The sequence below is a fragment of the Spermophilus citellus genome (genome assembly GCF_964194105.1).
Source record: "Spermophilus citellus genome assembly, chromosome: 5".
Lineage (NCBI taxonomy): Eukaryota > Metazoa > Chordata > Mammalia > Rodentia > Sciuridae > Spermophilus > Spermophilus citellus.
Window position 1 is genome coordinate 39,906,667 of NC_138186.1, and position 72,089 is coordinate 39,978,755.

General features: G+C 35.6%; 1 protein-coding gene and 1 pseudogene across 2 annotated transcripts; both read right to left on the bottom strand.

Annotated features, from left to right (window-relative positions):
- Window positions 1-5,102: 5,102 nt before the first annotated feature.
- LOC308649013 (olfactory receptor 14J1-like) lies at window positions 5,103-6,065 on the bottom strand (the record flags this gene model as incomplete). Its single annotated transcript, XM_081294287.1, has 1 exon — window positions 5,103-6,065. The coding sequence occupies one exon, from the start codon at window positions 6,063-6,065 to the stop codon at window positions 5,103-5,105; it is 963 nt and encodes a 320-aa protein (XP_081150413.1).
- A 28,143-nt stretch (window positions 6,066-34,208) lies between these two features.
- Window positions 34,209-35,148, bottom strand: LOC308649018 (olfactory receptor 10C1-like; annotated as a pseudogene). Its single transcript has one exon. The product of its transcript is annotated as an olfactory receptor 10C1-like (transcript).
- Between the last annotated feature and the right edge of the window lie 36,941 nt (window positions 35,149-72,089).

A 72,089-nucleotide genomic window follows, 5' to 3' on the forward strand; every position in this document is an offset into this window, starting at 1 on the left:
GTAATTGACTTGGCCATGGCTGTTAAATCTTATAGCTGGGTAGAGAATAACATTTAGGATCTACAGTGGTATTAGAGGATAATTTAGACAGTATTACTACCCCTTCATAATAGGGCGGCCTGGAGGTCAAGCATAGCCAGCAATCTTGGGTCCTGTTAGGACTAGTGGCATTGAGAGCGAAAAAGGCTCCTTGGATCAAATCAAAAAGACGATCTCCAGTTCCAGGGTGTATGGGCCCAGGGGCACAATCAAAGGTTTGATAGCCCACAGTTATTGTTTGACCACTGGGGGAAGATATTACTGCTGGGGCTATAGGCTGTTTGGGTCCAGATGGGGCCTTTTGATCTCCGAGCACCTGATTGGGTCCTATTAAACTTCCAGTAGGCTGTTCTGTGGTCAATTTAAGCCGAAAAAGCAGGCCAGGATTGTACTGTCGGGGGGTGTAAATACCCAGCCCCCAGAGATATCCTTAAGTCCAATCTGGCTGCTGTTTTCCATTGGAAGTAAACTGAATAGTAATATCTGATTCTCCCTCTATTGTTTACCAGAAATGGGTAACATCATTTTGCCAGACATCATTGGTGTGTAAGCCTCTAGGATTAACACTTAGACTAGGGGAATGAATGAATGGAGCACACACTGGGCATAAGAAAACAATTTGTAGAGTCTGATCACGTGAGCACCCCGTACGGAAGCGTAAGGATTGTGCATTTAGATGGAATTTAGCATGGAGCTAAAGAGCTGATCCGTTTGTAATTGTTCCATGATAGTAAATTGTCTGCCAATATAAGGGGTTGCCTCAATAACTGAGGCTAAATTAGCAACATAGAGACTATCAGTATACACATCAAGTGGAATGGAATTGTATAATTTAAGGGCCATAATTAGAGCCTCAACTTCTGATATTTGGGCAGACAGTCTAGGAACAGGGTGTCGAATTACTTGAGATCCATCAAAAACAACAACAAACCCCCCTCTTGCTCCGTCTGTATAAACAGTCTGAGCTCCCGGGATAGATTCCCCTTTAATAATTCTAGGAGAAATAATAGGACATTTTTTGAGGTCTTCTAGAAGTTTATGTCGGGGAGAGTGATTATCAATTTTACCTTTGAAAGTACAAAGAAAAAGACACCAAAGATCATGTTTCTGTTGCAATTTTAAAATCATATCTTGAGTATAAGGTTGAATGAGAATGTCAAGAGTCTTTCCAAATAGTGCATCACCCAAATATTTGGCTTTCCAGATCAAATTTGTTACTAGTTCATAAAAGGGAGTTATCACCCGAGAGTTAGAAGCAGGTAAATGGACCCAATAGATGGGACCTATTTGTCAAAACACTGTAGTAGGAGTTAATTTTGATGGCAGGATTATAAATGATAGGGGCATAGAGTAGTTTATCTGGGTAACCTGCGTGTCTTGTAGGGCCTTCTCTATTAGTCTTAATGATTGTAGAGCCTCAGGTGTGGGATTCTCTTGTAGGGCCTTCTCTATCAGTCTTAATGATTGTAGAGCCTCAGGTGTGGGATTCTCTTGTAGGGCCTTCTCTATCAGTCTTAATGATTGTAGAGCCTCAGGTGTGGGATTCTCTTGTAGGGCCTTCTCTATCAGTCTTAATGATTGTAGAGCCTCAGGTGTGGGATTCCTGACTGAGCTGGGGGAAGGGTCTCCTTGGAGGAGATCATACAGAGGCTTAAGTTCCTGGAAAGAGAGGAGTTGGCACTGTTGTCAAAGTTATAAACATACCTCTTAAGAGAGGGGGAAAGGGAGAAACCTTTAGCAACTTGACGTTTCTCCCAAGAATGATCCTGACAAGGCGTAAATGTTGGGGGGAAACCAAGATTAGGGGTACAGTAAGGAGAGGCCTTAAAATGAGTGGCATTATAAAGACTATTAGAAGAAGGAGGCACTGGGATTAGTACTTCGGAGATAATAGCCAAGGTAGTTATGTTTAAAGCAGAGCTATTTACGGGGGTTCCTGAGCCTGATTGTTCCCCTGAGGCTACTTAGCTCAATACAGCACTGAGAATGCTCCCTGAGACCTGACTGGACCGCAATGGGTCCTTCCAGTTAATCAAATTCTTGGTCTTAAGGCTAATACAATGAGCGTTCCCGAAGCCAAAACAAGAAACTCCTGTGAGATTAACTTGAGATTGATTAAAAATGCTTTCCACCTGAGTTAGTGTGAAGGCGGCATCCACTCCATAAGTGCGCACAGACTCCGCCAGGGTCTTCAATTTATCATCTTATGAGTTTAACATAGAAACCTGTGGAATCAAATTTTGTCTGAAAAAGATATCTTCCATTAGCATTTACAGGTAGGCATTTTTTAAAAATACAGTTTCTGAGTAGCTCCGGTAGAAATCTGAAACGCAGCAGTACAGGTTAGTGGCTGGAAGGCGGGACTAGAAGTCCTGTCTGAGTGACTGTGGAAGAACCAATCGGTAGCCCCCAAGAGTGTGGGAGGTGGGACCAGGAAGCCGCTCTTCCGCCAGGCAGCCCATGGTTACCATGGTGATGCAAGCAACACGGAGTCCGTCGCTCACCCTCAGGGCAAAAGTTCCCCAAGATTTCCTAGCCGACCGCACCTTGCCTGATTTTGTTTGCATTTTTCCCCGCCTGGCCAAGCTCTTACTGCGGCAGCAGCCTGCTCTGTTTCTGGACCATCCCCGCACACTCCGGCTTCCGGGCCGGGGCGGGCTCCTGTTCCCTTTTCCCGGCTGCAGTGGGCGTCCCTGGGCATAGATCCCAGGGTCATAATTAATCTGCTGCTGCGGCACCCATGGCACAGCAACAGAAGGAACACAGAAAACGAAAGACACAGACGACAAAAAAAGAACACAGAAAACAAAAGTGAAAGTACACATAGCAGCTGCAATAAAATATGAGGCTCTCTCTTTCTTTGTAGAGGAGCTGACCCCGCTTTGGTCGCGGATCCCACTTACTGGGACTATCCCCGCTTTGGTCGCGGGTCCCACTTACCTGGGACTATCCCCGCTTTGGTCGCGGGTCCCACTTACTGGGACTATCCCCGCTTTGGTCGCGGGTCCCACTTACCTGGGACTATCCGGTGCACCACCCCTGACGACTGAAAGTTCTGGTTCCCGGGTTTCGGCACCATTTGTCGCGTCCCCCTTGCCCGCAAGGAAGACGCAACACCGGGAATCTTCTTCCAGTCGTTTATTCAGGTTCTCGAGATCTCTTCCACTCTACTCTCTTCTTCATCTTCCTCTTCTTCATCTTCCTTCCCCGAATGCTCCTACCAGCCTTAATAAAGCATCTCAAGCCCCAATGCGAAGCTGCCACGTGGAGCTTTCTCATAGGGTGTTAGAAAACCACGCACCAACTCTCCCAATTAAGGAGTTGTTTGTCACAAACCACAGTCGAGCCAGCGCCATCTTGTAATGGCGACCGCAGTCCGCAGAAACGGCTCACTACATATATATATACATATATATATATATATGTATATATATATAAAGAGAATTGAAAAAATAGAATGGAAATTGAAACTTATATACTTATTTTATAATTCAGTGGGCTTATTAAAATAATAGGTCAGAGAAAGAAAATTTCAGAAAATTATGTTAAAATATTTCACTGGGGTGAAACTCAAAAAGAAACAAATATAATTCACATGTTATTGTTGTCTGTTTGAATGGCCTGAGAACAGAGGAGGTAAAATATCTAATTATGCATCATTTATGATTATGTCTTGATTACCTGGACTGGTTAAGCTTTGTTACCACAATATTAAAAGCTCATATTCAGCTTACTTCATATAAGGTTTGCATTTTAAAAATGGCCTGAGAATTTGAAAGAAAAAGGACCTGAGAAAATGATTTTGCCATCATAAAACAGAATTGTAATACTTATAGAATTGTAATACTTATAAAACTTTTCATAAAATAGGAAACGTGTAAAGCCAAAATGAATAATATGGAAAATAAGTATTATAAATATGTCTAATTTCTTGAGATATCACACATTTGAAAATAATTACAAAAGGTAAAATATTGTTATTATTTTAAAAAGCCCCCACAATTTAAATGCTGTATCTGTATTTTTGTGATGCAGGCACCTGATATGACTTCAATCAGCTATTAGTTCTCTCTGAATATTTTTTGCATGAATTAACAAAATCATGTAAGACATAGAGTAGAAGTGACTTGGTCATATATTGCTAATGGTAACAAAATATCTAATATTTTTGGAAAGAAATATGGTCTCAAGAATACTGAACAATTTGTATTTGATTTGATTCCACAACACATGCTTTGAAATTATGAAAACTTCAACTTTCAGCATTACTTATAAGAGTGAAAAATTGAAAATAACTAGTATATGTGAAAAAGATAAATGATTACTTGTATTTTCAGATGAGTTTAATTGATTATGATGCATTAAAGAAAATTAGCATAGTAAAACTATGTGGTTAAACATAGTAATGGCCTATAAATTTAAGCCAATATGCAAAATTGGTATATATGAAGATAAAAATTAAGGTGAATATTTAAACTTAAATAGATTAAAATGAAAATAGTTGACTTATTTGGTGGGTGAAACTGTGGGTAAATATTATCACTTTTTTTTCTTATTGTTGTAATATCATTTATACAAAAGTGTTTAAAACATGCTATGAGGGGCTGGGGATGTGGCTCAAGCGGTAGCGCGCTCGCCTGGCATGCGGGTTCGATCCTCAGCACCACATACCAACAAAAGATGTTGTGTCTGCCGAGAACTAAAAAAAAATAAATAAATATTAAAAATTCTCTCTCTCTCTCTCTCCTCTCTCACTTAAAAAAAAAAAACATGCTATGATTGTTAGTGTGTCTGTGTAAGTATGAGTTTGTGTGTATAGGTACTGGGATGAAAAAAGAAGTAGTGGGCCTATATTACAAGGTTATATGTGTTTACAATTTTTCTTAACCTAAAAAATGATTTCAATGAATAAAATGTTCAGTAAATTAGGAAAAAAGTTTCTTCAATGATGGTGATTATATTACATAGTTCATTTACAGAAAGTAATGCTATTTCTTCATTAACTTCACAAATTGAGGGATCCAATTACCAAAAAGTTCCTTGCATATAATATTGAACAACTACTAACAACAGGACAAAAGTGTATTTTTCCGAGTGAATTTTCTGTCCAAAAGTAAGTTTCTTAGCGCACCCTTCATGGCCTCATTCCTCAGACTATAGATAATAGGGTTGAGTGTTGGGGGTATCACTGTGTAAAAGATAGATAACATAATGTCAAATGCAGATGGAGAATCTGAAGTTGGTTTTAGATATGCACAGATGCCTGTAGAGAGAAAAAATGAGACAACAAAGAGGTGGGGCAGGCAGGTAGAGAATACCTTAGAGCGGCCTTCAGCAGAGGGTATTCTTAGAACTGTGGAGAATATGTGAACATAGGAGAGGGCAATGGAGACAAAGCAGGCTAATGCCACCACAGATATGAAAGCATCTACTCCAATCACTCCTAGGTAATCATTGGAACAGGAGAGCTTCAGTAATTGGGGGACATCACAGAAAAATTGATGTATTATTTTCTCCCTACAGAATGTGATAGAAAATGTGGCTGCTGTGTATAAGATTCCTGAGATGCCTCCACTCACCCACACAGCTATCATAGCCCACTGACAATTTCTGGGATCCATGATGACCTCATAGTGCAGTGGGAAGCAAATGGCGGTATAACGGTCATAAGACATGACTGTAAGAATAGCTACCTCAGTCCAGGCCAAAGATGTGAAGAAGAAAACCTGCAGTATGCACTGGTCATATGAAACATAGTTATCATCCATCAGTGAATTGTCAATGGCCTGGGGGACTGTGACGGAAATGAAGGAGAGGTCCAGAAGGGAAAGTTGCTTCAAGAAGTAATACATTGGAGATTGGAGGTGCTGGTCCAGTGTTGTGATGGTGATAATGATGAAGTTTCCTGTCAAAGCCACTAGGTACAACACCAACAAGAGCAAAGCGTACAAGATCTGCAGCTTGTGATCATCAGAAAAGCCCAAGAGGAGGAATCCATTCCTCGTGGTTATGTTTGTCATAATCATTTTGAAAATGTAAATCTGGCAGCAGCTGGAAAATAAAAGAAGATGGGAAATGTATTAGAAAGACACTAAAATAATTAGTATTTCAATCATTTAAGGACCTGTTATTTATCAGCTGTGTCTTAGATGTTGGGAAACCATGATAATACATGTTTCTTAAGTACATAGAGCTTACAGTTTACCTTAGTAAATTAGTAGTTAGAGTACAAACAGGTCCTATCAAGAAAAAGTCATTGTGTTTGCCCCAGAGATAAATGCTATTCCATTTTCACAGGTGAAACATTTTGCTTTGTTTTTCACCAAAAGAAACACAATAATGAGCTCTTAGGAGTTTTTGAATAGTGGATGAGTTATATTTGAGCACACTGGCTTATTTTAGTAGATAGAATGGCCCTTTTTAGAGGAAATTTTGGAAATTAAAACATGGGCTTGTTGTGGACCAGTGATACCTGTTTTCGTTCTAGCAAACAATATGGTCATTACAGTGAGAAGCCAAGAGCCAAAATGGAAGTGTTATTGCTCTTCCAATTAACATTGTATTTAATGGACATGTTGAAATCAAGAGCAAAAATACTTTGTAAAGTAAATACTTAAATACCACTCACAGATTAAGTATCCAATTTGATTACATGAGATATTTTCTGATTCTAACAAATTCTATTTATATCTTCATTTTATTGAGCATTTTGTTGAAGCTATCAAATAGTTATTGATCACTTACTACAAGCAAAGACATTTGTAAAGAAAAAAAGACTGAATGCTCTGAGGTGGTTTTTAAACATGGAAGGAAAAATACTCAAATACACAACTTCAGAAAGAGATTTGTGGAATAAAGCAATCTACATTTCAGAGAAGGGAAAAACCAAATTTGGGTTCATGACCGGGGCTTTTGATCTTTATGGGATGGAAATATCTAAGCATTCATTCTCCCCTTAACAAAATGCACATTGGTATGTGAGGACTGATGAGACATTAGTAATGATTCTCTTATATTCCTGCACATTTTTCCTTTCATTTCTTAGTTCTATGCAACAACTGGAGAAATTGCTGTATTAGTTTTTTGGACTTTATTCTAAACCACATGAAATCTCAATGAGCGCACACATGCAATTCATCTTATATATATCTGGAAGAATCCAAAGACTTGTGGTGAGCGCTCCCTCCCCATTCCTTATCAGTCTATCTTTTATTTAACCATCTAATGCCAATCTATCCTGCTGATCACCCGGACTTCTGCTGCCTCTCTTTCATGAAACTTCTCTTTCAAAAAGAATGCATCTAAGGAACCTATTTCTATATCCTGCTGCTTTTAGACTATAATAAAAAATGGCTGTTAAATTAACTAAATATTTTAAACTTGTTTTAGTTGCCACAGTTGAAAGCCTCTTTTCTCTTACTCTGTGAACATGAATTCCAAATTTAATTTAATCTACCTATAGTGTCCTCAAACTTATTGATTTCTTTTAACATCTCATACCACATAATAGCAGAGAAAATTAAGAGTGAAGTTATACTTCTAACAGAATTTCTCTAGTCCAAGTTCTGTTTCATTGTTCCATTTTCCCCTGTACTGGTAAAATTATAAACAGCATGATTAGCCATACTTAATTTTGATTCATTTAATATTTTAATCTGCAAAATGTACATATGTAGTTATCAACAGACTGGGAAGCAAAAAAATAATAACACTTTTGAGCATTCATTTTAATAAGAATGCTCAAAAGACACCATACTAGAGTACATCATAAAAATATATCATTTAATTCACACAGGTATTTTTATCTTCTTGGAGTTAAGCATCTTAATCTTCATTTATACAGGAAAAAATTAATGTCCAGAATGCTTAAGTAACAGAATTGAAGTCGAATTACAAACCCTTGACCTTTGTAGTTCATACCACTTTCTTACATCTAAAAATCTATAAAACTTAACCTAAGGCATGAAGGAATATTGGAGAAAAATCCACAATTACATTCAGGCTTGTTATTCCTACAGACACCAGAGATTATTTGAAGAAGTGTTTTAAAGATGTTTTATTTATGAAAACAGATAAAATATTAACCTTTCCCAATTTATTGGTTTTCCTTAAGTGGCTCATTATTTAAACACATTTATGTGAATTAAATATATGGATTTTATTAATCTTATTTTCTGGGAACAAAAATTCCTTCCCTGAAAGAATGATACTCTTGCTTTTTCCAAACTCAATTTGAAGAGCATAAGGTTCTATAAAAAATCTCATAAAAGCTTACTCTCTTTTCTTACCCAATACTGGAAAACTCACCACAGGTGTCTTTTGTATGCAGTAGCTCTTAAAACTGATCACCAACTTCTGACACTTCTCATCTCTAATCACACAGATTTTAAATATATGTCATTTCCCTCAAGAATGGGTGGTATGTGTGTGTGTTGTTTTTGTTTTGGAGGTGGAGCATCTTTCAAAATGGAAAATTGAACTAAATAATAAATATACTTCCTTTTCTCTACTCCTGGGACTTGGAGTCATTAACATTTCCACACAAAGAAATGGTTTAGTAAGCGGTGGTAGATATTTGTTGTCCCTGCCTTAGTGATTCTCAAACTTTAGTAGACATGTGAATCACCTGGAGAGCTTGTTAAGACACAGGAACCTAAGAACTACACTCAGAAATTCTGATTCAGAAAGGCTCAAATGATTCCCAGGAATTTGAGTGCCTTCCATGCTTCCAGGTGTTGCTGCAGATCTGAGTACCATGCATGGAGAACCACTTTACTAGCTAAATCATGTATTTCTAAGACAAATCTTGAACTTTAAAAAAATGAATATTTAATGTCAGTCCTCCTGGAAAACTAGAAGTAAATGTTTATGTTTGAAAGTGAACCTACCTACCGAATCTCAGGTTTTGAACAACCTGAGATTGTCATTATGATTAGTAACAATAGAAAAATATAGTAAATAAAATGTCTAGGAGGCCATCCTAAAACAAATGTAGCAACTACCTGAAATCCTCTCAGGTGGTCCAGTCTATTAAAATTTATTATTGAAATCTTTACAATACCTTTAAAAGTAATTTAAAATAAATGTAAGCCCACAATAAACTTTTGGTAATTTCTGAGATCTCTTACCATCTTTTATGGACATTGTTAATATTTTTTAGTAATGACCATTGGCCAAAGATTTTCTCTAAAGCTATGTGGATACTTACTTGTTATATTTTAAAGGCTGTATAGCATTGTGCTCAGATTACAAATCACAGCTTGCAGGGTTTTTTTTTCATTTTTTTAAAAAAAAGTTTTATTGAGTGCCTGTTTTGAACCATGCACTTTTCTATTTTGTGTCATTTCTATTTTGTGTCATAAAAAAAAACATTTTCCATGTTTTTTAATGCAACCATTATTCAATTCATGTAAACATATAAATGGGTCTGTTAAAATTCTTCTTTATTATAAATAAAGACTTGTGCTAGCATGATCAGTCTTATAAATATTATATTTTCTACAGTTGATCTTTCCTTAAAGTTAAATTGAGATGAGGTTACTGTTGAAAATTTTTATAAGGACTGGGGATGTGGCTCAAACCGTAGCGTGCTCGCCTGGCATGCGTGTGGTCCTAGTTCGATCCTCAGCACCACATACAAACAAAGATGTTGTGTCCGCCAATAACTAAAAAATATTTAAAAAATTTAAAAAAAAAAGAAAATTTTTATAAGTTTCAAATATTGAGAATTCTTTTTAAAAATTATCATGAAATGTTATATTGCACCCAGCATTATTTCCCAGATCTCACCAACACAAGGAATTTATCATTTGTTATTTTTTGTGCTAGATAATATAAAACATATTGTGTAATAGTATTCATGTAGCAATTAAAGTCAGATTGCTCAAGTTTGGATTCTGGTTCTACCATTTACTTTTTATGAGAAAACTTTGAATAATTCATCTTTCTGCATCTTTGATTTCTTATCTGAAAAAATTAGCATATTAATTATATAATTCATGAAGAACCTTCAGCAGAGACTCATAATTAATTACACACTTAAGAATAAGTATTAAGACCATTGATGTTTTATTTAAAATGTTAACACCCAAAATTTTTACAAAAAAATGGAATATAGGAAACACTTTCTAACTTTTTTAGGAGGCCAGTATAAACTTGAAAACAAAGTTAGACAAAAACAATGCACACATACATATAAAAGGGAAAAATAACTTTGTACCAATGCATACAGAAAAATTTGATAAAATTAAACATCCATCCATAATAAAACGATTAAATTACTGAAAATGAAAAGGGAGACTTTGATCTGACAAAGAGAATCCTAACAGAAGCTATGGTATTCATCATACTTAATAAGGAAATATTTAATATTTTTCTTGTGATTATAGAAATAAGAATGATCATTAACAACATTTCTACTGGACAGTTCAACAGTATAAGAAAATCACAAAGAATTTATAAAATTTGGAAACAAATGACATGGTTTTGTGTATTAAAATGCAAAAAGAAAATATACATAAGCTATTAGAATTAATTAGTAGTACAGTAGAGTCAATTAAATTATAAAATTATAAAAACCATATGTTTTGGTATTTTTAAAAAGCACCTAGTGTTAAGAATAAATCTAGGGGCTGGGGTTGTGGCTCAAGTGGTAGCGCGCTTGCCTGGCATGTGTGAGGCACGGGGTTCAATCTGCAGTACCACATAAAAATAAAATAAAGATATTGTGTGTTGAGAGCCATAACCAAGTCAAGATGGCGCCTGGCATTTTGCCAGAAGGAGTGGTTTGGAGGTGACGCCATTGAGCCATTGGGATGATGGTAATTAAATTAAGCTGTGTATAATTATTGGGATGGTGACTGATTGCTCTAACTGGATGATGCTGGATTGGGGCAAGCTGTGTATTCAGTTGTGTACGTGGACCTCTGCTGTCCAGCAGTGGGGCAGCTCCTGCTGCCTTGGGTGCCCACTACTTTTGAGTTCTCGCAGAGTTCCCGTTGAGTGCTCATGGAGTTCCCTTGGTTTCCATGGAGTTCTAGAGAGTTCCGGTTAGGTTTGGGGAATAAAAGTAGTTCCTGTTTGAACCTACAAGTGGCTTATGACCTCCCGGTCATTTTGTGCCCAGCCAGACTGCAGCAATTGTGTCCACCTAAAATTAAAAAATAAATATTAAAAAAAAAAATCTAATTAAATATTTTGAAATACTTTACATTGAAAAACCAGAAAATTTTGCTGATAAAAATTAAAGCAGACAAATAAATTTGGGGGTCAGAGTATTTTAATAAATTGGAAGTTTTAATAATGTTGAGATGTCAATTATCCCCAAATTGATCTGTAAATTCAATGTGGTTATCATTAAAAGTCAACTGGCTCATATGTTTATGAAAGTTGATGATTCTATAATTAATATAAAAATACATAGAATAAAGGTCACTACAAAGTCAAAGAACTTACATCCGTGGATATCCAAACTTACTATAAAGCTGTGATATCTAGAACAATCATATATCAGGGATCCAGAATAGAGGATCCCTGATCAAATTCATACAGCCATTCATCAGATTTAAGATAAATATTCCACTGCAATGAATTGGGAAGAGAATAGTGCTATCATTTGGATCTTAAATATTCCTCAAAGGCCATGTGTTGAAGGATTGAATTACAGCCTGAATTCAAATTGGGAGGTGGTGGGACTTTTTAAAAGATAGGGCCTTGTGGAAGGAAGTTAAGTAATTTGTGACTTGTCCTCCTTAAAGGGAATATTGGAACTCTATCCCCTTTCTCTCTTCCTTAATGTTTCCTATCTGCCATAGATGAGAAGCTCTACTCTAGCACATATTCCCTGTGATGATGTTTTGCCCCACTTTAGGCCAAGAGCAATAGAATCATTAGACTATAAAGTGAACAAACCTGTGAAACTGTGAGCCAAAATCTTTCCTCTTCATTTGTTGATTATCTCAGGAATTATGTCACAGTGATAGAAAACTGACTAACAAAAAATGATCTTTCCAATAAACTTTGCTGGGACAACTGAATATCTATATGGAAAGAAGCCATGTTCTCCATCTCATGTTCTTCATAAAAGGCAATTTCAGTGTAGTGAGAGCTAAAACAAAAATATCAAACTTTATAATCATGGAGTAGAAAAATTTTGTTTAAGGCACAAAATACGTGAACCAGAAAGATGAAAATAAATAAATTATATTTCATTAAAATTGAGAACTTATAATATTGGATCATAATTTTAAAACTTATTGATGATTATTAATTTTAAATGTTTAGAATTGTTTAAAGTAAATCCTAATTGCAATTAAATATTCCAAATGGTTTATCTTGCTAATCCTAATCCAATTGTATAAGCAATAGAGATTATCAGAAAACACTGAGATTTTAATTATAAAAGTATTATTTATCAAAGTGTGAAAAGCATATAAGCTGATACTTTGATGATAAGATATGGCCTTAAATATTTATATTAGGAATGAAAAAAATTGAAAAAATATTGAAAAACCACAAATTTAGTTAAAGAATTAGATATAACAAATCTCCAAGTACAGGTGACATGTTGATATAATATAAGAACAGAAGTTGTTGAAATAGATGAGTAAGTAAATAAAGGGTATTTTAAATTGTCACTAAATTATTGTTAAAATGATGAAATTTTTAGCAAGATTGCTAATTAAAGATGACAATATACACATTGATAATTTATGAGTGAAAAGGGGTAATTCATGTAAATATAAAGTTATAAAAAATTGTAGAAATTCATGCCAATATTTTTTTAAACAGTTGATATGACTCAATAACCCTGAAGAAGAAATAGCACACTAGTTTCCTTACTATGATATGCACATTCTGAGGGGACTTCCACCTAAGGCCTTTGTACTCTGTTTTCTCTAGCTAGAATGTTCTTCTCTACATATCTACTTAACTACTTTCATTTAAGTTTTCCATTTCCATTCGTATTAGTTGCATGGGCTCTCTTTCATCCATCAAGGAGTTCCATGGAACAGGGTAGAGGAGAGTGTGACTGTGATCGGTAATCAAGACCTTGGGAGACGAAGCAGGAAGCAGGTCTGATTTGATTGCACAGTTACCATGTATATATACTCAGGCAGTAGCTAAGCAGATTACAGGCAGCTAACGATTTCTGGCTAGCTGTCCTTGCAGTGAGCAATCAGGATTGAGCCACAGAGCAAGTGCAGGGACTGAAACACAAGGTCTCATGCCCAGGACTGTCCCTAGGAGGTAAGCCCTGCTCATGCGCCTCATATGAGGGGAGTGATTTGCCACTCAGACATCCTTAATGTATGCCATGTATGCAGTACTCCAGGCACCTGTCCCCACAGTTGGTGAAAGGCTTACTACATAAAATAATTAATTTTCTATACTACCTTAATTGCCTCTTTTTCTTAATTTCTGTAACATCTGTCATTAACATAGTCCAGTTTTACATACTTATTTGTTAATAGTTTTTTGCCCACAATACACTGCACCATAAGGATGGAAATTTGTTTTCATTTCTAAATTTTCAATGGAATACAAATAAATTAACTTGAATGAAAAATCAATTAAAGAACAAAAAATGTTGATCTCAATAGATTAATTGCATGCAAGTCAACATAAATTTATAATGGAAAACAGCAAACTTCAAAGAGGAGAACACTTTTTTAATTCAGTTAAAGGGCTTTGGATGGAATATTACTTTAGTGTGTTCTGATAACCCAATCCTCCTGATACTTATATCCATTGCAAATGACTCTGTACTTAGTCATGTGATATATTTGGCCAGTGTGACAGACGCAAGCAGGGCTTTGTAAGCTCTTGAACTAGTGGTTTATTTTCTCAGGACATATATTCTTCTAATAATTCTTGGAACCAAGCCATCATGCATGCTCTGGTACGAGAAGCTCACTCTAGACATGTGCAAAGGACCAAAAGAGAAGAATCAACAACCAGCCAAGAGTTTCAGCTGGCTCCCCAATCAAAATCTTGAACCATCTTGATTGGACTAGAGACAAGCTGTCTTTAACTAGCTCAGTTAAAACAAATAAATTGCACAGTTGTTGTTTTTTGTTTTTGTACCAAAGATTGAACTCAGGGGCATTCAACTCCAGCCCTTTTTTGTATTTTTTTTTAATTTAGAGAGAGGGTCTTACTGATTTGCTTAGCACCTCACTCTTTGCTGAGGCTGACTTTGGACTCATGATTCTCCTGTTTCAGCTTCCCAGGCTGCTGGGATTACAGATGTGCACCAATCAGTGGAGTAGAGAAAAGGAATTGGAAGGGGAGGAGAGATGGAAAAGGGGAGGAACCGTGGACTAAATAGGACCAAACTTTCATATATATATATCTCAATATGCCAGAGGGAATTTCACCTTTATGTATGTCTATAATGCACTAATTAAATAAAGTTGTAAAAAAAGAGAACAAAGATCCATGGAGTAAAGGAGAAGGGAAAAGATGGAGGGAGGCAAGGAGAGAAAAGGAAATCACTGGAGATTGAATTGGAGCAAATTATATTTCAAGATTGTATAATTATGCCCAAATGCACCCTAATATTATGTATAACTATAATGAAATAATTAAAAATACGATTTCATCCCACCCCTATTAGAATGGCTATTATAAAAAAGTAACAAATTCTGGCAGAGAAATAGAGGAAGGGATACTTTTTTTAAGAGAGAGAGAGAGAGAGAGAGAGAGAGAGAGAGAGAGAGAGAGAATACTTTTAATATTTATTTTTTAGTTTTGGGTGGACAAAACATCTTTATTTTATTTTTATTTTATTTTTATTTTATTTTATTTTTATGTGGTGCTGAGAATCGAACCCAGCACCCTGCACATGCCAGGCAAGTGCACTACTGCTTGAGCCACATCCCCAGCCTGAGACACTTTTATGAACTATTGATGGGAATATAAATTACAATAGCCAATTAGTACAGCTAATTTATAGTCCCACTAATGGGATGAAATATTTCTAAAAAATCAAAAATTAATTAAAAATTAAACTATTGTATGATCCAGAAATCCCACTACTGGCTATATATCCAAAGGAAATAAAATCAGCTATTGTAGAGAGAGCTCTACTCCCATGTTTACCACAGGACTAGTTACAATAGTCCAGATATGAAATTAATTTAAGTGCCCATTCACAGATGAATGGATAAAGAAAGTGTAGTATACATACACAATGTAATGTTATTCAGCCACATTTAAGAATGAAATCCTGTAATTTCTGACAACATAGATGAGCCTGGAGGCTTGTTACGTGAAATAAGCCAGATACAGAAAGACAAATATCACATGATCTCTCTCATATGTGGAATCTAAAAAGTGGATCTTATAGTAATAAAGAGTACAATAGTGATTACCAGAGGCTGAAAATGGTGGGAAAGAGGAGGGGATGAGGAAAGGTTGGCCAATGAGACAAAGTTACAATTCATTTTGGCTTATGGTTTCAGAGGTTCAGTCCATGGTTGGCTAACTTCAAAGTTCTGGGCCTAACATGAAGTAGAACATCATGGTGGAAGGACATGGTGGAGAAAAGCTGATTAGCTCAGGACAGCCAGGGAAAATGTAATCCCCAATGGCTTAATCCAGTGACCTACCACCTCCAACCACACCCTACTTGCCTACATTTAGCACCCAATAATCTATTCAAATTTTTATCCAACAAATAAATTAATCAACTGATTTTGTTACAGCTCTCAGAATTTAATAATTTCACCTCTGAACGTCCCTGCATTTTTTCATACTTGAGTTTTTTGGGGACATCTCACATCCAAACCATAACCCAGTACATAACTGTTGTCTATAGTCACCTGACAGTGTAATAGCACACCAGAACTCTGTACTCCTATCAAAGTGTAATTTGGCATCCATTGATCAATCTTTCTCTATTCCTACCTTACCACTTCTCTCCTCAGTTCTGGTAATCTGCATTCTATACTCTACTTCTAGGATATTCACTGTTTTAGATTCCACATGAGTAGGATCACACAGTATGTGTATTTCTTTCCTGGCTTAATTCTCTTAACATGATGACCTCTGTGTATACATATCATGTGCTCTTTATGATCCATCAGTTGATAGACCTTTAGCTTGTTTCCATTTCTTGGCTATTGTGAATATCATTGCAATAAACATGAGAGTGCAGAAGTCTTTTCTGATTTTGTTTGCCTTTTATTTTCATATCTGATTAGTTGGCCTTTGACTACTAGCACTATATTAGTAAACAATAATAATGGCTATCTTTGTATTGTTCCTGATCTTTGAAATCAGGCTTTCAATTTTTTCTCACTCAGTGTAATGCGAAAAATTGTCTTCTTATACCTGATCTTTATTATGTTGAAGTATGTTTATTCTATACCTAATTTGTTCAGCATTTTTGTAAGGAAGAATATTGAATTTTATCCTATAATTTACTAGTAATATAGTTTCGGTAACATTAGATAGATGCTCCAAAGCAATAGTAAAAAAAATGTGCTGAGAATAGGAAATTTGTATTCATTCCCAACATTTTTTAAATTGTCTAGTGTTTTTGTAGTAAACAAGATGACAATCGTTGTTATAATATGAATATTTTTACCTTATTTAATACATTTTCCTACTGTTCCAACTATGTCAAAAATTACATTTCCATCTAATGGCTTATTGGATATTTGAAAAACTTACTAATGTAATATTTTAAACATTTAAAGTATTGTAAAATTGCTTTCAGGAACACTAAAGTATTTCTTAATTAATATTGTTTTCAGTGTTATACTATTTTTATTTGCTGGCTTGACAATAATGTACTATAATTCACTTAGCTATGTATTTAAGCATATGAACTCCTAAAATCTCAGGAAGCATCCATGAAGAAATATTAATTGCCATTATAAAATTAAAACTTCAAAATTCTCAGGTTTTTCTTTTGACATGACTGTGATTTTGAAGGTGAGTCAAATATATTCCTAAAGCTTGGGAGACATACCTGGAACAGTTTCTCACAGCAGCCAAATATTTTTTGAAGACTCATGTTTTTGTTTAATTTAATGCAATTTCTATAATGTAACATATACATGTTTATTCAAATGAAAAAAAATTATTTAGTGTCCTCATATACCTTAAAACACATGCCTTCGGAGGATGATGCTGCTTTAACAGAACACATAAATTAACACAATACATGATTTGCTTAATACATATTAGGATACATTTTATATTATATTTCATGTTGATAGGAGTCCCATCTAAGAATTAGTTGTGTGAGAAACTCTCTGACTAAAAAAAAAAAAATTGTAATAATTAGGATCCTTTTTTTGATCATACTAGAACTAAAAAAAAAAATGTGGCCTTCAAAAGTATTTCCAGAAGACTTTTTTTTTAATGTTCATGTCCAAAGACTGGTTTTGAGAAGCAGAATACAAACATGAATATTACATGAACTTGAGAAGGACTTTTCTTGAAAGGTATTGCTACATGATAAGGTGTTCTAATGGGACCCATCTGAAGAAAAGGCAGCTTATGTGTTAGGAGATAAGCAGTGTTGTAAAAAGATGCAATTTTCAGATGCAAATGAACATGTTAGTAGGAGGAATCTCAAAAGTTATACTGATGTGTGGGGAAGAAGGAGAAGTTCATATAAAATCCTATGACATGCAGTAATCTCAATTTGTTAGAATATTTTACTTTTGGTCAAGATTTTGTCCATGTTTTGTATAGATCTTATCTTAAATATTTGCATTTCTAGGTTTTTATAATTTCTGAGAGTATTCAACCCAGGTAAATCATTAATATTTCCAGTCATGCTAATTTAATTTAGGTCCCAGGATTCACACCATCTGAGCATTTATTTAAAGAGTCCAATTAAATTCACTGAAGGATTTTCAGAAGATTGTTCAGTTCATGTTTATCAGGACCTTAAGCAACATCTTATTAAGGGATCCTAACCCATTATTTTGAATGAACTACAGAGAAGTAAAGTGAGTAAAAATCATTAGACTCATTTATATAAAGATAACACTTTAGATAATATAATCATCAATAAAGCTTACTTTAAAGGAAGAAAGGAAGGCTGAAGTAGAAAAATAAGGGAGAATGAGTGGAGAGAAGGCTGTGCCTTGCTTTGAGTTACTCTTTGATGTACAGAATATCAGTTTTCACGCTGTGCCTAAACTTGAGTCACTCCCTTTTGTAGAGCACTGATTTGCCACAAGCTACTCCATTTTGAGTTTAAGTGCTGATGTGGAATGATACTAAACCTTGATGTACAAGTGAACAACCACCATCTGCTTGGCACAACTGTATGACACAAACTGATAAATTATCATGCTAGTAAGAATGCCTACCTGTGAAATTATCAAATTAATTAGGAACAGGTGGATGCCTAGGTGTATCAAACTCATACTGGAGAAAACAGGCCCACAAGCCTATTCAAGGCACAGACCACCCAGTGATACAACCCCTTCATTTGAGACCCATAAAAGGAGGAGCAGCTTGAGACTGGACATAGCAGGACCCTGGATTTTGATATCTTCCCTTCTAAAAAGTTGGAATAGTATTACCATAAACTCTACATGTCACGGATATTTAGTGATGATGACAGAGTACAGGATCAAACAAATTAAGAAAAGGCAGAACTTCAGCTTGAACAAAGGACAGCAGGAAGAAGGCAGGTAAATCTGCAGCTGAGGCAGAGCTGACGTGTTCATCTTCATCACACTGAACCTGGTTAGAGTGAACATGGGGACTTAAGTCCTTCATAAAATCTGCATGATGATGGCGTATCAGCACTCTTTTACACCTTTTAAAATTTATTTCGGGTCCTACTTAGAAAAATAAAATATAGAGATAGAAAATAAAACATTCAGGCAAGATAACACAGAAGCAATCAGGACTTAAAAATTTGCTTGCTCTGATGATACTACTTTACAATTATCTGGAAAATTTAGGTGGAATTTTAATCTCTGATAAAATTTACCAGAAATAACTTAAAGTATATATATTCCAGAAATTTGTGGAAATTTGCTCAGGATTATGACCAGCACATACACATTTAAAAATTTCTCCACTGTTTCTACCATTTGAGTTGCATTGGTCCTGCTCTTTTCTCATCCAAATCATGTAATTCCTTCAGAATTTCTAAAAGGATAACTATAATGGAAATCAAAATACTTGCATATAAATTCTACCATACTTTCATGACAATTGGATGTGAATTTGCTTTGTAAGTGAAAGAAAAAGCTATACAGTATGATACATAATAGAAAGAGAATAAGGAGCAGCAGCAATAGTAATAGAATTACTTGAATGGTAAAATTATATAGGAATGACTTTAGAAATTTCCAGGTACCTGTGATCCTCTATGGAAAACTATTTTCTTGAGATTTTTCCCTTTATTTAACTCCATCATTTCTTGCTATTACACCCTTCATTTCATGTTGATTCCATCCAATTCCTTTCTTCTCCCCCAATTTCTCATCCTGGAACTCCAAGTCTTAAAAAATATTGCCTTAGAAATATAACAATGTGTTGTATATATAATAATTAATATGTTGTATTCCCAAAGAAATGGGACTGATAGCACTGTCACTGGATTAGATAATTATTATAGAAATAGATTTTGATATGCAGTTGTAAAATAATTTTGTCCTTTACATTTAGAATAAGTTTTGCCTTATCTATCATGGTCATAGGAAGACTTCTGTGTTGCAGATTTATTTATAGAAGGATATCCCTTAATCAGCACTCAAGTAATTCCTTACCTAATTAGAATTTAAAAAAAAATTGTGAATTATTCCCTTTGTCTTTTCTGGATTTCTTTTTTGATAAACTCTTTCAGAATATCATTATTCAATTACCTGTAGTCAGATAATGTTTTTCTAAACCTGAAGAAAGCTAAGTTTCTTCTACTATATTTTAAAAAAATTCTGTATCATTTTCACAATGTTCATATTTTCCTGACACCCTTGTCTAAAAAGACATAGCTATTTGTTCCTGTATCTGAGATAAGCTTACATTTTTGTGAGAAAATCAAATTGCATACTTCACTCAAGGCAACACTTAAGTTATTAGATGGGAATATATAGCATATTTCTTTGACTTTCTGAATAGTCAATACATGCCTAAATAGTGGAGATTTATGGGCACATGGGGTAAATTGATCAAGGATAAAATAAACTCAAAAAAATGAATAAGAAAACTAATGAGAGAAAAAGATAAAAATATAAATGCAGCAATATTCTGTCTAACAACAGAAGACACTTAGGTTAAGTATCTGCTGAATATGTGAATATAAAAATAAATAGAAGAAGATGGGAAATAAAGATTAAAGGTGAAAGACTAATTTAGGTAATTCAGTTTATTTTCCCAGAAAGGACTATGGGGAGTTCTTGCCCTTCTGGCTGAATAAGAAAATTACAGGGATTAGAGCTTAATTTACCTAAATGAGAAGTAAAAAAATATGCTTTTGATTCTCATGAGGGTGAGAAACTGGAGCCAAGAGACAGAAGTATCTATAGGTCTTAAAAAAATTAGGTGTGCAAAGAAATGAAGGGGGAGGAGGGAAAAAGTATCTGACCATACAGCTTAAGAAATTGTGGAACTCCTTACTTTGAAGGTGTACATTTCTAATATAGTCTTTATTAACTTCCTAAACATGATTCTGATATAATGTGTTAATAAGACAAAATAGGAACAATAATTAGGTGTTCATTCTACCTCTAACCCAGTTTAGATATTTGCTATGGTTTTAACTCCATGCTCTCTGTCTATTGGATTCCCTTATTCTAAATTGTCACATATTTAAACAATCTTTGGTTTATCTGAATGACAGGTGTTTCATAGCTAAATAAGTTTCTACACAAAATCAATGTTATAGTATATACAACTTTATAATGTAAATAGCAATTTCAATTTTTAAAAGTGGTAGAAAGATATACCTAAAATATTTAAAAGAAAGCACAAGTTTCCAGAGGTAAATAACATAAATACTGACATATGTATTTTCCCATAGCTTTCATCATAAAAAGATAATGTATTAGAAGGATTTGCAAATAGCAAAATGTTAATGTCAAATGTAATCAATTTCATACATATATACAATATTCCTAATAGTATATCCATTTGGTTCCCTTAATAAGTTTCCAAGGTAAGACTATTTTTTAACTAAAGAGAGAAAATTTAAGTACAAAGAGGTTATAGTACTTGCTCAAATTAATGGATCTAGTAAAATCAGAAATAAATATTTGAATGACATCAGATTTTAAATTTTATATCAGAATTCTTTTCATAATTCCATTATTGTTCTCTCAAGCAAAAGTACAGGTGACTTATAGAATCAACATTTTAATATTTTTTCAAATTTTTTACTGTATAGCTCTAACCTTAAATAATCCTTTTAGCTCATACCATGAAGCCTGTCAAGGTAAGATAACTTTGGTCTTGACTAACCTTCCCTCTCTGAATCCCTTCTGCATATACCTGGTGCTGTGTTGCAGCTCATCAGTTTTTCAGGGTTGTGATGTGGAGAGTGATAGAAAACTGTCCTGTGGCTCAAACATGATCCTCAGACCAGTCCACTAACCAGGCACTCTTAGACTTACTGGAAGGTCAACTTTAAGAAACCAGTTCTAATTTATGGCCAACCATAAAACCCGTGGATCCACAGGGAGCTTTCCCTTGAGTTTCCATTACCATTACTGTCTTAGACTCATCCTCTACTTAAGCCTCTGAGATTCACCATAATTAGTACTTGTTTCTGCCAACATGTCCAGGAGAGAAGAACTAGAGGGACTCTACAAGGTGAGAAAATTTTGGAAGCAATCAATGAAAGGTTTCTGGCAAAACACATGCTTTGGACCCTCAAATTTAGAGAGTCACTTAAGAAGAAATTAAATCAATTCCAGTAAGACCAGATCTCAGAGGTTGTGAAGACTTTTACAATATAGGTTATAAAATAGGTAAAAAATTCTTTCGTATATGGTTGCTATGCTGAGAAAAATAGGACAATTTCATAAAAATTTGAAAATCTCTATAAAATATTACATTTTGTGCTTCTTACTACAATAGCTCTTTATTTTCACTCTCCATTAATATTAATATGCTACTTTATAATCATTAGACATATATTATTTATTTGATAAACATTGCCACTGTATAAATTAAGAAAGTATACTCTTTGTTTTATTATTTAGCTGGCCACAATTCCAAACCATCAACAAAATTAATAAGGTCACACACACTCAGAAACCAGGGACACAAATTGATGTTGCCAAATTTGATCTATTCCAAATTTTCTCCTTCAAGTTATTGAGCATAACTAATCTAGACTCCTTAGATTAAGAGTGAAAATTAAAATTCAGCATGCTTTGGTTATCATCTCCATTATATTGGCTTTTCTCTTTAATAATTTGCATGGAATATTAAAAATATAATGACATAAAACTGTTAAGATTATTTACAAATACCAAATCTGTTTATATATAATGAATATAGGGCTTTGCATTTCTTTATCACAAAGCTCCATTTATTAAAATAAAAGTTTAAATATAGAAATGTAATAATGTTAGATAAAATATCTACAATTACTCAAAAGATCTAAGATCACTAAAAACTCAGAAGGCTTAAAATGATTGATGTATTTTAAATGTTAAAGTAATGTTTTGGCAGAGACAAATATCATAAAGTAAAACAAAAACACAAGTGACAAACTCCAAAGGAATAACTGTGAAGCATGTGAAATAAAAAAAGGCCAACTTCCTCAATATCTGTTTGTTGTAAAAGACCAACAGTTCCCTGAAACTCAAGCAAAGGACCAGGAGAGAGGTTTATGTTACTTTCACATGTGTAAAATAAAGGTAATACTTATGTGTACAAGAAATACAAATTAAAACCACAAGAGATACAATTTTAACCTCTGGAATTCACAAAGAGCAATATTTTATTTTATGTCATCCTAGAATACCATTTTGCTTTAGCTTTCTTGTAAAGCAACTTAGAATTATATATCATATGTAAAACTGAACCTGCTTAATTGAACAGCAATTCCATTTCTACACATTCACCTAGTGAAGATTCTCTCATATTCATGAAAAAGTGAATGGCACAAAACCTTCATTGCAATGTCTTTTTGCATTAGCAGAGAGCTAGACATAAATTTTCACCATTTCTGAAGTTGTTAATACCTCTATAATTTAATATTACACATTCATAAAAATAATGATGGGTGTTCATAGTTACAGAAGTGGAATGGTTTCCAAGATATGTATTTCAGGAGAAAAAAATTACAATATAAAATTGATAGCATGCTATGTGGGCTCTCTCTCATCCAGGGAGAAGGTCTAAAGAACAGGGTACAGGAGAGTGTGGCTAGGGAGTCGCTATTCAAGACTTCCGGAGAGTAAGCAGGAAGCAGGTCTGATTTTATTGCACAGTTATCTAGGCAGATTATAGGCAGCCACCAATACACTTTCTTGCTAACTGTCCTTGCAGCAGCCAGTGGAGGAGCGGACAGTGGAGCAAGAGCAGGGACTGCAACACGTGGCCTCACCCACCCAGGGCTGTGCCAACAGGGTAAGTGATCTGCCCATCATGAGCCTAACATGAGGAGAGTGGCCTTCCCCTCAGATGCCCTTAACATATGGCATGTATGCAGTACTCCATACACGTGTCCCCATAGCACATTTTTATCTGTTATCAACATCCATATATAAAGAAACATTTATAAAAACATACTTGTATATACATTCAAGCGCCCCATGCATCCTAATATATTCCAGGATATGTTGGAAACGGTGGTGAATGTAGAGAAATGAAGAGTGGAGATGTGATTTTTTTTTCATGAATATCTCTATTGTATTTCTTATCTGATAATTTTTATGCTTTTTTGTATTTATAAATATAATGAGGACAAAACAACAGTACTACAGAACCTTTCATGGGAGGTTTCCTGAGGAATTTATGTACAATGTAATTATAATTATAAAAAAATGCATAAGATCTGCAGTAAAAAAACAACAACAAGATTTTACCTTTCTGATTATCTTTTACTATGCATTCTCCTCTTTTTATACTTGATGGTTTCACATTTAAATTTATCTCTCTAAGAAATATGAATACATAATTTAAATAGTTCTACATGGATTTAAAAACAACCACAGTTAGTATGCAACCCCTACTCCACCTCAATTTCCTCTTCTTACAAAGTAAGATTTGGGGGTTCTTTTTGATTTCTATTTGTCAGTTTCTTAGAATTTTCCAAGTTAATTTAACATTTCCAAAAACATTCAGTTATTTTAAGGGCCAGTGCTGTTCCTGTGCACTTGCAATGCATCAGCAAGCAAAAGATCCTCCTTCTCAAAGGTTAAAATCCCAGGAGAAAATGAAGATAGTAAGCAATGAGCCTAAAATTTGTTATGTGGTATGTTAGAAGATGATCAGTGCTACAGATGAAAGAAACCACATATTGGCATAAGAAATATCAGGTGGGTGAGGTAACTGTTAAATGAAGTGGTCCAGAGAGATCTCCTTGAAAAGATGTGATTCAAAAACCTGAAGGTAAAGAAGTTAACCAAGCATGTATCTGATGTCCAGAATTCCAGAAAAAGAACAGCCAAATCCTTATAGCAGGAGATATCTTAGTGCATTTTAATAACCATCAGGAGGCCAGTAGAAGGAACCAAGAAGAGAGATACAGGAGATGCTGCCAAAATAGGAGGGCATCACGTGGGACTCCACAGGCCATTGCAAGAACTTAGAGAACTGGGGTTTTAAAGGACTGAGGAGAGACATTATGTAACTTCATTTCAGATGAAACTGTTATGTTTAGAATTTCCTGGAATACTTGAAGTGATTAGAGCAAATAGAAGGCTAAAACAGTAATTTATGTGAGTATTTAGGCTGTTCACAAACTGGGAAGCTTATAAACCATGGGAATTTATTTCTCAAAGTTCTGGAGGCTGGTAAGTCCAAGATCAAGATGCCATTAGATTTTGCATTTGGTCACGCTTTTCAGTTTACAAATAGAGGGCATGCTTTTTGGTTTATAAAAGAAGACTTCTCACTCCATCCTCATATAGTAGATGAGAAAAGGTAGCTCTTTGAGCTCCTTCTTTGGGGCCTGTTCTTTAAGTGCATTAATTCTATTCTCATTTAACCACATCCCTAATGTCCCACCTCATAATACTAATATGTTAGTGATTAGGATTTCATCGTAGGAAAGTGAATGGGCCACAAATATTCAGTCCATAGAAGAGCAATGATAGTGATTCAGAGAGGGGTCTGATATAAATTTTAAATAATCCAGTGTTTGTTTTATATTGATAATAGAGTTCTAGAAGCTAAGCTACGTAGTTCACTGTGATACATTTTCCTTTCTCACATAGCTTTTGGTTGTTCATTGAATTAAAAGATGTGTGTGTATGCAAGTTTATGTATAAGTATGAGTGATTTTTCTCTGTACTTTTCCTTAATATAGTCCATAAAATTATAAGGCTCCTCTCAGAATGATCAAAGACATCAAGTGATCAGCACATTTTTTTTGGATTGGCTTTGCTAGAAGCAAAAGCCAAATTTCTTTTGCTCCAAACTAGATTCTCTTTACATGTCTTCCTGGCCTTTACTTTTATTCCCTTCCAAGGTGATTTCCCCTATATTTCCTGTATTCAGTCCCTTGTTTCCAATTCTTTGTTTTTTAATTCCTTACTTTTCTTTCTTTTTAGTGAAGCATGGTACCCAATATTTTCTTGAGAGTACTAGGCCAAGAATAAATACAAAAAAAATGAAAGCATCCATGTCAAAAAATTTATTAATATTTCATTAATATTTACTTAATTGATATTTTGTCTAAGCACAGAATTTTAAGAAAGAAATAAACATCTCTCAACATTTTAAAATTGTTGTTTCATTATAGTTTAGTTTCCATTTTGTCCCCTTAGGAACTGAAATGTCATTTTAATTACTCAGCCTTAATATGTGACTTTTCAATCTTTACTCAAAAGTTTTTATTTTATTTTACTTTTTGCTTGATTGCTCATGATTTCAATCTTACTATGCTATATTTTTGAGTCTTTCATTTGTTATGCACCAATTGACACCTTTTAAAGGTAATTTTAAATCACTCCTATATGAAAATATTATTTTCAGAAATAATCATAAAATTAAACAATAATAATGATCAGAAAATAAGTTTAGTAAGAGAACATTGTCTTTTATTAAACTATAAAGATGTGCTACTAGAAAAATGCAGAACAAATAATAAAACAAATACTATAATATAAACACCAAAACATCTGTAAACATATAATTGTGTCACTAATACAGCATTTTAATTTGTCTTCAATTTTAAAACAAAAGTCTAAAGAAAACAAATCTCAGTTTTAAGCATTGTAGTCAAATTCAGTTAACTATTTTAGGTAGAAATTAAAATCCACACTTACAAAAATGAAAATACCTTATTTCATTGTTTAAATTTTAAAGACAAAGATTTTGGTGGTCACATCAGAAGACAAATATAAGTATTTCATGTTTTTCTAGTTGCTGTACTATAAGTTTATTTTTCTTTTTCATGTGAAAAATGCTTTTTTTAATAAAAGAACTGCCACAAAAGTTTGAAGAGAAGAAATGTTGTCAACTAGTTTATGTCCAAATCTGAGCCAAGGAAGGACAGAGAACTGCCTAAAGACACAGGAAGCTGAAACAAACTGCAGGGATCAAGAGGGTTACTGGCCATTTGAACAGCAATCTTAGGCAGCCAGATTTTGAAGCATCATCAAGAGGCAGCAAAGACAGCAAAGTTGCTAGTCCACATCATTCCAAGGGAGATGCAGGTGTTCAATCTTTAGACATATTGTTAATGACCTATGCTCTTTTATGGCCTTCTCCCAATTGTTGCCAATGAATTACTCTATGACCTGACACTTCAAAGTGCCCTCATCTAGATGGCCTAGGACAATTCTGAAACCTCCCAGGTACTGAGTGGGAGGTTCAGAGCTCTGAAAGCCACTACTCTTAGAGAAGGTAGGTTGGGCTTAGTGTTTGTTGAACATATAAACATATAGGTTATCATCGTTTCATGTCCCTTTGGGAGCTTGAAGTAAGAATCTGGAACAATGAATCTAAGAAATTGCAATAAAAAAATAGTGGATAACAGTGAAGAATTTTGTCGGGAAAATAACTAGAGTGTGTTTTGTGTCTTTTTTTTGTCTCACAGAGAAGGTGAATTATGATGATGTTTCTTACATTTAATTAATTGATATGAGTGATATGGGGTTATACACAGGTGTCAATATAGAAGGAACCTAAATAAAGCTACATTTTCTTTAATAACATACTTAGGAATGCTTACATAAAATCTTTTATCTCTTAAAAGTGATGAAATAATAGGTCATATATACCTATGAAAACACACAAGCAGAAAATCTCAGATGTGCACACATATTTTGAGACATATAAGCATGAGATATTTTTGATAAAAATAAGGGGGAAATGTGTAACCAATTCCTTTAAAGACAAGGTGTTTGCAGTTTTTTTTTTAAATCATGAGAAGGCAAATCATATCTTGTTCAACTCACTTTGCATTGCTCTGCTTAATAAATAAAAGGAGATTGAATCATAGCACAATCCTCCCTGCCTCTTCACTTACTATTTTTTTTATGATGTTATCATTTGTGCTCCTAAATTTTCTGTCTCATGATAGCATCTTCTTGATTCATTTACTTTTAGGAATAATGAAGGATCATTTTCTTTTGTTTTATTCAGATGTGTTTGTATTCAAACAGTAAAATTGTGTCTGGAATACGGGGGGAATAATGTCTTAATGCTTTAAATTCTGGACCTAAATTATAGATATGCATAGCTAATAAGAATTCTACTCAGAAAGCCTGAATATTATGCTACACAGGGTTACACATTCTGCATATTCCTAATGCTGCTTAACATAAAATGGTAATTTGTCTCAGACTGTTATGTTTTTAGTTTGAGTTACTAAAGTAACTAATTCAGTAGTTTAAACAAATGCTCAGATCTAATAGAAGCATAAGTTTTTCCACTTCCTTGAGAAAATAACACAAAGTACATACTTTTAAAACTTTAGAATCATCTTAAATTTGAACTCTTTCAGAATGTAATGTTTTCTTAAATATGAGTTTATTCATAAGCATAAATCCAGAAATTCCCAATTTTCTATATTTGAAAATTACATAATTTGATAGGATGTTAGGTTTAAAAGCAACTTTATATATAAAATTTTAGTTTGTTTCCTTTTTTAAGATTTTAAATGCAGAATCAAGTATGTAACACATCTGTTGAAATTAATAGAATTCAAAAGTGCTGTTAAAACCAATTGAATGTATAACCTGATTATATAATATTAAGATCATTTTTGTTTCTGCTATTCATATCCCACATTATTTACAGTGATTTTTTACAGCTATACTGATGTGCTATTTATAAATATAAATTAAATATATTCATAATATACATGATGTTTGATACATGTAGCCATTGTAATATGATTACCACAAAATAGCAATTTAATTTTAATTTTATATAGGGAAATAACATGTGTGTATGTGCTTATGAGACTACAAGAATCTTAAATGTGTAGGAATAATCTAATTATTCCTCTCACATTTTACTATTACAATACTCAAAATATTGTTAAAACATTTGGATTAGAAGTAATTTTTCAAGAAGAGCTTTCCACTTCTACCCATGAATTATTCTATTTTTTTTTAATTCTGATTAGGTGATTAGGTTGAAGAATAACTATTCTATCCAATCTCCTGAGAACCAGCTCCTAACTCTGAAATGGGATGTGTAGGAATTTGCTTTCTCCACAGTTCAAGTCTGACTTGTGGCTTGAATAGAGTCACTGAACAGGATCTAGAAAGGAGAGTGGTCAGAAATGTGTGTGTGTGTGTGTGTGTGTGTGTGTGTGTGTGTGTGTGTTGAAACCAAAATAGAATTGTAAAAAACTATCTTTTCAAATCTTATGTATGAACAAAGGACTGAAGTACTATTTGGAAAATAACTGTCCAGAGAAAAATCCTTTTTTATTTTGGCAAAAAGATCAAGAAATTTATTCTCCCCAAGCTTTTTTATGATTGTTCTTATTGTATGGATATGGTTATTTTTAATGAACATGAAGAGGGAGAGACACAGCGACTCAATCAGGGAAGTAGCTAACTAAGTTGGTGCTGACTAGTGTGACTGGAGGCAGCTCAGAGTGGGAAGACATGGCTATGCAAGACATTTAGAGGGTTACTTACATCCTCTAGGTCATCTTTCTTTCCCTTTCACACTTATTGGCATGTAGAGAAAATTGTTGGTGATATGACTTTAGCATAATAAGGTTTCTCTCCTGGAGTGAATATCACTGCCCTATACCCAGGTGAAAGTAAATATGGCTCGAGTAATTTTCCCTGGAGAAACTCAGATTAGAATAAATGAAAAATACCACAGGATACAAATTTTCTCAAGAGCATCGGGATCTATATTTCTAAATTTCTAATTATCATGGAATTGATTAGTGTCCAGAACTTTCCTCTCTCAAGAGAGACATGTAAAGGAGGCATTTCTTGACAGAAAATTTTTGTTTGCTTTTCCTGACAGACCGTATCAAAGAAAAATTCTCTTACCCATATTCAGACCTCTTATGCACATATGTTCTTTAGTTCATTGATATGGGTGCTATGGATGAAGTCTGTATCATTGCTATTAGAAGTTAAGTACATAATTGAGTAAATGAGCCATGTCTCCTTTGTAGGCCAGTTACTTTCACTAACAAGTATAAATATTTTTTCAGCATCAGAAAATATTAACCATAGATCATTGCCTCAATAACATTCCATTATAAGGGTATAACAAATTATTTGTATAAATTTCACATTTATAGTCATTAGATTTGCATATAATGTTACTGTACATTATAAATTATGGGCCTTGAGCTGATGGCACTATCTAAGATGCTGCATTTTCTGGATTAGATGCTGGCTACTAGATGTAGCTCATAGATACAATGAACATTCACCAGAGAGATAGAGCAAAAAGCATATTGGATGTTTGGAAAGGGTGTTATTTTTATTTGATCCCTTAGTATCTCAATTTCAGTGGGGAGTTGGACCTTGATCACCCAAAGATCCCTCCAATAAGTGGTTCCTCCCTGTCTCTTTTTCTTTACAGAGAAGCATGTGCACATTGCTCTTTGCTGAAATCCCTGTGAATAAAAGAAACAGAAACTTGTCTGCTTCAATTTTAGAGCTGGGGTCAGAGTTATGAATTTAGAAACTTGCTACTTCAGTTTGCCATGACCACCAAGTGAATATACATATTAGGATTAATTCAGTTCAAGATCTCTTGGTAGTGATAGTAGAGGAGCATTCACTGCAATCTTCTTTTTGGTTCTCTGTGAGAGAATCGGGTTTGAAAAGCAGAGGGTTCTTGGGGAAGTAAGGTGAAACGTGGAGCTGTAACCCAACACAGCTCATTTAATTCAGCTCTTCTGTTTATGATAATGCTGAAAACCAGAAAGCAATGAATGGCATTTAGGTCTAGGTCATATAAAATTTTAGTAACAGTGGAGCTTGCAATCCAGGTCTTTAGTCTTAACCCAGGGCTTGCTCCATTCACCAATAATCCCTACATTTTTTTTTCTTTTGCCTGCTGGATCTAAGCCATATCCCAGAAAGACTTTAATGTGACTTACATAAATATGTAGAAAAAAGAATTAGGGAGACTAGAGAATGAAAAAAGAAATAGACAAAATAATGTGGAGCCAGAAATCAGGCAAGTATTCCAAACTTAGTTTGAGGAATTCTGCATATTTCTGGGACACAAGTTGCAAATTCTGGTGTAAACTTACTAGCTGTCACCCAAAGAGGAACAAGTGATTACTTTCTTTTTAAAGGTTAAGCATATACCTCCTGGATGGATGCATGCAGCCATCCACTTCTGTATATGCATTTGAGCAATGAAAGCATACAGAACTTGTAAAAAATGTCACAGAAACTTTACATGTAAGAATAAAAAATTGGAAACAATCCAAATTTCTATTAACAGGTAAATGGACAAATTGTGGAATATTCCAACAAGATATTACTTAGAAATGAAAAGGAATGAGCTACTTTACACCACAGCATGGAGGATTCTCAAAAAATTATATTGAATAAAAGAAGTCAGACTTCTGGGTGCAGCAGAATGCATCTATAATCCCAGCTACTCAGGGGGCTGCAGCAGGAAGATAGCAAGTTCAAGGCCAGCCTCAACAATTTAGCAAGACCCTGTCTCAAAATGAAAGGGCTAGCTGAAACTCTTAAACCATGAGCCCAAAATAAACTTTTTCTTCTTCCTAAAAAAAAATGAAAGGGCTGAGGATGTAGTTCAGCATTAGAGTCTTTGTTTAACATGTGTGAGGTCCTCATTTCAATCTCCAGTTAACACATAGACTGAAAGATTCCTTTATAAAACTCTAGAAAAGGCAGACTATTGTGATGGAAATCAGATCAAAGGTTGTTGGGAATGAGGAATGCTGGTTAGGGTGGAAGTAAGGCCATGAGAAAAGCTTTGCAGTAGGCCATGAGAAAAGCTTTGGGGAAGCTGGTATGTTCTTTCATGATTGCTTGATGATTTCATAGTGCACACACAGTCAACACAAAATTTACATTTAAGTATGTGCAATTTATACATAAAATAGTAAGAAAAAAAGGTATTGCTTATATGACCGGAAAAGTACAGATATTTCTACCACGGAGATGTGGGATAAACTTTTCCTCTTGAGAATTTCATAGTGTTGCTTCTTGTAATCTTCCCTAATGGCAACCAATGGAAATCAGTGGCAGAATGCCAAATCACCTGTGAGCAAGAACATTTCTACCAAGGGTGGGTACATGGAGATAATTAGCAGGCGAAAATGATGCATTTTAAATATACAGCTCTCCCATGGTCTACTTCAGCCTGGAGATTAGATATTCAGTGATTAGAGGAAAAGCTTATTGTTTTAGCAATCTATAGGCAACTCTTCCTAAATGCTATTTCTATCTATGGGAGTTTTGATAAGTACTGAAGAGCAATAGTATTGAAGTTTTACTCTGATAAAATAAGAGTAGAGAAGGGCCTGTTGTCTCTCTGGGAAGGGAAGAAGTAACCATTTATGTCCCTTCACTTTAATGTTTTGAGTTTAGTATTTCCTTACTTTTTGTGGCTCTCTGACAGTTTTCACAGGAGTCAATGTGTTCTCTCCAATCAGAATAGACTTTCTGGGCAAAATCACTCCTGTATTTAATTGGTATTCACTGTATTTAATTGGTGTCAAACAGAGCAATGGCAAAAAATTAAGGTGTTGGGAATACTAAAAAGTATGTGGGTTATATTTTTAATTATGGATGAATTCTTGCATCTTGAGGGTATTTTTTTCACTTTTTACATTTTTAAAATTTCATTTTATTTTTTACACAAATGGAGCACAACTTTTCATTTCTTTGGTTGTACATGATGTAGAGTCACACCATTCGTGCAAACTGCATCACTGTAGTGTGCTGATTTTAAGTCCTTTGGGTATAGACCAAGGAGTCGGAGAGCTGAGTCAATAGTGGTTCCATTCCAAGTTTGAAGGCATTTTTTTAAATTAACTAGTTCAGCTTATTTATTTGTTCTGAGGGTCGCTGACTCCTGAGCATTCCATTGCTGTTATATTTGCTCTTCATTATCCTGGTTGTTTCTAGCTTACCTTTGTGCTGTGTGGCGGTTTCCTATAGTCTTATTGTATGGAGCTTCTTTCTGTACCTTCCTTTAGGTCTCATTGGTCCCAGTGCCACTGACACAAAGAATATCCTTCTTTCTCCAGTGAAGGCATTAAATATGAGCTGGATGTTATCCTTTGTGCTGATCTGTCTGACTCATTGTTGAGAAGTTTTTGAGATACTAGTTTGTGCCAGATACTAAGCTTGGTGCTTACAAGTCTATAAATTCTCACAAAACCACAAAGAAATAGACTCCATTGTTATTTTGATTTTATGCATAAGTAGATTAAGGCTCAAACAGATTACATCATTTGCTTGTTGGAAGAAATTAAATTCAAATCTATCTGACATCAGAATCTATTCTCTTAACCACTGTGTCATGCTGGTTTTCATAGGAACTTACCTTCATTGAATGTTTTCTGGCCCTTCTTCACATTTTAGGATATTTGCTTTTTGACTAGGAACAGAACCTCCATATGACCTAGCTACACTACTCTACAGTATTTATCTAAAAGAATTAAAGTCAGCATACTATAGTGATACATGCTTACCTATGTTTATAGCAGCAAAATACATAATAACCAAAGTATGGAATCAGTCTAGGTGTTTGTCGGTGGGTGAATGGATAAAGAAAATGTGGTATATAGTAACAATGGAGTTCTACTCAGTCATAAAGAACAAAATTATGTCTTCTGCAAAGAAAATGGATGCAACTTGACAATGTCATGTTAAGTAAAATAAGCCAGTCTCAGTGCTTTCTCTCAGATGTGCAAGCTAGAGAGAAAAAAGGAAAAGAAAATGGAAGGGGGTTGGTGGAATCTCATGAAGATAGATGAGTTAAAAAGAGTAGAGGAAGGGGACTTGGGAAGGGAGGAAAGGAGGCAAATTGAAAGTACTGATGAATGAAATAGACCAAATCATACTGTGTACATGTCTAAATATGTGACAAGAGAGCTTGCTTGCTAATATGTATAATTATAATGCACCAATAAAAATTTTCTAAAAAGAGATTTGTTTTTTGCCTGGTGATAGATTTTATTAGGGATAATTACATATTGCTACCATATTAGCCAGGAGTATTACCCAGAAAACAAATGCCTTCCCTAGAATGTATAAATGTTAAATGACTTTAAGGATCATTGCTGAAAATTTTATTACCTTGACAGTCTGGTGGAGTTGTAACTTTTTCTCTTAGTTGTCAGATTGTTCTACTTGTAAAATTGATCTTCTCTCTTGAATTTCATGTTTGTTTAGATTATGTGAGTATCAAGGGGGTTTTCAGGGGCTTGACTCCAAGTAGTTCTTCAGGCTAAGTCTGTCTTCTTGTCAGGGTGGTCCTTCCCTAGGTGAGACCCATGCCTCCTTTGCTCCACCCCTTCCTTTGCTCCTCAGTGTTTTGAGATTGACTAGAGGTCCTGGCTGCAGTCATCATTGTCGCTCTCCTTGTCAAACCTCTGCAGGCCCCATTTTCTGGATGGTTCTCTTTAGGGCAGCCTTGACATCAGTGTTCCTCAGGCTATAGATGATGGGGTTGAGGATAGGGTTGACCACAGCATAGAAGAGAGACAGCAGAGGGTCAGTGGCTGGATCATAGCTGGCCTTAGGGCAAATATAGATAAAGATGGCAGTGCTGTAGAAGAGGGAGACCACGATCAGGTGGGAGGAACAAGTGGAGAAGGCTTTGTGGCGGCCAGCTGCAGATGGGATCCGTAAGATAGTAGCCAGGATACGCCCATAGGAGCTCAAGATGAGGCCAAAGGGGCAGAGGATGATGAGGGCAGCAGCCAGGATAATCTACAATTCATTGAGTGAGGTGTCTCCACACACAAGCTGCAGGACAGGCTGGATCTCACAAAAGAAGTGAGGGATGGTGTTGACCACAGAAGGGCAAGGAGAAGATGAAGGAGGTATAGCCCAGCCGCACCATGGCTCCGCAGGCCCAAGCTGAGCCTGCGAGCTGCAGACACACCCGGCGGCTCAGCAGCAGCGGGTAGCGGAGGGGCTCGCAGATGGCTGTGTAGCGGTCACAGGCCATGGCCGCCAGGAGGCAACACTCGGTGGCACCAGAAACGAGGAAAAAGAACATCTGGAGAGCACAGCCCCAGCGGGGGATGTGGCGCTGACCAGTGAGGAGGTGGTGAAGCAGCAGGGGCACCGTGACCGACGTGTACCCAATCTCCAGGGCCCAGAGGATTCGGAGGAAGAAGTACATGGGGGACTGGAGTGCAGGGTCCGCTGAGACCAGCGCCACAATGAGGAGGTTGCCTGTGACGGTGAGCAGGTAGACCGTGAGAAAGAGAGAGAAGAGCAAGCCCTGGACGTGGGCCAGGCGGGAGAAGCCAACAAGAACGAATTCAGTTACCACCATGGAAGCATTCATGCTCATCCTGCTCACATCCCTTTAGAAGGGAAGAAAAAGACACGGCAAAGAAGATCGCCATAGTGGAATTGTGACGAGGTCAAAAATGACCTCTCTCTCTGCATTGGATCAAAGCCCTGGGACTCCCTTTCTTTTAGGCTTTCAGTGTCTTTGAAATGAGGCAGCCCAACTGCCCCCATCCTGGCCCATTCTTGGAACCCTGGGCAAATATTTGTCTCTCTGAGCCCAGCTCTCTTGATCTCTTCCTGATGGTGCCTACCTTCAGATGAAGCATTGAATTTGGTTTGGTTTCTTCTGGGTGAAGTGTTGGATCTTTCTAGCCCCATTTTCTCTGTTTCCCAGCCTTGCTGCAGGGCTGGGGATGGAATTTTCCCTCCCAGCAGATGTTTTTCTGCTCAAAGCCAGACTTTGTTCTTTGTTCAGGACATGAAAAAACCCATTCCAAGTAAAGAGGATTTCCTTTCCTTTCCTCTCTCCTGAAGCCTTTTGTGTTTCTTTTCCTTTTTTCACATGTTTTTCTTTTCTCTCAACTTGGCTTTTCTCTGGCCTAATGTTTACCTCTTCCTCTCTATTTCCTGCCCCTTTCCAGCTATTATTCCAGTTACCAGATGCCCTCAACCTCTTCCTTTTCTATCATTTCACCATGAGATGAACTTCACAGTTTTCAGTGGGGAGAGAAAGGATTGGGTAGATCGTTTCTTTTAAGGCAGTTAAGTAGTTCAATTTTCCAGAGGATCTTTCTAGTTTTAAAAAAATGCTCTGGAAAAAGATAACAAGACCTTTCTCATTTGCTTATTTCTGTATCTTACAGCCTCTCAAACTTCATCCCTTTATATCATAACACATATACAAATCCCCAGGCCACTCACATAAACTCTGCATATGCATACACTAACATATTGTGTTTCTAAATATAAGCACAGGAGAATAACCTAACATTCTCAGATGCTAGATTCACTTAAAGTCAAATACACACAGTGTATACAAATACGAATTTCATTACAGATAACAATGAAAGTCAAAACTTATTTAACATAAAAATATTAACACAGAAAGATATACATAAATAGATACATAAATCCAAATTCTGTGCAAAATAACCATATTTAAGAATGCATATTAGAAATACAAGTGCACACAAATTGATATCCTTTTGCAGTTGAGAATCTCTGGTTTATTCCATGTTGTTCACTGTTTTCCAGGATATTGTTAGAATAGTGTTTTTCTGTTTGGAGAAATAAGTAGTCTAAAGGCAGGTGGCTTTGATGACTTGCTTATTTTATCCTCTCTTTACGTAGCAGATCCTCATGAGAAATGTACTTGTAGGTTTGGTGTCTCTGTAAGGTCTCTGAAGACCTGAGTCTCCAGTATATTTGACTTTCCAATGGGAAATAACTAATTAATCTGTTATTTTAGATTTAGTTCCTTAGATCACCAAAAGTATAGGATGACCTGTCAAGAATATTTCAGAGACAATGTCCAGGACTATTGGTTTCTTTTAACTCTCCCATAATACCTCTGGGTTGATCTTTTTATGTTCTTTTTCTTTCTCAAAATTTTCTTCTGTCACTGTCAATGTCCTACTACACCTACAAAAAGTAATAATGCCACTTTACCTATCTTACGGAATTTGATATAGTTTAATAATAAATTTATTTTTAGCTATACATAGAATCTCATGTATTTCAGTTATTTTACATAGAGTTAAGAATATAGATGATAAATAAACATATTTTGACTAGTGAGCTGATTGATAATAGTTATTTTACTGATCAGAGCATGTCACATAGCTATGCCTAACTTCAAAGGGATTGTGGAAGATTGTACTTTCTAAAGATACTGTTGGGTGTGTGGGAGACCTTGCCTTTTTGGTTTTATTTCCCCCATTGGGTTTATCCCCACTGAATTTAAGTTTCTGTCTCGCAGAGAAACATCACATAATCCCTTACCCCTCCCTCTCCTCTTTGAAAGGCGCAAAATCAAAGGTTTTCTGGACCAATTCCTGGGAGACACAGTGTCCACTTACTGTTCCTGAGTCACCTTGCCAATCAGCACCCACCAAGTCACCAAGCAACCCTTCTTAAGCTGAAGCTTGCCAGCTCACCCTCTCTGCTCTCTTTCTCTGCTGTCTTCCTCTCTGGTCTCTGTTCTCTTCCTCTCCTTTCTTCTGCTCTATTCTTTTCCTTTTCTTCTTCTTTGTGAAGTCCCCCTAATAAAATCTTTTGGTTGAACTTCCTTCTCGGGTGAGTCATCTTTCAATACCCATAAGAATTCTTTCTTACCCTCATGCTGTTCTATAATATCACCTTGCTTCTTCTCCATCAAAAAGTGAAGCCTATTTTCCCCAACTTGTTTAAATCCATTTGGGCTTTGATCATTTAAATCCATAGAGCAAGACTGATAGGATGATATGTGATTTCTGAGGCTGGATAATAAAAGGTGATGCCACTTCTGCCTTGTGTCTTGGAATATTTACACTTGCACCCCCTTACCTACCATGTAAGAAGTCCAGCTACTCTGATGTTATTATGCTGTGAGGAGCCAAGACACATGCAGAGTCCACAGGAGGCACTCCAGTGAGCAAATTTAAAAATCATATTAGGGGGCTGGGGATGTGGCTCAAGAGGTAGCGCGCTCCCCTGGCATGCGTGCGGCCCGGGTTCGATCCTCAGCACCACATACAAAGATGTTGTGTCCGCCGAGAACTAAAAAATAAATATTAAGAAATTCTCTCTCTGTATCTATCTCTGTATCTCTCTCCCTCCCTCCCTTCCCCTCTCTCTCTGTCTTTAAAAAAAAAAATCATATTAGACCAATACCTGACATATGAATAATGATTCCAACCAGAAGACTCTGGATCCCAGCTGTCAAACCACATTTTGAAGTCTTTGAGTCTTCCAAGTTGATGTCTCATACATTGCAGGGCAAGACAAGACATTTTGCTTTGCTATTATAGAATGACATTATATAGACATTTTCTTTCTCCTCTCTGTTTAATTCGTATGTTAAAACCTAACTCTCAATGTGGTAGGATTTGGAGGTGGGGCCTTTGGGATGTGATTAGTGATAGACCCAGCCTGATTTTCTCTTAAAATTGGGAGCCATCTTGCCACAAACCCATGAAAATATAATTTCGGCTTTACTATAAATTACTACAAATCCTGAACTAGCTTGGAATGCCTGCCCCTACCTTGAACTCACCCATGCCAGGCTCCCTGACCAGATTGAAGTCCTCTCTGAAACTTTAGTGATGCCTCATAAATCTTGGCCTTCCCTGGCCAGATACCGACCCTCTCTGAGGCTCTGAAGACCTTCATAAATTGTGATGCGGGGGCCAGCAAAAATGTAAACTAGCTTTTTTTGTTATCTGTAACCCCCTTTGTGTAACTTTTTGGGCTATAAAGCTGGGCTGTAAGGAAGCTGCAGTGCTGTCTTGTTCCCGTAGTTTTTGTTGGGGAGAGGCAGCCCAGCTGGTAGAAATAATAAGCTTGCTTTAATTTGATTTTAATTGAAGTCAGTGGTCTTTTCTTGCATTCTGGTCTAACAATTAGTTCATAAGGATGGAGTCCTCCTGAGTGGGATTGCTGCCCTTATGAAAGAGTGGTGGACAGCTTTTTCACCACTGTGACCAAAAGACATGATAAGAACAATTTTACAGGAGGGGAAGTTTATTTTGCAGCTCATGGTTTCAGAGGTTGCAATGTATATGTGGCAAATTCCAATGCTCCAGGCCCAATTTTGAGGCAGAACAACAAGATGATAAGATGTGAAGGAGGAAATTGGTGGAGGAGAAAATCAGCAGGGGGGAATGTTTGGGGAGTGAGAACAAGAGAGTTTATCAGGAACAAAATGTAAACCCCAAAGGCATGCCCTCATTTGAAAGATATGGAAAATAAGTCCAAGGGCATTTTCCCCAAGTTATTGTCATTTAAAATCCAGGCCTCAGCCAGAATAGGAACATAAAAGAAACTTGCACTTGACAATTAACTGACACCCCCTCCCATGGGTCACCTGACCCCAATACAATAAGCCCCAGAAAATTCCCTGTTCACCTTCCTGTCCAACCCTAATGAATCAGGTAGACCCCAATACAATGAACCCCAGGAATTACCTTCCAGTTCCATTCTAAAGGAAGCCTGTTTAACCCAGACCCTTTCTCCAAGTCTTGCCATTTTCTGCTCTGAAAATGAGCTGCACCAGGGTTCCACCAATTGACTCCACAGCTAAATATTGAATAAATAAAATCTTGCTGATCTGAGGTTTGCTTCCTGTCTCTCACTTTCATCATGTGTGCATCATTTGTCCTAACACCAGTGACCCACTACCAGCCACACCCTACCTGTCAACCTGTCTATAGTGACATTGTTTTCAGGAACAAATAGCAAGGAGCTTTGGAAGACTCTTAATGAGGACAGTGGAGAAAATATTAAAGGCAAGTGAGGGAAATGTTACCAGAAGCTGGAGGAAAAAGATCCTTGTATGTAGCAGCAGAAAATGTAGCACTATGGAAATTAAAAAAAAAAAAAAAAAAAAAAGGACCTTGTGAACTGATAGGCCTGGTTAAGAGTTTTTTTACTTAGAATGTTGAAAGTGCCAGCAGGGTTCTTTTAACCAAAGGTACAGAGAGAAGTGAATAAAGAAGGGATTTTTCCATTTTCAAGCAAAATGTTAAAATATAGTATCTAGGTCTTGTAGGGTTTTAGATTTAATCTATGCCAAAATATCTTAGGGTAGAGATGTTGTCCATCAGTCTAACAAGGAGCCTAAGGTAGAGACAGACTTCTGTTTAAGTACTATTTATATAATAAAAAATGGATTACAAATTGAGTCACAGGAAGCCTATAAAGTTTTTAAAGGAATTGTATCAGCTGAAAAGATAGATATATTACTAAACAAAGGAAAACTTTTGGATCTCTGAACTATTTTATGTGGGAGGCAGGCTGAGAAATTTCCTTAGATACAACAGAAGCTGTCTGAAAAAAGAAGGATGATTCAGAGGTAGAACCAGAAGATGGAAGCAATGATCATATAGTTGTCACTTGGTGACTATGGGGGTTTAGTTTCAGGATTCCCTTTGGATACTAAAATTCATGGATGCTAAAGTCTCTTGTACAAAATGGCACAGTATTTTCATATAAACTGTGAATATCTCCCCTATATGTTTGAATGATCTCTGGATTACATATAATTCCTAGTAAAATATAAATAGTTGTAATAGTATAAGTATTATATAAATAGCTTATATACCATGTAAATAGCTGTGATACTCTATTGTTTAGGGAATAATGATAAGGAAAAATGCCTCTATATGTTCAATGTAGATGCAATTTTTGGGAGGAAGAGGAATATTTTCTGTCTACACTAGGTCAAATCTCCAGATGTGGAACCCATGGGTACAAAAGACCAACGATAGGTTTTTTCACTAAATATACACTATGAAAAATTATAAATATATTATGACAAATTATATAAAAATTTTATAATAATTCTATTTTGTTTCTTCTATAGCTTTAAAAAACTTAGGAACTTAATGAATTGATTCTCTTGTCCTTTTTGCATTATGAGTGTTGATATTTTTGATTTGGGACTCACCTCTGCCATAACTTCATTATAAATTTCATCCATTAGGATTATAAAGGGCTTTTCTGCTATTATATGAAGAAATCTATCTAATAATAGAAGTATGGTGCCTGTAATGTTTGTTATTTCTTCTGCTTGATGTATATTTGATCCTTCCTTAATTTTCCATCTTGTTGAATCACTTTGTTTTAGATTTGTCTCTCTTAAAAAGTAGAACTGTATTTTATTTTGTGAAAAAAAATATTTTGTTTTTTATTTCAAATAGATGAGTTTAAAAAAAAAATACCACTTTTTTATATATGTCCATCCACTATAGAAGGAGGTGGTAAGAGAGAAAAAAACTTGGAAATGTATCTTGCTTATCAGTTACTCTTAGGGTAAACCTAGATTTGAGGGTATTAAAGAATATTTGAAAGAAGAGGAAGTAGAGATAGTGGGCAGGAAACTATTTTTACCAATTTGGAAGTCAGAGATTGAGTAAAAAGAGGGCTGAAATGTTTTACAGAACTAACATAGGCCTGTATTTGGCATCAGCTATGATGTTTTTTGAAAGGTAAAGAAGCAACTTGAGATGGTAGAAAGTGCATACTATTTGGAATCAAACAAAATTGCTTTCAACTTTGACTAACACTTATCAACTGCCAAAACTCAGGTGTAAAGACTTAAGAATGACACAGCAAATGCCAGTTAACATTCTTTCTCTATCCTCCTCCTTATTTAAGAATATCAGTGTTTCCTTTATGATATTATTCATCTGTGATATAAACTGAGACATGTATCTTTACTCATATTTGAAAGACTCATATATGTGTATTCACAATAAACTCTGATTCTGTTCTTTTTTTCTTTTCAGGGTTGGATGTTATATTCACATTAGCTGTAGCATATTAATTAGGCTAAATTAAAATGAGTCCTATTTTCACTGTGTTTTTTTTTTTCAAACCCCTTGGAAAAGGTGCTACAAGCTAAAAATAACAAGTCACACTTGCATGTTCCATCAGGAGGCTGTAACAGTGGAGAGTGCTGCCACATGATTGGAATGGTGAGCAGCAGTCCACAGCCCATGCAGCACCCTCTCAGGCCTTCGTTTGGTGCCTCCATCATTTTGCTTTCTGTGTTTCTGTAAATATGTCTTTGTATTAAATAATTTTACTATGGGCCTCTTTTGAAGCTTGTTCTGCCTTATTTCATCCACTAATTTAAAACTGAGAAGGATACTTGTAGTGAGTATTGGAGTGGTTCTGTGTGCCAGAAATGTGCTGTGTTTTATAAACTTTAAATTTTTCTGATATATATATATATATATCAGAAAAAAATTGAAATTTGAAGTTAGTCTTGTTATATTACTATGAACATGCTACATAAGTGAGAAAGTGTTTCTCTCAAAACTTATTCTAGGCCTGGGATATAGTTTCGTTTTTCATTTTTTAATTGGTGCATTATAGTTGCACATAATGGTGGGCTTCATTGTTACACATTTGTACATGCACACAATACAACAATATAATTAACCAATATTACTCCATATAACAACATAATTTACCAATATTACTCCCCAGTATTTCCCTTTTCCCTTCCTTTCTCCCTGTGAGAATGTAGTTTAGTGGTAGAGGGCTTGATTAGTATGTGTGAGGCCCTGGTTTCAATCCCTAGCATGGTGAAAACAACAACAATTAAACTGGATGTAAGGATTCATGAACTTGAACAGGGAAAATTGCATCTTTATTTCTTATTAAAATTTATTTAAATTTAATGATTCTTTATGAATTTGACAAAAAAACCCCCACATTAGTATTAGTACCTGTAACTTTGTTACCAGTATAAAAGTACAATCTTTTTATCCCATTAGACTTACTTAGATATCTCAAAATATTGTTTATTGTTATTATTTTTTAAATTTTAAAATTTGTTTTAATTATTTATACATGACAGTAGAATGCATTTATGTACTTTTACATGTCATACATATGTGGGATATAATTTCTCATTTTTCTGAGTGTATATGTTGCAGAATCATATTGGTCATGTATTCACATATATGCATATAGTAATAATGTTTGTTTCATTCTACTATCTTTCCTATCCCCACATCCCTTCCCCTTCCCTCCCATCACTTCCATCTATCTAATCTAAGGTAATGCTATTCTTCTATAGTGCCCCCCTCCTTGCCCCTTTATTGTGAATTAGCATTCACATATTAGAGAAAATATTCAGCCTTTGATTTTGTGAGATTGGCTTATTTTGCTTAACATAATATTCTCCAATACAACCATTTACTGACAAATGCCATAATTTCACTCTTCTTTAAAGCTGAGTAATATTCCATGGAGTATATATACCACATTTTCTTTATCCATTCATGTATTGAGGAACACCTAGCTTGGTTCCATAGTCTAGCTATTGTGAATTGAGCTGCTGTACACATTGTTGTGGCTGCGTCATTATAGTATGCTGATTTTACGTCCTTTGGGTATAAACCTAGGGGTGGGATAGCTGGTTCAAATGGTGGTTCCATTCCCAATTTTCTGAGAAATCTCCATAATGCTTTCCATAGTGGTTGCATCAATTAGTAGTCCCACCAGCAATGTATGAATGTACGCTTTTCACCATATCCTCACCAACATTTGTTGTTGCCTGAATTTTTGATGATTGACATTCTGACAGGAATGAGGTAAAATCTTAGAGTAGTTTTGATGCATTTCTCTCATTGCTAGAGATGTTGAACATTTTTCATATATTTGTTGATCAATTGTATTTCTTTTGTATTAACTCAAAATTTTAGCAGTTGTTAGAGTTGTTGCTGATAGGTACAAAGCTGGCTAGCTGTCAGGCAACTTTGCAAGTGATTTCAGAGTGATAAGATACCACATTGGTAGTGACTGAGATACTTACATTATTTTATAATGTTCTGAATTGAGTATTATTTATTGATCAATATGTGAACAGAAGTACACCTTTTGTTTGTTAAAGTCTGTTAGACTAATATAAAAATAGCAAAATAGACAGCCATAAAAAGGAATAAAGTTCTGATATGTGCTGCAATATGAATGAACCTTCAAGATGTCAAAAAAAGTAAAATGAGTGAGCCAGAAAACAACAATAACAACAAATATTATATAATTCTGTTTATGTGAAATATCTAGGATAAGCATATTCATAGTCACAGAAAGTAGATTCCAGGTTACTGTGGGCAAGAGGGAGGAGGGAATGAGTAACTATGATGTAATGGGTACACAGATTTTGTTTGGGTGATGAAAATTCTGGAAGTAGATAGTGATGACCGTGGCACAATATTGTAAATGTAATTAATGCTTCTGGATTATATGCTTAAAAATATTTAAAATGGCAGACTTAATGTTGACGTTATTTTACCTTAAAAATAATACAAAGTTAAAAAAAAGTACAGAGTTTAAGAAGAAGTTTGCCCAATGTTATAGTTTAAATGAGAATTCCTAACTTTTTGTGATGGTGGTATAGGCTTGTGTAATTGATTCCTGGGTCACAGTGTGCCAGTCCAATTCCAACACTTTGATGGTGAAGAAAATTGTTGAAAGGGACATTGTACTTTTGTTAACTGATGAAACACAGATCTTTTATGGGTTATCTAAAATGTTGGAAGTTTTATAGGTAACAGAGGTTTATTTATTTATTTATTTTTAGATTCCTTTTTGATATTGTTTTTGATATAAAGTTGACATTGGTTATGAAAATTGATAATGTACACAGTTTATTAATTAATCAGAATGGATTGTTGTTATACTTTCCCTTTGTGCAATCAAATTTTCAGTAAAAGTCATGAAATTAAATTTATCATTGCCGGGTTTCTGTTCTCGTGACTAAAAGGCTCAGGGGTCACTCTAGTTAAACTGGGCTAACTGGGCTGCATGAAATAACCACACAAGAGACACAAATACCTTTTTCTTTGGGATTGCTGTGATGTCTCCTCTGACATTAAGGGTCCGCAGAAAGAGAGAAAGAGAGCACAGAGCATGCGCTGACCCCTTTTTTTTGAGGAGAAGCTATTCAAATGAGGCAAGGGGTCAGGTTTCAGGAGGCTGAGTCTATCTTCATGATGTTCACTGTCAGCAGGTTGACTGACACCTTGGTAGGCCACAGTAAGAGGAGGGGACACACACAAGGCACTTCCATGGAAGATTCTATCCTAAACAGGGCAAGGGGTTATATTACAAAGGAACAAGTGAGCATAGCTTCACCCATGGGGCTGTAGCAAGACACACCCATTTCTGTGACTGAGCGCCTCAGCACCCAGCTGGGGAGTGTAACTCAGTCACCCATAAGGTTGGCCTCCCACACATCATAATGCTCAGAAAAGAAGTACATGTAAAGAAATGTCCTTTTACTGAACTTTGAATATGTATTCATGTCAAACAATAAAAAAGGAAAAGGTAAGAAATGATATAGAAAGAAGTATATTAATTTTTTTTGGCAAAAAAGCAAAAACTTGTACATACATGTTGATCTATTATAGTAATGAGAAATAAAACCTCAGTTTAATAACTATTAAAAAATAACAATTAAAAACAATACATTCCAATTGAAAAGATATTATTTAGTAAATTTATTCAATGAAAATACTTATTTCACATATGAATTTGTACTTTAGAAACACAAAAATTACACCTTACAGTTCATGCTGTTTCACTAATTTAAGTTTTAACCACAAATAAAAACTCCAAATGATAGCAGAGAATGAAATTGAAGTCACATTTTGTTTTTGCCCTTGTCTTTAAGTCACTATACCATCTTTGTTTATTTAGAATCTAATTTTTCAAAGTAAGAAGGTGGTACTATGGGGTTTAGAGAAATGATCTCAGTTCTGAAATGAACTGGAGATTCCAAATCATTTCATACTTACTCTAAATTAATGCCAGTACTTGGTAGCTGAGTTCAAAATGTCCAGTGTTACTATTTAACAGGGAATTATTATTTGAATTAACTTCCAAGTAGTATATAATGTTTACTAAAGTTTAAGTGTAACAATGTACTAATTTGGAGCTTACAGATATTATTAAAACTCAATAGTAGCATTAAAAGCAGAGAGATTCCAAATAAATAAGCTTATATGCCACCTCAAGGCCATAGAAAAAGGACAAACTAATTCCAAAACCAGTAGAAGAAACAAAATAATTAAGAACAGAGCCAAAATTAATTAAATTGACAATAATAAAACAATACAAAGCAATGCAATGAAGAATTGCTTTTTCAAAAATAAATAAGACTGATAAACCCTTAGCCAAACTAACTAAAAGAGAGAGAAGACTCAAATTAAATAGATTAGAGGTGAGAAAGACCCTTCTGAAACCCAGAGAATTATCAGAACCTATTTTCAAAATTTATACTTCAATGAACTAGAAAACCTAGAAGACATTGACAAATTTCTAGACACATATAACCTGCCCAAATTGAATCAGGAAGATATAAAAAGCCCAAACAGATCAATATCAAGTAATAAAATTGAAACAGCAATTGAAAGCCTCCCTAAAATCAGAAGCCCAGGACCTGATGGATTCTCAACTGATTTATACCAGACCTTTACAGAAGAACTAACACCAGTCTTTCTTAAATTATTCCATGAAATTGAAAGGGAGGGAACACTCCCAAATACATTCTATGAAGCCAGTACAACCCTGATACTAAAACCAGACAAAGATGCATCAATTTAAGAAAATTACAGATCAATATACCTGATGAACATAGATGCAAAAGTTCTTAATTAAATATTAGCAAACTGCATTACAAAATACTTCAAAAATATAATACACCACAATCAAGTAGGTTTCATTCCAAGGAAGCAAGGTTGGTTCAACATAAGAAAATCAATAAATGTAATTTGTCACTTTTAAGGCCTACCAGTATTAAGGACAAGAATCACATGATCACCTCAACAGATACAGAAAAGGCCTTGGATAAAATCTAACATCTATTCATATTAAAAATGCTGGAGAATCTAGGGATTGAAGGAACTTACTTCAATAATGTAAAGGCCATTTATGACACACTAAAAGTTAATGTCATAATGCATAAAGAAAAACTGAAATTGTTTCCTTTAGATTCAGGAACAAGACAAGCTATTCACTCTCATCGCTCCACTCAATATATTCTTTGAAACACTGGCCAGTGTGACAGGCAAGAAAAGGAAATCAAAGGGATGCAAATAGGAAAATAAGAGGTCAAGATATCCTTGTGTACCTATGACATTATCCAGTTTCTAGAAGACACACAAAACTCCACAGAATACTTCTAGAGCTGATAAATTAGTTAAAAAATGTAGCAGGATATAAGATTAACACCCATAAATCAATAGCTTTTCTATACTCCAACAGTGATTCAGCTGAGGAAGAAATCCAAAAAACCACCTCATTTCCAATAACTCAAAACCAAAACAGAAACAAAGCAAAACAAAAAGCTTGGGAATTAATCTAACCAAGGAGGGAAAAAGCCATATAATAAAATTTATATAACACTGAAGAAAGAAATTTAGGAAGAACTATAAAGATGGAAAGACATCCCATGTTCTTGAATAGGCAGGATTAATATTGTCAAAATGGCTATACTATCAAAAGCAATATACAGATTCAATGAAATCCCCATCAAAATACCAATAACATTCTTCACAGAATTAGAAAAAAAAACATTTTTGAATTTGTTTGGCAGAATAAGAAAACCAGAGTAGCCAAAGCAATTTTTTTTAAAAAAAATATTTACTTAGTTGTAGATAAATGCACAGCATCTTTATTTAATATGGTGCTGAGGATTGAACCCAGTGCCCCACACATGCGAGGCAAGCACTTTACCACTGAGCTACAGCCCTAGCCCCTAGCACAAGCAATATTAAGGAAGAAAAGTGAAGCAGGAGGTATCATAATACCTGATCTGAAATTATAGTAGTGAAAACAGCATGGTATTAGAATTAATATGGACATGAAGACCAACGGAACAGAAGAGAAGACACCCAGACAAATCCACATACTTAAAAATCATCTGATACTTAATAAAAAGTGCCAAAAATATATTTGGGAGAGAAGACAGCCTTTGAAACAAATGAAGCTGGGAATACTGGATAACTATATGTAGAAAAATATAAACAGATCCCTATCTCTCATCCTGTACTCAAATCAAAATGGATCAAAGATTTAGGAATTAGACTAGAAACCTTGTAACTGCTATAAGAAAACAGGATCAAAATTCCATCATATTGGTGCTTGCACCTACTTCCTCAACAAGACTCCAAGAATCAATAAGTGAGGTACCATCACACTAAAAAGCTTCTGCCAGGAAAAGAAATGATTAAGAGGGTGAAGAAAGAGCCTACAGAATAGGAGAAAATCATGGTCATTTACTCCTCTGATAGGGGATTAACATTCAGAAGATATAAAGAACTCAAAAAACCAAATAACCCAATCAACAAGTGGGCAAAAGAACTAAATAGAAACTTCTCAAAAAAAGCAAAACAAAACACAAATGGCCAACAAATATATACACACATACATATACATATATATATATATATATATATAAAGTTCAACATTTCTAACAGGAAAATGCAAATCAAAAACTACTCTAGAAATTTCTTCTTATTCTAGTCAGAATGGCAAGGATGAAGAATACAAAGAACAATATGGTGGTGAGATTGTGAGGAGAAATGTACACTTGTCTACTGTTGATTAATCTGCAGGCTGCATGGGCTTTCTCTCATCCAGGAAGGAGGTGCACGGTACAAGGAGAGTATGGCTGTGGAGTAACTAATCAAGACCTCTGGAGATCAAGCAGGAAGCAGGTCTAATTTTATAGTACAGTTACCATGTATATATACTCACACAGTAGCTAGGAAGATTATAGGCAGCCACCAATACAATTTCTTGCTAACTGTCCTTGTCCTTGACCAAATGAGGTGTGGGCTATGGAGCAAGTGCAGGGACTGCAACACATGGCCTTATACCCAAGGCTGTGCCTATGGGGTGAGCATCCTGATGTTCATGTGCCTAGCAGAGGGGAGTGGGCTGCCACTCAGATGCCCTTAACATATGCCATGTATGCAGTACTCCATGAACTTGTTCCCATAGCAGACTAGTGTAACTACTCTGGAAACAGTATGAAGATTCCTTAAAAGACTAGGAATAGAACCACCCATGACCTATCTATCCCAGTCCTTGTTATTTTTCCAAAAGATCTAAAATCAGCATACTATAGCTATGTAGCCACCTCCGTGTTTATAGTAGCACAATTCATAATAACTAAATTATGGAATAAACCCAGGTGCCCATCAATAGATAAATGGAATAAGAAGTCATGACACACACACACACAAACACACACACACACACACACACACACACACACAATGGAGTTGTACTAATCAATAAAGAGGAATGAAGTTATAGCATTTGCCCTTAAATGCATGGAAAAGGAGAATATTGTGCTAAGTGAAATAAGCCACACTCAGAAACTAAAAGGTCAAATGTTTTCTCTCATGTGTAGAAACAAGAGTAAAATAAAGGAAAGAGGGATAGCAGGATAGAACATCATAAAGATAAAGGGCAGATCAGTACTGTAGAAGAAGGAGAGAGAGAGACAGAGTGGAGGAATGGGAAAGGGGAGGCAACACAGTATGAATTCTTAAAAAATCATTTTTAGTGTATATGAACTCAAATACTATGTATAATTATATGCTCTAATAAAGATTTTTAATAAATGAAAAAACTCAATAGAAGTTGTAGCAAGTTGGCCCAATAAGAAACGTGTGTGCGTGTGCGTGTGCGTGTATGTGTGCATGCGCTGGCGCTCCTAGGTGGGGAGGAGTATTTTGTTACTGACATCTTTGTCATTGCGTGGATATAAGACATAGTAGACTGACTACAGCTGGTTTTTTTATTGTTTTAAAATGCACTCCCTCATTGCCCACACCTGAGCAAACTTACTCCCATGACCTTGTCCTTGGTACTGCACTGGTACAAGTTGTGTTCTTACACTATTACTTTAAAAAATTTCCTGTATTTAAAAAATAAACTCATGAGCAGATGGAGAACCACCAGAAATAGAGATCATTAATTTTAGAGAGACTTAGAAGCATGTGCAGCAGTAGCTGAAATTCATTCAGGGCACTGCTTCTAAACTACTGTAAATAATATAAACCAATTTTAACTCCCACTTAAACCATTAAAAAATTTAAACTTTAAACAAATTATAAAACTACTTTTATTTTGTGTACCTATTTTAATTTTTAAAATATCTTACTTAAAGATAATGTTTAAATTTAACTATTCTAAGAAGATACTTAAAATATTCTGCAGTTTTATTTGGCATTGAAATTTCTTATTCAATATAGATAAAAACGTGAAAATTTAGTCCAAAAGTGATTTGAGTAATATTTTATTTTAGCTCTATTTTATATTTTATACACCTAATTAAATTGAAATGTTAAATAAAGTTTGATGAAAATTTAGCATTTTAGAATTTCACTTGTATTAACAAACAGGTAAAGACATACAAATGCCATAGTGTAGTGTGGAAAAATTCTTTTGAATAGAAACATGAAGCCAGACAAATTGAAAGATTACCTCAGGTCTGTTTATTTTTAAAACACACAAAAATGGATATATATATATATATATATATATATATATATATATATTTAAAAAAATTTGGGGTGTGTTTGTGTGTGTGTATGTGTGTGAGAAGATCACTCAAGCTGAAAAAAACTGGAATACTGAAAATCTTAGATTTGCTGATTCATTGAAATCATTTATTTACTTCCCTTTTTGCAGTGCTAGAGGTGGAAGCCAGGGCTTCAAGCATGCTAGGCCAGCGCTCAACCACTGAGCCACACCCAACTCTCATTGCAACCTTCTCTTAACACACACAGATTGTTCCAGATCTCTCAATAAAAAAGCCTGACTTGGAGTACTTTAGTGCAGCTGCCTAATCTGAGTATGGGGAGACAGATTATGAGTAAGAACTGAATATCAACTGGTAGCTGTTCAGTTGTTAAAGAGGAGATTTATCCTGGTGTAGGCCATTTTCTTTAAACATTTCGAAATAGATAATTCAGGAACAGCAACCTAATTGCTTTTCTGTGTACAACTGGTGAAACTGTAGCAATCTCTCAATGTGCTCTTTTCTTTTTGCCTTGCTCATGTTGATGCTATCAGATAATTATAATTTAAAAAATGATGGCTATTGATGTTTTGAAAATGGTAAGTTTTTTTTTTTTTTTTCCTAAATAAAGGTTGAAAAGGAAAGCTTCACACTTCTGGGAGGAAGTTCTGTGATGTTTGACAAGACAATTGATTTTAATTAGTGAGGAAGGAAGCTCCCACATTCTTGTCACTCACTGCATTTTATACCAGCCTGCTCTGGAAATGCAGATGGGAAACCACAGCACTGGAAGTCAATCAAAGGCTAGCATAAGCAGGGCTCTGTATTACTGAATTAAGAAAAAGATTTTGTCAAGAAATAAGGATAATAACATTAAGTGCTTATCTGTGATATAGTCTGGCTTTCAGAAGTTTAGTATTTTAATGAAAGTTTAGTATTTTAATAAACATACTCCAAAGTTTGGAAAACTTTGGAACAGAGATCTTTCAATAATTCAGGCTCATCTGACTGATATTTGTAACTATACATAGGAATAGAAAATCTTTTATTTGCAAGTTTTAAAAAATTTCAAACTGTTTAGTTAAATTTTCTTTTGACTGAAATGGCTATAAGCAATTCCTAATCAAGACTTTCAAATTACTATCTCTTATTTTCTTTTTTCGCTTTTTTAAGGTAGAATTGACAAATAAAAGTTGTTTGTATTTATGGTATATAACATTATATTTTGAGACATAAATGTATACTTTGTGAGATGATTAAATGAAGTTAATATTTATCACTTCACATACTTTTGTGATTATACTATTTAATATCTACTCTCTTGGTAACTTTTACTTATACATTACATTTCTATTAACTATAGTCAATGCCTGTATAGTAGATCTCCAGAATTTATTCATCTTGCCTAACTGAAACTTTTCATCCTTGTACCAGCATCTTCCTATTTCTGCCTATCTACCTTCAGGTCTTCGCAACTGCTATTCTACTACCTGCTTTTGTGAATTTTACTTTTTTAATGTTCATATAAATGAGATCATGTAGTATTTATCTGGTATATTTCACTTAGCATAATGTCTTCTAGGTTCATCCTTGATGTTGTCCCAAATGACAGAACTTTCTGATTTTAAAGGACTGAATAATATTTGTATATGTATAAATATATTATGTACTATTTATATACACATGCGCAAGTGTACACACACATACACATACATACACACCAACCATATTTTATGTGAGTAGTTGAAAATCGTGCAGTCACCATTATGGATGCTACTGAAAAATTAAAATCTTTCTTGATCAAATTAGAAGATGTTCTTTTATTTTCTGTGTCATGCAGTGTGCATCATTTGACTACTTGATAATGAGCATCTTTTATCTTTATATCCAGAAAGAATTGCATTTCATTAAAAAATGAGTATTTGGGCTGATCTTTGTAATTATGCTTGATGGAGACTAATGTAATCAAATGAATCAATACTTGTTCATTTACATGTTATTAAGTCAAGAACAGTCTACTGAGGGAATTTTTTATTGTTTTTTGTTACATTTTTATTGTTTTTATTACTTTTTTAAAATTGTTGTTTTATTACTTCCCCAGAAGTCTTATCAGATTCACGAATTGATAACTGATGCAAGCTACTGAGGGAGGACTACAAAATAATTTCCATTTCAGTATGCTAATATTAATGTGAAATTATCCATTTCTTTCCCCCTAAGAACAGCTGACCAATTGAAGGAGCAGGCAGCATATGGACAGTATGCTTTGTAGGAGAAGACTTTTTTTTTCATTTAAAATATGCCACAGATAACTCATACAAGGCAAATAAATAAATTTAATACTTTTTAAAGAGGCTACATGACAAAGAAAATGAGTAAAGAAGGTTTTATTCTGGATAGTCGTCCAGCTTTGCTTTCTTCTGATTACTTATGTGGCCTCATCACGGAGCTGCTTGCTTGCTTGGCAGATTCTTTGGATCCGGGACACCAACACCTTCAGAGATTCCTTGACATCCTTGTGACAGAGTGTATAGATGAGAAGATTAAGAAGTGGGGTGATGACTGAGTAGAAAATAGCCACAATCTTATTGATGTTTGACTCATATTTTACTGCCGGGCGGACATACATGAAGATGAGGATACCAAAGTAGATGGTTACTACGGAGAGGTGGCCTATGCAGGTAGAGAAGGCTTTGCGTTGGGCTGCAGCTGAGGCCATAGCTAAGATTGTGGCCAGGATTTGGGCATAGGAAGCCATGGTAAAGGCTAGGGCTCCTAGGATACTGGCTATGCTAAAAGCATAGCCTACTGCTTGAATGACATATGTGTCTGTGCAGGAAAGGTGGAAAATGTGATCTGCATCACAGAAGTGATTGATCTAGTTTGGTGTGCAAAAAGAGATTTGTGCAAAGAGGAAGGAGGAGAACATGGGACAGAGGAATCCCACAAACCAGCAGATCCCAGTCAGGGTTGCACACGTTTGGGGACTGAACAACAGTGGGTAGTGGAGTGGGTGAAAAATGGCAGCATAGTGGTCAAAGGCCATGGTGGTGAGGATGAAGAGCTCAGTGGCAGCCAAGGAGAAGAAGAAGTAATACTGAGTGATGCAGCTGGGAACTGAGATGACCCCTTGGGCACTTAGAAAGTTGGCCAGCATCTTGGGCACAGTGACTGTGGTGTACCAGAGCCCTATTAAGGAGAGGTACATGGGAGTGTGGAGGCGCCCATCCAGGGCCACAAGGAGCACAATGAGTGCATTGCCTACTAAGGACAAGAGGTAGACCAGGAGGAAGAGGGAGAAGAAGAGCACCTGGAGATGTGGGGAGTTGGAAAATCTCAGGAAAACAAATTCAGTCACAAATGTGCGGTTGACTTTCTCCATTCAGCCAGTTGAGTCAACTGGACAAGGAAAGGGGGGGGGGGTTGTTTGAAGATCTTAGATGTCCTGAGTTATGTGGTTATCTAGTGATCTCTGGCCAACCACTATGGTTGCTCAGTCTCTCAATATTCCCTTCTGCTTACTCTTTGGCTACCTCTCACTTTCTAACAGTCACAAGTACCATATTTCTTAAAAAGTAGAATACTGAATATTCAAAGCCATCTCTCTCCCCTAATTGAAATAGATATGCCACATTTCCCAGGAGTTCCCATAATTCCCAAGAATTAGAGAAGTCTCTGAATCTGTGGATCTTTCTAGACTGAGCATGTGACATGCCTTACTTCCACATATAGATTGAATCATATGTTGATATGTTGATGCCAACTTCTTTGGCATAAAATCCCCAGCAATTTATGAATTATCCTGATATCTCTACATATTGCTTACTGTATACCCTTGTGCCCTCTCTGACCCTAAGATTCTTTCACCATCAAGCTTGTAGAGGATGTGGAATCTTCCTGTTCTGTTATTCTCCTGTTCTGTCAATGGCCATTGGATCTCCTGAGGTAAAGATGAAGAGTGTGTCTGCCCTTTTACAGGTTTCAATATGGACGGAATAGAGGCCCTTCAGAGAGACTTCTGGATCTCTCAGGTGGAATAGGAAGGATCTTTCTTGGTTAAAGGTAAAAAGAGGAACATGTTTCAAGAGGAGAGGGTAAATTCAGGTTGGGATTCTCAGGTGGGAATTTTGAGATAGATTAGGGTCTTTAAAGGGAAAACAACTATTATTGATGTGTGAGCAAACTTAAAGAGACCAGAAATGCAAACTCAGAGGAAACAGGCTTTCTGGGTTAATATTAACATTGGGAAGGATGGAGATAATAGTATTGACACTATAAATAGGAGTCTTACACAGATTTCCAATTCTTGATTTTCTTTCTTTGAAGTCCCTCTAAAAATGGAAACATCAAAAGTATTCATCATTAGGAGTTAAAATAATATGCTACACACCAAAAATCATGGGTTAATTATACTGACACAATGTAAAGACAAAAAGTGATACAATGCAAAACCCAATATATGATATATATTCTGAAGTGTCAGATTATTGTAAGATTACCAGTCACTTTAAATGTAGGTTTCTGTTTCCAAACATCTTATAATAAAGATGTTTTAATATCATGAGAGGCAGTTTTAATTAAACTATTTATTTTGATGTCAGAGGTTTGTCGTTAACAGAGAAAAGACTAGAGAAATTGACAAGTGTTAAAAAACAAGTATCACCTGAAATTTTCACATTCAGTGACTGGCAATGTTTATATTTGAAGTGTTTATTTACAGGCTACTTAATTTGCATGCATGCATTAAACATGCTTATACCCACACAGAAATGTACACTTGAAGCCACAAAAAGACATTACCTTAGTTTCTCATTTCCTTTCAATTCTCCTTTCACATATTTGGTAAGGACTTCAGCCCATCTTCCTTGTTTAGTAGTCTTTTGTAGACCCTGCAAATCTGGCCTCCTCTGTATGTCCATAAAAATGAAACTTTAGATTTACTAGTGGGTTTTTTTTCTTGTTTTCCCAAAGCTCATTCTAAATTCACACTTCCTGAGGAGTCTGCCCCCTCCTAGCATTGGTTGCTAAGTGTTATGTAATAGAAACAAAACTCCAGACCCCAGTCTCCACCCTCTCCAGACCCCAAGTGTTAAAGAGGGAGTTGAGAGGAGAGAAGTTGGTCATGCTTATGAGGAAGGCAAGCTTTGTGAAGACAGGCTGTCCCTTCTACTGGCCTTCCAAATGGGTAAGATAATTAATTTTTAATTTTTCTTCACAGCCAGAGAAAAGGGGTGTCTGTGGAGAGAGGAGGCCTGATTTCTGGTTTCTAACCTGGATTCAGCCACTGGGCTTGCTTACCAGCAGCATCTAACAAGAAAGGAGCCATATGGGAGATGATGTCATGGGACCTTAAGACAGAGAAGAAAGAGATAGGCCCTGCTTCTTTGAATTACTGCTTTCTGAAAGGTTACAGAAGATGAATTCTATCTATGGGTATAGGCCAGAATTAGGGTCTGGAAGGGTAGATGAGTCAGGGCTATTCTAGATTTTAAGATCAAAGAGTAAAAGCATTAGGAATTTGGTATGAGGCCTCTAGCTGAGACTTAATTGGAAGATGAAGATGAGTAGGTGGCCAAGACTATGGGAGTTGGTTACCACTGTCTAAGTGAATCATTCCAAGAGCTAAAGCAGAAGCTTCTACCAGCAGAGAAGAGATGAAGCTTTACCAATATGTTGTTCCTGTCCCCTCTTACTCCCAGCAGTGGGCGGGTGTGGGGAGCTGGTATGAGAGGTCAATTCTCTCCTATGTACTCCAGCTGCTAGTGCTGGCTGTTGACTAGGGTTATTAAAAAAAAGGAAATTTAAAGTAAAAATTGTGATTGAAATTTAAAAATAAACAGGTCTTTGTGTGCAAAATTGTACCTTAACAGAAAGAGAAAAAGGACAGCTTTATTAACAGTTTTAACACTTTTAAACTAAAGGTGACTCACAAATGAGGGAGTCAGACTGAGGATCATTAAGGAAATCGGCTAGCCAATGGATAGAGAGGGAACAAGCAGAGTGTAGCTTATGCCAGTTATTACAAACATAAAACTGTTTCAAATTTACAACCCACACCTTGAGTTGCTTTAGTAAAAAAAAAAATACCAAACTATACATTTATATACATATACACACAACATACACATACACACACACACACACACACACACACACACACACACATTCTGATGAACATTTAACATTCAGCAAACACAATGGTCAAAGGATGTTTTAGGCAGCTTTTCTTGTTCTTTGTAGAACCAACAGGATCCTTCCTGCCTCAGTGCCTTTGGTTTGTAAAATAGCAACCATCCTTCTTGATTCATTTAAGAAGAATTAGCCAGCTGTCCTAATTTAATGACTTTTACATTCTGGTGTTTAGAGAGGGCCATGGAGTTAGATTGGCAATTGGACCTACTAGTTCTAAGCCAAACACTTCATCTACATTGAGTAGCCTGAAGCCCAGAGAGGAAATAAAGAGGTGGGTTTTTGAGTCATCCAAGTGGTGTGTACTAATGTGAGAACTGGAGCTTTCTGGTCTTCTGGTCCCCAGGTTCACCTGTTGGTTTGCAATTTTAATCATATCTTTAATTCTCATGTGAATGATTTTTGTCTTTCTCATGGGACTGGCAAATTTTCTCAGAATCCATGTCTCACAAGACCTTTCTTTTTCCAGGGATAGGTTCTCAGCATGCTGCCAGACTCAGGATGGGAGAAATAGATTTGCACCTGACACTTTTACTTTTTTCCCCATTTATACTTTTTCCCTCCCATGTAGTTTTTCCTCCTTTGTAATGAAAATGCTGGCCAGTGATTGGTGCAGCCACGGAATGGGTGAGGTCAGGTGGTTTTACAGGGAAGAACCTAAAATTCAGCTCTAACCATTGAGTTAACTCATATAGAGAATTCTGTGGATGGAGAGAAAATGTGAAAAGTTACATTGTTCATTTCTCTCCCACCAAACTATGGCTTAATATTTACCTTATATTGCTCAACAGTGGTTGCTTTCATGTGTATTTCTTCTAATTTGACTTTCTTCACAGTTTTGCAAAGAAAAGTGACATAATAAATTATTTTCTCAGTGATATCTTAAAGTTCATTTTTAATAAAATTATATATTTACCTGGTTTAAAAATTAAATAGTAAATGAAAGAACAAAATAAAAAGTAAACTATTTTGATACTTCTCAAGAAGTTTCAGAGGGAAACTTGAATGAGAGAAATAGTGAATTCTCTAACATGAGAGAGTTGAAAGGGCAATTCCTTAATTACTAGCTCAGATTCTAGGCATGAATATTACAGTGCAAGTGAGGATAAGCACAACTTCCTGTTGGAGAATGGACAGGGTGGGGCAAAAGGAATTTCTGAGTATAATTCAGCCCTCTCCCTCACCTTAGCAACTGATGGAGGATTTTTTCTTTCTCATTAAACCTCACATTTTTTTGTAGATAGGGGAAGAAGTATATTTGGAGCTTCACTGAACTAAAGAGGAGTTTGGAGTACTCCTCTTCAGTTCAGTGAAGCTCCATATATCCTTTGAAAGCATCCTATGCTGACTTTTCTGGGCTTCAGTTGGCTCTCTCTCTCCCTCCCTCCCTTCTAAAATAGGGATAGCTCAAAATAGTTCTGAGCTATTGGAGGGACTATCTGGCTCACCTTCATTAATTACACTCCACCTTTATGTTTCTAATCTGTTTTGTATGATCAAGGACAGGCTTTAGGCAGAAGTCAGGAGTGGAGAGGTTAATACACACCAAAGATGAGAATGAACCCAGAATAATGCTCAGCTGGTTTAAAAAGAAAGGGCACAGCTTTTGCCTTAGGAGAAACAGTGAGAAAGATAAACTGAGGAAGAAAGTTTAGAGAGAAGTTCCAAGTGCCCTTTTTTTTGGAACTATATTCAGCCTAGATGTTAGGGGCTCCTTGAGGCTGGGAATCTTCAGAAAATTCTTCCAGTTTATTTTTCATTTATCAAGCCTTCAAGCTCTGGGATGGTTGCCCTGGGTGTGGATTGTTATTGGTGTGAAACTCTTCTCAGGGGAATGTCCCTCCCAAGATGCAGGCATAGAGAGGTGGCACACAGAGATGACTGTCAGAAACTTGGCAGACAAACAACTTCCTAAGGGGCAAAGAGTCCTGTCAGGGCAGGCTGCTTCCTGGAGTGGGACCACGTCTACCTATCCTTGTGGGGAGCAGGCTGATTGGGCCAAGTTCTACCCTCCTGCTTTATGAAATGTCAGCACTGAGATTACAGGTTCTTGAATTAAGGATAAGATGTCATGTTCTTCAACCACATCCACTGAACAAGCCCACCCCACACAGGGTCCTGTAGTCTCAGGATCTTCTGCTACAATCACTAATGACCTTTATTAATGGGAAGTGCATCTGATACTTCTTTTGGTGTTGAAAACAAACATTTTCTCTTAGGCATTAGGCAAAGCCTTCCTTTGTGGGGGTAAAGATAGGAAGGCATGGAAAAATCAGCAGCCGTTTCCCTGAGCCACTGAAGGAGGAAATCCTTCCTGCAGATCTGTAATGGGAACAGAAGACCACTTCCACCAAGTCTGAAGAACGATAATTACAGTAAATATTATATTATTTTACTCTAAGATAATACTTCTTTTTTTTTCTTCCAATTTTGGAACTTAAACTTTAATCAATTTCCTCAGAATATATTTGAATGGTGACTATTTTTGTAATGGTGATACATGATTTTCTAAGTTTTATAAAATAAAGGGCCATAATGGCCTAGCAGGATTCCAGTTTGTTAGCATTTCATATTTATAAATCATGTTATAGAATTCATGAACGTCCTCTTCTCTTCCACTACATTCCTTAAAATTGTCTGTTAAAAGAACATAAACAGACATTCAAAATTAATGAAGTAGGGCTGGCATCATAGCTTAGTGGTAGAGCACTTGCCTAGCCTGTGTGAAACACAGGGTTTGATTCTTAGCACCCCATATAAATAAGTAAAGATCCATTGATAACTGAAAAAATATTTTAAAAAACAATGAAGTAAATGTCATGTATTTAAAAACTTAAGAGACTCCTTATTTAAAGTACTTAAATAGTTAAGGACCAAGCCAAGCTGGAAAATAATATTGGAGGGAATATTTCTGTAGTAAATTTTAATGTTGAATCTTCATGAACTCTACTACTTCTCATTAAATTTCTTTGTTCCACTAAGTATTTTCTCCAAATTTGATAACCTGTCTTAACAAAATTCTATGAGAGTTTTCTGATATTTCTTTCATATGCTTATTATTGAGGGCAATACATAAGCTAATTTTATACATTCCCCATTCATTTCTGCCTAGACCCATATATAGTTGATTGATTAAAATTACTATTACTGGCATATCACAATATAGTTTTAATGTCAAAGCAATATAATTAAATTTTCATGAATAGGTAACATTTTATTTACTTTTTCTAATCTGTACCACCCAAAGTTATTAGTATTTTGACTTCTATTGACATAACAGTTTTTTATATATATATATATATTAGAAATGTATGCTACTTGATATATGTGAGAGTAGAATACATTTTGACATAATTATATAATTATATAAGCATGGAATGTCTAAGATAATACTTCTAATGTGTTATTTATAAGGCTGCTTTAAAGACAACTGGAAAGTCCACAAAAGCTCATCTGATGCATGCTCTTTCTCCTCTCCCCTATTCTGTGTTTCTTTGTTTCTTATTGCATCCTAGGATATAGCAGAGAGCTATAGATAAAGCAGAGAGCTCTGAACCTGGCCAGAGATCAAATTCTAGCTGTATGACTGACCTTTTATGTAAGGTTGGACAGTTCATTTCACTCTCATGAGTTTTCTTTTTTTTTTAAAGAGAGAGTGAGAGAGGAGAGAGAGTGAGAGAGAGAGAATTTTTAATATTTATTTTTTAGTTCTCAGCGGACACAACATCTTTGTTGGTATGTGGTGCTGAGGATCGAACCTGGGCTGCACACATGCAAGGCGAGCGCGCTACCGCTTGAGCCACATCCCCAGCCCCTCATGAGTTTTCTTTAAAGTGAAAATAGAACTTATTATTTGCTGCAGTTATATTTTATACAGTGTCCTTGAACCTGGACATAGCCAGTATGAAATCCTGCCTTGATATAGGCGGAATGCAGGGTTAGATTTCTATGGGCCTATGGTCACATTTTCATCAACTGATTAATAAATAGCCATGTTTATTTTTCTGCTTAAAGACATTTAATAAATATTATTGACTAACATTGAACTCATGACTCAAGTCTCTCTAACAACCTACAGAATGAGAGAAGATTTCTGCCACTTGCTCCTCAGAAAGGATATATCCAGAATATATATAGAATATGTCAGTATTCTCTCTCTCTCTCTCTCTCTATATATATATATATATATATATATATATATATATATATAGAGAGAGAGAGAGAGAGAGAGAGAACTCAAGAAACTTAATACTTCTAGACCTCCAAATGACCCAATTAATTAATAAATGGACAAAAATACCTAAACAGATACTTTTTAAAAGAATAAATACAAATGGCCAACAAATATATGAAAAAAAATGTCAACATCTCTAGAAACTAAGGAAACACATATCAAAACTACATTTAGACTTCATCTCACTCCAGCCAGAATACTCATACATTCTTGGAGGGACTGCAAATTATGATAGCCACTCTCTGGAAAGCAGTACAGAGATTCCTCAAAAAAACTAGAAACGGAACCACCGTATGACCTAGTTATCTGACTCCATGATATTTATCCAAAAGAACTAAAATCAGTATAGTATAGCAATACAATTCAAAATATCCAACGTATGGAACCAGCAAAGATGCCCTTCAACAGATTAATGGATAAAAATGTGATTATATATACATATAAAGGAGTTTCAGCCATAAAGAAGAATGAATTATGACATTTGCTTGAAAATGGATGGGACTGGAAAACATTATGGTAAAGTGAAATAAGCCAGACTCAACATGTCAAAGGGTGAATGCATTTTCTCGTATGTGGAAGGTAAAGCAAAATTAGGAAATAAAAAAGGAGGGGGTGGGAGAATCCCATGAAAAATTGAAGAGAAATCAGTGGAGTAGAAGAAGAAGAAGAATGAGGGGGAGAGACGAGGGATGGGAAAAGAGATAACAGTGAAATAAAAGTGAGCAAACTATCCTATGTACATATATGAATATACCACAGTGAATTTCGCCTTATGTATATCCATAATACACTAATTGAAAAAACTATGAATAAAAGAAGACTGGTAAAATAGAGGAAAGGGATCAGGGGGACAGAGGAAAAGAGGGAAAGGGGATGTACTGGGGACTGAAATAGAGCAAATTATGTTCCAATCTTGTATAATTATTTCAAAATGAACCCCAATATTATGTATAACTGTAATGCATTAATAAAAATTAGATTAAAAATTTCTACAACACATGTATTTTCTCAGTAATGCCCATCCATGCTTAGGAATACTAGATAGCATTTCAGCATCACACACAGTGCCATTTTAATCAGTGAAATCACAATAAAACTCAAACAAACAAAATGTAGCACTAACTATACTATGAAAAGGACACTTGCTTACAGTATGAGAGCTGAAACAAGAAGCCAAAGCATCTCTTTCTAACCCCTAGCTTGGAGAGTGCACATTGCAATGTTCAAACCTTTTGTACTCTGCTCATGACCATGCCCATGCATTATTGGGAAAGTTGACTTGAGGGTTACAAACACCAATTTTGCAGACCTGTTCCATGTTAGGAAAATAAATGGAGGCCAGTAATCTTGACATTTCTTCAGTTTGGATTATGCACAAAACTTAGTCTGCTAAGATTAGGGTTATTTTATCAACAACAAATTGCTGAGGAATGAAATTAGGCAACATATGTGAAATTAATGGGAGAGTATGTCTGTGGTCCCCACTCAGGTCTTGATACCGAGCCCCCGCCCCAGTGAGTTTGTATTTTATAGGGTGGGCAGGGGCAGTGAGGTGGATCCATGACTGAAATCAGACTGGTTTAAGTCCACGCTCCATGTTCTTAGAGTATAGAACTGTTCAAGGTGCTAAAATTAAAAACAAACAAACAAACAAAAAACATTTGATTCTCTAAATGAAGTTGTGTTGTACTTAGACAAAGGATAAGCCTTTCCCTGATACAAAAAGAAATTCTTAAATTAATAAGAAAGGTAATTCAAATCAAAATAGGTAAAGGATATGAAAAGGTGAGCATGGAAAGACAAACAAATGGAGGAAGATATTCAGGTTGTCATTGCTTATTGGAAATGCATATAAAAACAATGATTAGGCAATACATTTAGATTACCAAATATGAAAACTGTATTAAGACCCGATGCTTATGAAAAGTCTGAGGTTTTCTTTTTATGTTCTTTTGAGAATTATAATTGCAATCTGGCAATTCTTATTGGAATTATGAAAGTGAATGTATTTTGAGCCAAGAATCACTTTGAAAATTTATCTGATGAAAAGGAGAGATTGATAGGTAAAGACTTATAGAACAGGAAATCTAGTGCATCACTGTTTGTAATAAAATATACTGATAATGATCAAAATATCTAGTCTTAGAGAAATGGTTGAGTTCAATAAGGTATATTCAAGTTAAAGACTCAATATAAGAACTAAAACCATATCAGCACTGTACATGTGTGTGAGGATTTATTTATAAAAGTATTTTCATATTCATGGAGCAAAGTGTAGAAAGATACACAACTGATTCTGAGCCTGGGTTATGTGAGGAGGAGCTGAGCGGAGGTTTTATGGGGGAAATGCATATGAAAGATTAAAGAACAGTAGAAATACTTGACAAACAGCTCTAAACGCCCCCATACATACATTATATGGTACTGTTATATGATACACAAAATCATATGTCATGTATATTTTTCTGCAAAAAGACATTTCTTTTTTATTATTATTGTTCAAAACATTACAAAGCTCTTGACATATCATATTTCATACATTTGATTCAAGTGGGTTATGAACTCCCATTTTTACCACGTGTACAGATTGCAGAATCACGTTGGTTACACATCCACGTTTTTACATACTGCCATACTAGTGTCTGTTGTATTTTGTTTGCTGCATTTTCTATCCCCTGCTATCCCTCCTCCCTTCCCCTCCCCTCCCCTCCCTCCCTTCTTCTCTCTCTACCCCATCTACTGTAATTCATTTCTCTCTTGTTTTTTCCCCCTTTCCCCTAACCTCCTCTTATATGTAGTTTTTTATACCAATGTAGGTCTCCTTCCATTTCCATGCAATTCCCCTTCTCTCTCCATTTCCCTCCCACCTCTTGTCCCTGTTTGATGGTAATCTTCTTCTCATGCTCTTCCTCCTGCTGTGTTTTGAGTTGCCCTCCTCATATCAAAGAAGACATTTGGCATTTGTTTTTTAGGGATTGGTTAGCTTCACTTAGCATAATCTGCTCTAATGCCATCCATTTCCCTGCAAATGCCATGATTTTGTCATTTGTTAGTGCTGGGTAATATTCCATTGTGTATAAATGCCACATTTTTTTATCTATTCATCTATTGAAGGGCATCTAGGTTGGTTCCACAGTCTAGCTATTGTGAATTGTGCTGCTATGAACATCGATGTAGCTGTATCTCTATAGTACGCTCTTTTTAGGTCTTTGGGGAATAGTCTGAGAAGGGGAATAGATGGGTCAAATGGTGGTTCCATTTCCAGCTTTCCAAGGAATCTCCATACTGCTTTCCATATTGGCTGCACCAATTTGCAGTCCCACCAGCAATGTATAAGTGCACCCTTTTCCCTATATCCTCACCAGCACTTGTTATTGTTTGACTTCATAACGGCGGCCATTCTTACTGGAGTGAGATGGTATCTTAGGGTGGTTTTAATTTGCATTTCTCTGACTGCTAGAGATGGTGAGCATTTTTTCATGTATTTGTTGATTAATTGTATGTCCTTCTCTGAGAATTGTCTTTTCAGGTCCTTGTCCCATTTGATGATTGGGTTATTTGTTTTCTTATTGTTTAATTTTTTGAGTTCTTTGTATACTCTGGATATTAGGGTTCTATCTGAAGTGTGAGGAATAAAAATTTGTTCCCAGGATGTAGGCTCCCTATTTACCTCTCTTATTGTTTCTCTTGCTGAGAAAAAAAAATTTTAGTTTGAGTATGTCCCATTTTTTGATTCTTGTTTTTAACTCTTGTGCTATAGATGTCCTATTAAGGAATTTGGAGCCCAACCCCACGAGATGTAGATTTGAGCCAACTTTTTCTTCTATCTGACACAGAGTTTCTGGTTTGATATCAAGCTCCTTGATCCATTTTGAGTTAAATTTTGTCCATGGCGAGAGAAAGGAATTTAGTTTCATTTTGTTGCATATGAATTTCCAGTTTTCTCAGCACCGTTTGTTGAAGATGCTGTCCTTTCTCCATTGCATGCTTTTAGCACCTTTCTCAAATATAAGGTAGTTGTAATTTTGTGGATCGGTCTCTGTGTCCTCTATTCTGTACTATTGGTCCACCTGCCTGTTTTGGTACCAGTACCATGCTGTTTTTGTTACTATTGCTCTGTAGTATAGTTTGAAGTCTGGTATCGTTATACCATCTGTTTCACTCTTCCTGCTTAGAATTGCTTGCAAAAAGACATTTCAACAAGAAAATCTCGACTGCTTTTTAAGGATACCTTTGATGTGTTGATATATATATATATATATATACACACACACACACACACACACACACACACACACACAATTGTTCAGCGCAAGAAGTAAACTTTATTATACCATGTATATTGTGAATCTACTTTGTTGAAAAGAAACATGTGAACACTGAAGTCAACAACTAATTCACCAGGTAGGAGAACTAATGCGTGTGTGTGTGTGTGTGTGTGTGTGTGTGCACGTGCACTATGAGACTATAAGTTTGATGAAATATTTATAAAGAAGAATGAGGTAATATTCAGTTTACTTTAGGACGATTTTATTCAAAATGTCGATCTGTACCTACCTACCTACCTACCTATCTACCACTATCTATCTTCGTTTTTATTGGTTGCTCAAAACATTACAATGATCTTGACATATCATATATCATACATTTGATTCAAATGGGGTATGAATTCTTATTTTTACCACGTGTACAGATTGTAGGATCACATTGGCTATATAGCCACGTTTATACATACTGCCATACTAGTGTCTGTTGTATTCTGCTGCCTTTCGTATCCCCTTCCTATCCCCCTTCCTCTCCCCTCCGATCATCTCTCTCTACTCCATCTATCTTTCTTTGTTTAAAGTAAAAATATGCAAAGAGTCACACTAGACTTTTCCATTGGCTGGAGGGGAGAGAATTAGAAGTGTAATGTACTTATTACTTTTTAAATTAAAAAATAAAAAAGTAAACAGCTAGTTTACTTTGAGTTAACAAGTAAAAAATAAATGTAGAAACATTTTTACATGGTAAAAAGTTAAGAATACGTACATTCAATAGTAGTTTTATCTTTTTAATACTCCAGATCTCTGATACTCTTAACTGGAATCTAGGCACACTTAGAGATAGTAGTTTCTTTCTTTTTTCTTTTCTTTTTAAATATATTTTTTTAGTTGTATATGGATGCAATATCTTTATTTATTTATTTTGATGTGGTGCTGAAGATCAAACCCAGTGTTTCACACCTGTGAAGCAGGTGCTCTACCACTGAGCTACAGCCCCAGCCCTAGAGATAGTAGTTTCTTGACCATGCATATACAAACACATGTGATATACATATATATATATATATATATATATTACATACACACATAAAAACACAAATGGGAACACACCAAAACATGCTGTTTTTCACCTTTTTTTCATTTAAAAAATCATTGAACTCTTTGCTACTTATGGAAATAAAAATAAAAGGAAAAATATGAAAGACAGTCACCAATATCTTGATAGGTTTCATCAATCAGTTGAAATGTTCAGGGGAGGAGAGAGTAAATCTAATTTTTCTTAGAAAATAGTATTTTAAAATGTATGATATGTCAAGATCATTGTATTGTCATGAGCAACTAATAAAAAAATAAAATAAAATAAGAAAATAATATTTTAGGGGGAAGTACTGAGAATTAATATTGGCCAAATTATGTTGTTATATTGTGTGTGTATGAATATGTAACATCAAATCCCACCATTTACGTACAACTTTAATGGACCAATAAAATATGGAAAAAAGAAAATAGTACTTTATTTCAATTGTTACAATAAGGATGCTTCACATTTATGATTTAAACTACTGAATTAAAAAACATAGGGTTATTCATGGGCTAATGTTCATGATGAGAACAGATGCAAAAATCCTCAAAAAACACTAGCAACTGAATTCAATAACATGTTGAAGTGATCTTTGGAATATAAGAATGGTTTAACATATTCAGATCAATAAGTCTGATACTTACCATAAGCAGAATGATCAAAATTAAATAATTACTTCAATGGAGTACACAATAGAGAAAGGATAGTCACTTTGGTGATGAGAAAATTTGATTCCATGTCCACATATTGAAGAATGACCTTATAACCTTATTAGACACCTTATACAAAAATCAACTTTAAATGGATTAAAGACTTAAAGGTGAGACTGAAACTGTAAAATTACTAGACAAAAAGATAAAATTCCATGACATTGGTCTGGATGAGATTTCTTGAATATGATCCCCAAAACACAGGAATGAAAGCAAAAATAAACAAATAGAATTGTATCAAACAAAATCTTCTACACAGCAAAGGAAATCATTCATAGAGTGAAGAGACAACTCATGGGTTGAGGGAAAATACTTGCAAACATGTATTTATAATAAGGGGCTAATATCCAAATATATATAAGGAACTTAAAAAATCAATAGCAAGGAAAAAAATAACTCAATTAGAAAATGGACACAAGACCTGAATAGACATTTCTTAAAAGAAAACATAGAAATGACCATCAGGTATATGAAAAAATGATCAACACCATTAATCATCAGAGAAATGCAAATTGAAGCCACAATGAGATATCACCTCATACTTGCTAAGATAATTATTATCAAAAAGAGTAAAGATAACAAGAGCTGGTGGGGATATGGGGAAAAGGAAACTCTTGTATACTGTTAGTATGAATGTAAATTAATACAGTTATTATGGAAAACAGTATAGCGATCCCTGAAAAAAAATTAAAATAGAACTATGATTCAGAAATCCCTTGTCGGCTGGGGATATAGCTCAGTTGGTAGAGTGCTTGCCTTGCATGCACAAGGCCCTGGGTTCAATCCCCAGCACCACAGAAATCCCTTGTCTGTGTATGTATTCAAAGAAAATGAAATCAATATCTTGAATCAATATCTTGAATGCCCATGTTTATTGCAGCACTATTTATAATAGCCAAGATATGGGATCAATTAATTGCCCATGGAAGATGAATGAACAAAGAAAATGTGGTATGCATACACAATGAAATATTACGTAGCCTTAAAGATCTTGTCATTTGTGGCAACATGGATGAATCTGGAGGAAATCATGTCTATTGAAATAAGACAGGCACAGAAAGATAAACACCACATGATCTCACTTATGTGTAGAAAAAAAAATTAAATTCAAAGAAGCTGAGAGCAGAATAATGGTTACCAGGGGCTATGAACCGTAAAGGGGACAAGTTGGAGATACTGTAATAGAGTATAAAGTTTTAGTTAGGATGAATAAGTGAAAAAAAATCTAATGCACAATAAAGCATCTATAATTAATAACAATGTGTTATATATTTGAAAATTGCTAAAAGAGATTTTAAGTGTCCTCAAAAATGATAAGTATGTGAATTAATGTATATATTAGTTAGCATGATTTAGCTATTTCACATTAAGTACATATATCAAAAAGTCATGCTTTACACCATAAATGTATACCTTTTTATTTGTCAATTAAATTATAGTAACTTAGTATGACTAAAAGAAATCCATTTCCTATCCACAAGTTTAGTTTTCAGGACACATGGATTTCATGCTTCCATTTATCATATGTTACAATTTAATGAACCAATGATTAAGAGGAGGCCCCAAATGAAGTGGGGTGGCATTTACTGTGAGCCACAGAGAGTAGACTTAGGAGTTTCAAGAAGTAAATTTTCTCTTTTGGTTTGCTGGCCACGAAAAGCAGGTCTGAGTAAGAGTCTGGGTTTTCTAAGTAACCCAGAAATGCCTGGAAAACACTCCTGCCAATGCAAGTGAAAAGATTAGCCGACTTCTGTGGAAGGTTCAAAGAGGGAGCAGGGGAAGATGAGCTATCAGACAAACATTAGGGCTTGGAGGATATTAAAACATCACGTAACTATTGAACTGGACATCAGGCTGCTTCCTTCTCCTTAAAATGGCCATTGGTGGGGTTTTGATGATTTATATAGAACACCCCAACCAAAGGTGACATCTATTGAAATAGTAGCCTGAGGTGCTGAGAGGGCCTGGGCTGGAATGAGAGTTGAAATCAGGCCTCTTGGAGGACTGCTACTGGTGGTGAGGATTTAGGGATGCTGCAGGGAAATTAGAGATATTCAGAGGCGAGGGATGGGGAAGAGTTTGGGAATCAGGGGATAAGATGCCTGGAGAAGTTGATAGTATTTGTCCCCAAGGGGATGGAAAGGGAGATTGCCACATGGCTCTTTCCGTTTCTGCTTCATTTTTGGTCAAGTCAACTGTTTAGGAACCTCTCCCAAAACAAAACAAGTGCCTTAGGGGCTGTTACATCTTTATTTAAGTCTACTGTCTAGTAAAGCCGTAATTGGTTCTCAGGGGCCTCTCCCTTCTCAGCAATTGCCAGCCCTCCCTGGTGATAAAAGCAAGGGCTTCCAAAGGACAAAGTAGTTTGGGAGCTAGAAAAGGGGATGGAGGCTGGAGAAGAGAATGGCTCAGGGGTGGAGGGTCACAAGGGTAACATTTATCCTGAATTATTTCAGTTTGAACTCAAAAAGGGAGGGAGCTGAAAGTAAGTAACTCCAGCATTCTGAAGTTTCAGCCAATCTTAGCAGGTCATCTCCTCTGAGCAGTCTTGTCTTTAGAGAGCAGGGCTGCTATTTCAGGTGAGCATCCTATTTTTTAATACATAGATCCTTTAAAAAAGTTAAATGGTTGGTCTTTATAGCCATTTCTCTTCTAATTAATAACAAATTTCAATTAATTTAGAGTCCAAATATCTCTATTTAAAGAAGCATTTTATGAAATCCCACAGTCTTTCTTCAGAATCCTAATGTTGGTATTTCCTTCATTGGAGCTCAAAAGTTGATGTGTAATCCTTCTGGCTGTACTAGCTTACTCCCTTCCCCTTTTTTCTCCTGGAGAGGGAAATTATAGCCATGCATGTTCTCCAACCCCCAGTTGGTGTGCTGTGGTATAGAAAGAGGCAGGGCCCTCTCATACCATTTTTTTTTGTGTGTGTGGAGGAAATTTGTCCTTCTTCATAGCATGAAAAAAATTTGGTTATGCTTTAAAATGATAAAGTTTTCTTTTAAAGCCATTAACATGTATTTTCACTATAAGAATATATGTAGGAATTGCCAAAGAGAACTAAAGTATCAAAAGATTAAAAAAATCAAACTAAATTAAAGTTTACTTCATGTTTGTTTCTGTTTATAAAATATGTTCAACAGACATTGAAAAAAAATACATGTGAGTGTTTTTTTTTTAATTTCCTGAAGATAAATTGAAATGTATAGTTTGGTATATATTTTTTTTCAAATGTGTTTTCCTGGAATATTATTTAAATTGCTCTTTCAGAAATAGTGATAGTTTTTAACTGAAGACTCTTGAAATTTGGGTTGGATGAGGGCTGTGGATTTTATCTAGGCTTGTTTACAATTGGAATAGACAGATATTTTGCACTATTCTCATTTCCTTACCAGTTATTGTGATGAAATTCTTTTTTTTTTTTGGGGGGGGGGGAGTACTAAGGATTGAACCCAAGTCACATTCCCAGCCCTTTTTATTTTGAGACAGGTTCTTGCTAAATTGCTTAGGGTCTTGCTAAATCATTGAGGCTGGCCTCAAATTTGTGATCCTCCTGCCTCAGCTTCCCAAGTTCCTGGGATTACAGGTGTGTGCCACCATTTCACCAATTAAAATTCATCTTGATTTCAAACTTTTCATACATGTTTTGGATTTTTCAAGTTCAACTACGTTTCTTGGCATTTCACAAGTCTGCAGCTTCTGCTATTGCTTGATCACATTCTGTTTTTAAGGCCGTTCATCCACTATGCTGTTGCTATGTGTTTCCCCTTTCTTTATAGTCCTCACATCTCACTACCTTCTACTTTGTCCTCCTCTTCACTCCCAACACTTTGAACAGTAGGGCTGTGTTGAGAGCCACAGCTGAGTCGGAATGGCCCCTGGCATTTTGCCAGAAGTAATGGTTGAGAGGCGAGCCATTAAGATGATGCTGGATTGATTGAATTGTATATAGATCCCTGCTGTCTGCCTCGAGTGCCCACTACTTTGGAGTTCTCACGGGGATTCCTGGGGAGTTTGTGTTGGTTGGTGAAGTTCCGATGGAGGGAGTTTCAGTTGGTGTGGTGTGCCAGAGAGGGGCCGCGTGGGTGGCTTTCGGGAGAGTTCCTGGGGAGTGTGCATGGAGTGCTGTTAGAGTTCAGGCAATAAAGTTTCCTGTTGTAACTTTTTCCCTGATGGTCCTTCCTCCTTTAAATTTTCTTCCTCTGTCTGACTAGCTCCAGAGACCTTCTCTTTTGCTTGATCTTGTAAGGGTCTGGGGAAGCGTTGGAGAAAGAGACCACACGAGACTAGCTCCATGCAATGACAAGGGGGATTTATTGAGGATCCATTCCAGCGCGCTGGGGCTCCATGCTCACTCAAGAAGGGAGAACAGCCCAGAGCCCAGAGCAGAGGTCAAGCAGAGCTTAAGTACACTTTTTGGAGAGGGCGGTGGGCTTTGCATACATCAGAACAAATCATCATGAGGCGCGGGGAAATTGAACAACAATTCTGATACATGATTAGTCCATTCTTTGGAGGGAACAGTTTGGGCAGGGGTGATTGGTCACTTCCAAGTGGGGCACACATTCAAACTGATTGGTCCTGGGGCCTATATGCATACGTGCCATGTTACCTGGAGCCCTTAGCTATTAAACAACCAGGGAATCAATGGAGATATTTACTGAGCAGCTCCCGCATTGTCCTAACAACTTTACAGACATTACAGGTTCTGGAATAGCAGGGGAATTGTTTACTTTTTAGCCCAGGCCTTGCAATCTAGAAGCTTTACAATGCCCTAGTCTTTTACACTTTAACTCAGACTTTTGCAGCTTAGAATCAGCTTAGAAATTTTACCCTTACAATCTAACATGTTTTCTACCATAGTCTGAACCTTTAACAATTTACTTAACACTCTTTCTGTTTGTTTTTTACTAGTTTCTAATCTACTATAAAGATAACGCAACCCAACAAGATAACACAAAACAAAACCAAAACAGAATGAAACCAAAACGGAACAAAAATGCATTGTATCAATTTTCCTATTTTCTTAAAATGTATATTCGTGGTCTATTTCTATCTTTATCTCAGGGGCAAACAACTTCAAACATTGAGCCAACCATTTTCCCCAGTTTGCCTGAGAAAGTTCTAGGGACAGGCAGCTTGAAACAAAAACAAAAGAAATCAAAACAAGAACACATTGTTTTTTGAAATGGTCACCCATTCTCTCGCTCTGACTCAGGGGCGAGCAATTTTACTTACCCCCAAGCTTCAGGCGTCCCCCACACGGGCCA